This window comes from Pinus tabuliformis, chromosome 2_1 (genome assembly GCF_031772625.1).
Source record: "Pinus tabuliformis cultivar Carrire ecotype Pingquan chromosome 2_1, CPIR1, whole genome shotgun sequence".
In the NCBI taxonomy this organism is placed as follows: Eukaryota; Viridiplantae; Streptophyta; class Pinopsida; order Pinales; family Pinaceae; genus Pinus; species Pinus tabuliformis.
In genome coordinates this window covers 806241450-806313538 of record NC_142299.1, presented here as the reverse complement: position 1 = coordinate 806313538, position 72089 = coordinate 806241450, and the positions used below count along the sequence as shown (strand labels likewise).

General features: G+C 39.7%; 2 protein-coding genes across 3 annotated transcripts; both read right to left on the bottom strand.

The window, feature by feature from the left end:
* Positions 1-31323: 31323 nt before the first annotated feature.
* On the bottom strand, positions 31324-37008 carry LOC149203051 (uncharacterized). The gene is made up of 3 exons (XM_089401754.1): positions 35549-37008; positions 34044-35317; positions 31324-31415 (listed from the first exon to the last, which is right to left on the bottom strand). Exons 1-3 carry the CDS (start codon positions 37006-37008, stop codon positions 31324-31326), a joined length of 2826 nt encoding a protein of 941 aa, XP_089257880.1.
* A 17590-nt stretch (positions 37009-54598) lies between these two features.
* LOC149203050 (uncharacterized) lies at positions 54599-71178 on the bottom strand. 2 transcript variants are annotated; one of them, XM_089400086.1, is made up of 6 exons: positions 71013-71178; positions 68614-68678; positions 68425-68516; positions 67791-68324; positions 67569-67662; positions 54599-55053 (listed from the first exon to the last, which is right to left on the bottom strand). In XM_089400086.1, the coding sequence occupies exons 1-6, from the start codon at positions 71029-71031 to the stop codon at positions 54967-54969; spliced, it is 891 nt and encodes a 296-aa protein (XP_089256212.1). In that variant the 5' UTR covers positions 71032-71178; the 3' UTR covers positions 54599-54966. The 2 variants fall into 2 exon arrangements, with proteins under 2 accessions (XP_089256212.1, XP_089256213.1); XM_089400087.1 differs by having other exon boundaries at positions 67569-67659.
* Between the last annotated feature and the right edge of the window lie 911 nt (positions 71179-72089).

Below are 72089 nucleotides of genomic sequence, written 5' to 3'. Positions count from 1 at the left end.
TTGATTAGATGGCAAGGCAAACATTGACACTTTCCTAGTAACATGGGTCTCTATCATGTACACAGTAGCTACCAGAGGAACTATTTTCAACTAGGCAAGAATTATGGCATCAACTCTGCATTCAAATATACAAGCAACAAAGAACCATGAAAAATATCAATCGTCGAAGTTTTATATGGCATAATACCTCTTGGATGCAACATGTTCCAGATGTTCATTTGAGGGATGGAGTTATGTTTGAACCCTAGATGTACCAGAGCTCGTGCACATTCATTATAAAATCTTCTAGAATCCAGGCTACAAAAGTATACATGAAATTACTTTTCAATCATTCATTGCACCTTTATACTAGATGCTCTTTGGAGAAGATGGCCCTTGCATATCTAAAAGGGCTAAGGAAACAATCAACAAGGTGGAAGATTGGTTTCCCATTGGAGAGGCTACATTTATCAAAGTCTTCAGTGCTTATAAGCCTCCACATGCTCTTCCTAAACTAGCAATAGAAAGAGTGCTCTTGCCTCAAGTCTACTACCAATTAACTACAAGGTTCTCTACGATATTAGGTAAAGGAAGGAAAAATACATGGCATGTTTTCCCTCTAACCATTGGGGCATACACCCTAGAGAACTTCAGGGAGGATTAAAAGGAGGTGAAGGAGATGAAAGGTTTCTACTTTGTAGATTTGAGCCACTGCAGATGCAACCCAAAGGAAGTCGTAGCATCTCATTGCAAAAGGGTAGGTTTCAATTGGTCCTAAATTAATACCAAGGATAGTCATGAAGAAAAAGTTAGAAATTGGTACAATGCCACTAGGGAAATAGGACCAAGAGAAAAATAGGAGCAGGAGGATGAACAAGAAGATGACTCCCAAGAAAGTATAAGCCTGGAAGTTAAATCCGTATTGCTTAAAAGGAAGAGAGTGAATCAAAATATAGATGGAAAACAAAAGAAGCATAAAAGAAATGACCAAGAGGATCCATTGGATTAGCAAGAGGGAAACAAAGATAAAGAAACCCTGGAAGGAATGAATGCAGTTATTTCCAGGAAGAAGCAAGAGATAAGGAGAAAAAGGGAGGAAGAGCTTAGACAATCACAAGGGGTAGGAAATCAACAGGTCATCTAACTTCATCGCCAGCAGTGGAAAGAGGAAAAGCAGCAGGAACAGGAAAGGAACGAGAATGAATTAAGAAGGAAAAATAAGAATGACTTAATAAGGAAGAGGAAGAATGGAAAGCTTAGGAAGTTGACCAAAAGAAAAGGCCATAAGAAGAAGAAATCAGGAAGAAACAAGAAGAGGAGGAACTAAATAAGAAGCAGGAAGAAGAGGAGTTAGAAAAGGAAAGAATTGAAGAGGAATGAAAGAGGAAAATCGAACAAGACAAGGAGAGTCAGGTTGAATAAGAAATAAAGAGATGGCAAGAAGAACTCCATAAGAAGGTAAAGCTAGTCCACCTTAGCAAGAAACAAGGAAGTACAACAAATGACCAATAGGGGAAAGGTTCCGGGATGCAAATTTATTTATCTCCATTGGACATTCCTCCGTCCACCCCAACTACTAGCGAACATATTCCACTCAAAGAGTTGGGAATACCAGATGAAGGAGAGGAAGAAGTATTGAACATTACTAGATTGACTTTTGATCAGGTCTATTGTAATATTATGCAGGAGAGAAGAAGATGTTATGTCAAGAATCCTTCCAAGCCTTTATCAATGGCTACAGAGAAGAATATTGTCCTAGATACTATAATGAACCCTGAAATGATTTCTTTGGCTGGAACCTGCTTTGTGACTACAACAAAGCTAAATGTGAAGGGGATCAACAAAAAGGTTGTAGAACTTCAAGCCAAGATCTAAGCATCCTAGCAAAGAGTCACTAAGTCTGAAGAAGAGAATAAAGTTTTGTTACTAGCCCATTCAAGAGAAAAGGAGTTGAAAGTGTCTACTAAAGAAGAGGTAGAAACATTAGAGGAATATATGACTATAGTCTATGAAGAGATGTTGAAGTTGCATTAGAATATAACACCATTGCCAAAAATACAAGATAAAGTTAAGCAGAAGACAGTTATGCTCAGACAAGCCACCATAGCTATCAACAACATATGTGAATGTACTACCAAATATTTGAATGCGCCAGCAACTCTCCCTACAAAATATTGGATAGCTGCTCAAAATGCCAAAGTCCAAATTCACGTCAAGGTCCAATCACAACAAAAACTATCAAAGTTTGTAGACAAAGTACTAGCTTCATATAAGAATTTGTTGAGTGGACTAGAATTTGTAATTGAAGTACACAAAGTTCGTTCTATCAGATCAGTCGGGGAAGTAAGGAAACGAGAAGAGGTTCTCCAAGAAATTCAATCATTTCTCATTCCTGTTAGCACCTAAATCTGCCCTAGGCTGAAGGAAGGCAAAATTCAGGGTAACCACAAACCACTCTTAGTATGGTAGCTAGCCCTACCAGAACAGGAGAGGGCTCTCTCCGAGTCACGCTCAGTGAGTAGGTAAGCAAAAAATGGTCTGAGATGACTTACAATCAAATATTGATCTTAGGCTAGTAAGTGAATATGGATACAAGAAACAAATTTTATGAATGACCGAGCTTCTGGGATGGTATGGGACCAACGCTCAGCAAAGAACAGAGAATTTAATACAAAGGCACAGATTATTTCGTGAGGCAAGGCAGACGAAAAATGTAGCAATTTAGTTTGAGGTAATGCGGAATGAATAGATTGCCGAAGAAAGTGAAAAGGGCATAGTTACATGAATCCTTTTCAACAGAAGAAAAACACTGAACATGAAATTTTCCCACAGGCAGAGCAATAAAATTGAATTCTACCTAATCTCACTCAGAAAATTTCACTGAAAATGAACATGAATCGAATTATGAAACATAACGAGATACATATGAAAACATAAGAGACACGTTTGCTACACTCACAACCACAAGAATCTCATGAAACAGAGCCGCTGCCTTTCATTAATTCTCTGTCAAAATTACACAGTGAAGAAATAGAGTTTCTTTCCCACAAGTCTCCCAGAAGTTACAAGCCAACCAACCCTTTGCAAATAGTTTGCATACAATATATAGAATGTGTAAGGAAGAGATAGAACGCCCAAGGGTTGGGGAGTTACTCAAATCATTGCAAAATGGAGATGGAGAGCCAACCATCAGCTACAGGTGCAGCGCTACAAACATGACATTTGGCTTGGGTGACCGTTTGCCTTCCTTCACCACTTGGATAGAAGCCAATATGGAGAAAAAACACTTTAAATGCCACCTTTGGTGCCAAAAAACCGAAGTGTAGATGAGCGGGCCCACTTGGAGAAGTCGCGAACCGAAATTTCGCGAAACGGAAGCAAATTGGGCAATTTTTCCTCTGTGCACCGCGCTACTTTGGGGCCTATTTTGGGGCACTTTCAGGTGTCCAAAATGTGCCCAAGTGGGCTTGTTGGAAAGCCTGTCCTGTCTACTTTCTAACCCCACTGAAATTTTTGAATTTGGTGCTCATTTGCCCCTCCAAATCTTCATTCTCCCAAGACTGCTTCCTGTGTGTCAAAAAAGTGGCAGAGAGGCCATTTTTGGGTGTTTTTTGACCTTTTGGAGACTCATCTCTTGCCAAAATTTCTTTTCCGGGCACCAGTAGTCGTGATTTTCCATGCTGAATCCAAAAATACAAACCATTCCTCATTTGGAGCTCACTGGCGTGGCGCATAGGGAGAAAAACCCTGTTCTTTGCCCAAAAATTTGTCATGTGACCAAAAATTCCCCATATTTCTTGAAATTTGGGCTGGAGGTTCCCTATGGGGTGTTATGATGGGCCAAGGAAGCCTCAGCCAAGATTCAAAGTCGATCTTTCTCTTTTGCCTCTTTTGCCTTTCTTGTTGTTTTCCTCAATTTCGCCTTCAAGCTCCTTATTCGGGCCCTTACACTCATGTTTCATGTCCTGTAACGATAAGCCATGTATCTCAGTAAGGCAAGGTCCTGATCGGCCTTGTCCAGCAGCCTCTCCAAGTGCATGTTCACGCTCTCGAGATGGGCCTCCCGATCCTTATTGATCTCTTGCTCCAATGATGTGAGCTCAACTCTTCTCCTTTGAGCAGCTTGGCGATGCTCACGAATGTTTTGCAGCTCCATAATCGCCTGCTAATCCTCAAGCTGCTTGTTTCTCTGCTCCAGGTACTTCATGTTCCACTTGGCCCTCTCCAAGTCAAGGGATAAGGACTCAATCACTGATTGCTGCTCCTGGATGATCTCTGTAAGCTCTGCATTTGTTGGTTCTGCATCTGTCTCATCATCATGGAGGAGAACGAATTCGGTCTCTCGTTCACCTGATGGCCCTTCCTCCTGCACTGGCTCCTTACCTCTGCCCTGCTCATGTGATGCCGATGTCGGAAGTGAGGCCCCTTCCACCCCGGGTGGAGATAACACTCGCTTTGCTACTGCAAACAAGGGTCTATTGCCTCTCTGATAGGTGATGTATACTGGCATAGTAGCAGTCTCATGTCGCTCATACTGATGAGATGGGCCACCTATCTCATGCTCTGCCTCTGATACTACCTGTGGAGCGCTGAAGAAGTCACGAGAGATGAAGTCCTCCCAAGCAATACCCTACAATCCCAACTGATGGTCCACCAAAATCCGGATAAGAGCAAAGTGATAAACATTGTTGAGCTGCTGTCGAGGGGTCTTGTGCTGCATGAAATTTTTCATCCTCTCTATGTTCCCGCAGATGAAAAATGGGAGGTTCATCATTCGCACCCTGGTAAAGTGCATGAGCAACCTGATGTGATAGGCATAAAGGCGAGAAAACCTCCCCTCACAACTGAAGTATTTCATGATCAGTTTCATGAGCGGAGCATACTCATCTCTCAAAAATCTGAACGGGAAAACTCTCGTGAGCTGACTCAAACAACTGGCCTTAATGTAAGGCTCATAATGATGCCTCTCCACCTTCTTCTTCTTATGCCACTGTTCTCCAACATTTGGTATGCCTGTTGCCACTGATATGGCTTCGGGTGTCAATGTGAAAGTGACCCCAGCCAAGATAGACTGACCTCCATGTAGGTGAAGTGCAAAAAGACGGGCCAACTCATGATGAACTCTGACATTTGCCACCCTTTGACAAAATTCAAAACATGCTAAGTGCTGGAAACATGACATAGCAAGAGGGCATGCCTGCAACTCGGTGAGGGTGTTTGGCTCATCTCTAACATGTTTGCCACTCCGGTGATGTCTCCTGGGGGCCTGTTCTCCTGAAGCTGTATCACTGTGGGTCTCCTCCTCATATTCTGATGAAACCTCGGATGCCATGACTGCTGTTTGTAAACTAAATTTAGGCTACCCTTTGATTATAGTGAAGCTCGAGTTTGCTTTGACAATATTGCAAATAGAAGAGCTCCACAAAAAATTTGAGGTGATTTGGCAAAGTTTTGGGTGTTTTGCCCTGTGCGCCGCACGCTCTGAGTGCGTCACGCGCTCTGAGTGCGCCGCGCTAGTGGTAATTTTGAACTGTGGGCGGGCTCTGTATGCCTCGCACCCGGTGAGTGCGCCGCGCTCCTGCCTGTGTGCGCCACACGCCTTCAAACTGCCTCCAACTCCCTCAAACGCTCACGATGCACACTCACACCCTTTGCAACATTTCTCCAAGGCTTGAATTAGCACAATGACTTTTGATTTTGATGAACACTTGTATATATAGCCTTGGTAGTTATGATTTAAATTTACTTTTTAAAAACCCACTTTTCTAATGTCCTGTTCAACACTTTTTCACTGATTTTAATATAACCCTGATTTTCACTTTTCCTCTGAAATTTTGGCTCAAACGATGAAATTTTATACACCTTTTGCAGGGATTGCATGACAGAGCATCTGGTCACAGGAATCATGACTGCACCTGAAGGAATCAACTGTCGACTCTTTTTGAACATTTTGTCACAAATGACACTATTTGACTTTTCTTCAAAACAGAGTTTTGAAGAATAGTCGAAGTCTATCATCATGATGATGAAACTCTGCAGATCATTACTTTGCAAGAACATCCCTCTGGCCTGCATGGCTTTACTGGACATATTAAAGACCAAATTGATCAATCCCTAGACCTAATGACCAAAAATGACCTTTGTCCGTTGAAGGACCAGACCTTGACTGTTATGGACTTTTTGATTATTTGACACAAAGACATAAGCCAGCAGGAGCTAGACATGAGGGGAAATGACTAGCATGACTTTCTCCGTCAGATCATGGCATGCCCCCTAGCGGAATGCAGCTGAGTGAATGGAGCGGGACACCTAAAAATGAAATGCATAAAGAGTTTTGATCTTTGACGGAGGACTGACCAGACCGACTCTAACAATTCCTATCAAACAAGCCTCTGCTATAGAAAAATTGCAGGTGATAAAAGAAACAATTACTCAGTATTTGATAGAACTAGTGAGGATATATACCAAGATGGTGATCTTATCAATTAAAATCAAGGTCGAAAAGAACTCTAATATAGGATGCTCTAGAGTGTCTTCAAAGAGACAGAGATGAGCAACAAAATGTGGTTAGCGTTGCAACAAAGTACAAGCTTTGGCATTCATATATAGTGTATGAAATACATGTCGTTGTTCTTGAATTTTTCTTGGTTTAATTAGCGGACTAAAGTCATCTCTTTTATTTAGCATGTGCATAGTAGAATAGAGACAAGAGTAAACTAGAGTCTCATGGGGATATGAAAGGTCACAAGGTAGCTCAAGAGTCATGGGTAGACAAAAATTCAACCTTCTTTCTATAAATATGTCCCCATGACACATTGTAAAGGACTTTTAGCTTTGGACTTATCTTTTGTGCATATGGTTTGAGAATTAAGAGATCTCTTAGTGAATGCAAGAAGCAATTTTCTATTTCCACCCTTGGAATTAATGGATGTCTCATGTGATGGTGCTTTGGATAGTCTCAACTTAATTTTCTAAGTTATTTGAACTTTGGAATATTGTTTCCTCATGCATTGTGCGATTCTTCTTGCAGTGAACAGTTGGTATATGATGTGCTTAATATTTTCTAGTGTTGATAAACTATTTCCTTGGCATTAGCATTATATTGTTATGGAATCATATGCTTAGATTTCACATGGTTTTTAATCACAAACTCATTCATGGTTGAAAATTTTGTATTTATATGTATGTGAATCTGATTTAAGGCTTTTCTAACACAAATTTTCTTGAGGTCCACACTTTGAAGTTATGTTGTTGATATTCATGGCCTTTGTCATATTGGATTTTTGTAGGATACTTTCTTGCATTGGATAATTTTTAATTTTTCTCTCACTTTAACACTTCTTTTCCAAATAAAAATAGCACTTAATGAGATGGAACTTGAGCCCACATACCGAATGGGACTCCTAAACCAAATGGTGTAGAGTTTGATTGGGATCCTACACCGAGGAGATCCCCTAGATGTTGGTGTACATTCCATATTATCAATAGATTTTGGCACTGGAAGGAGGGCCTTTACAAAATGGTTGGAACTAACACCTGTCTTGATCCTGGAATATCCCAACAATCTAGTAACCAACCTCCCCCTATTCCTTCTACGTCACCTCACCACCCCGCTTTTGGTCTACTTTTCGGTGACCTTCCCCCAGACGATTCTCAACCTCCTCCACTCGAGAATGCTCCAGTTGAGGAGGAGCCACCTCTCTATGAAGTCACATACAAGCAGTTTAGAGATTTACACCCTATTACTCGACAATTTTCTAAAGGCCTCAATTGTATCCCTTCCACGAGCTCCCTCCCTAATCCACGCACTTCTAATCTTTACCATACCTATAAAGGTGTCCTTGTAAGTTCGGTACCACATTTGATTAGTATGATTTTGGATGGTTATGTGGATGTTGTTGAGAGACTTTCAATTAAAGTTTTGGAGAGCCCCCCGAAATCTGAAAGGGAGGGACATAGAGGCGAGAATTCACAAGGTGGAAATCAAATATGGAAAAAGAATGTTGAGGTGCTTCAAAGACCAAGGGTTGAAGGGAATGTTAGGAAGCAAGTCAATTTTCAAAATGTTGAGGAACCTCGAAACAAGAGGAACCTTAGGTTCCTAAATAATTTGAGAACATTAGAAACCTCAGAAAATTTTGGAATTTGGGAAACCTAATGGTCCCTAGGGGGGATGAAGAAGAACCTCCATGCATTAGTGAAGGCTCCAGGTCTGGCTCTGAAATTTATTAGGAAGATAACATTAAAAAATTCATCTATCATCCACCCAAAGCTAACCATCGACAACCTTTAGCCTCAATGGCTCAGTATACTTTGGATATCAGGGGGAAGCTTCACGATATGCTTCGAAACCCCAAGAAACACCTCCAAAAATTTGATCCCGAGAAAGGGACCACGGCTAAAGACCACATCAACAACTTCTATCTAGCCTTGCAAATTATGAGTACAAAATGATGATGTTTCCTGCAGGATTTTCCCTCGCACCCTTTAGAATAAAGTAGCCACATGGTATCACTCTTTTCCTGTGGACTCTATACGGATTTGGGATGAGTTTCGAAAGACTTTCCTTGAAAATTTTGTTGAAGATAAGACATCACCTATGCTTCTTACCGAGCTAAGTTCTTTGAAGATGCGTAAGAATGAAAAATTTAAAGACTTCAATTAGTGATTCACCACCATCTTGAATAAGTTCCCAGCTTATTTTGCTCTTGATGATTCAATCACTGTTCATTATTATACTAAAGCCTTACCTCATGATATTGCCATGTTTGTAAAGAGAGAAGTGAAGGTTACTCTTCTTGAAAACTTTGCAGAGGCCCTTGCTGTTGAAAAGGAGTTACTTTCCATAGGAGCACTTGAGCCTTACACCTGCGAAGATTGAAGTCTGTTGGTAAGAAAACTCAAGCGTCAGCTAGCAAATCCCATGATAAGGATTATTTTTATTTTGAGGCTTAAGCCAAATATTTGAAGCAGTTGACCAACGAAGTTTCTGAGTTGAAAAGGAAAACCGGTGAGATTTCATTAGGCAGTAAGTCTTACAAGCCTTTATTTAAAACAAATAATAATTTGGCTACAAAGTCAGCTCGGAGCTCTAATGTAAATTTCAACAGATAACAGCTTGGTATGGAGAATTAATACACGTTTCACAAAGTTGATCATTGATAAAAGATGTGTCCACAATGGACACACAATATGATTGTTCATGATCCATAAATTTTCGTGGATATTCCACTGGATGGTTCATCACAACATATTTGATAATATTATATTTAAAATATGAGATTCTACATTATTATGGTTTTATTTAATTTCTAGATCTGTAGATTTTACTATAACTAGTGCATGCATGCAAATTGAAATTTATGCAAAAAAGTAGAGAATGACAAAATAATACCACACACACACACATAAGACACAAAATATTCTCTATGGGAAACCCTTTTGGGAGAAAACCCAACTAGAAGGTGAGGCTGCTTCTCTCTCTTTCTCTATCTGGAAATATGGTTGCAAGTACAAAGAAGTAACGCCTATGGCCCATGGGTTGCTACAGTGCACAGATCCTCTCTGTGTGCTCTACCTCCTATCTCTCCTGGTTATTTTTTCTCGGCTATGGAACAAAATGATCTCGAAAGAATGGAGTGGCTCTTCTTCCTAGTGGCCCAGTTATAACACAGCCCGATAGCCTACTAGTGTTTAATTTTGACTACATCAACTCTTAACTAGAGTAACAATATAGACTCTTCTAGAGTTTTTTATATCATAATCACGTGGCTAGCCCCTTTTCCATGAATAATGGGGGCTGACATCTTATCAACTAGTTCAATGTAATCTATTTTGTAAACATCACAACAGCATATTGCTCAAATGTTTATAATATGATGAATCCCAGAAGGTGTTGAGGGAGCTACATGATGGGTCGGTAAGGGGGCATTATGTCGGTGATACTACAGTGCATAAAATGATGAGGGACGGTTTCTATTGGCCTTCCATATTTAAGGAAGCCCATGAATACGTGTGAAAATGCTCTATCTATCAGAAGTGTGCCAGAAGGGAATCACGGTCAGCTACACCACTTCAGTCTATAGCAGTCAAAGAAACTTTTCAGTAGTGGGGGTTGGACGTCATTGGGGAAATCGTCCCACATTCATCAAAACAACATAGGTGCATACTCACAGCCACAGACTACTTGACAAGATGGGTGGAAGTTGTGCCTTTACGTCAAATCAATGACAAGGGGGTAATTTGCTTCATTAATCAAAACATTATAACTAGGTTTGGTGTTCCTACCTCCCTCGTATTTGATAATGCTACTTATCTCTCATCATTCAAATTGTATGATTTTGCTTTGGTAAATGGTATTGTTTTGAAAATTCAGCTAATAAATACCCCCAAGGAAACATATTGGCACAACGCCTTAACAAATTCCCTGTGGGCAGATTGTGTCACCCCTAAACCATGTCTCAGAACTTCTCCTTACTTCCTAGTGAATGGGAAGCAAGTAATTTTGCTGCCAAACTTGTACCTACTTGCCCTCCACTTCTCATAAGAATCTCGAGGTACATTGTATCCTACTATCCAAAACTGAATTGATACCTTCGTCAGACTTGAGGAAGAAAGACAAAAGGCTAGGGAGAAGTTTGTCGTACACCAAAACCAATTCAAGAGGTTGTTTGATAAGAAATATACATGGAGTAACAAGTTTAACATAGGTGTTCTAGTCCTAAACAAGGATAAATCCCATGAGGACAAAGGTAAGCATACCAAATTCCAAGCCCTGTGAATCAGACCTTTTGAGGTTAAGGAGAAACTTGGCCGACATACCTATACTTTACAAACACTAGATGGGAAGATTGAAGCTCTTCCTATGAATGGCTAGGAACTTAAGTTCTACTTTACCTAGCAGCTCTTTCAGCTACCCGCTCACCCCTATACATATTTTCCTTTTACATTTTACATTTTATGTTTTGCATTTAGTCTGGCACCTTGATCCCTTTCATATAATGTCCATTCTAATAATCATGTTTATGAACAAATTCTTTCACTCTAAATAAATCACTCTTGGACATCACTCTAAACCCATTGTTCCCCAGAGTTGAGTTATCCCCTACACCAATGGTTGAGTTGTTTGCCTCTTGTCTATGCTCACTCTCAACTATCTTTAAAGGAAAAACATTGTTGTAGTGCAGAAAATGAAGTAGGTATGGAAACTTGATTATTTGTGACACCTACATTTAAACATCAACACCCTTCCTCTTGACTTGGCTTCAAATATTAAAAGTTGGTTTACACCCACTAACTCAAAAGCGAGAAGGAAAGCTTATGATGGGCAAACTGTTTTCGAGAAAACAATAAAGTCTCTAGAAAACTAGAAACAACCTCTCTTGCATAGGATCCTTCATCCTCCCTGGCGAAATAAATGCCTAATAAATTATGCCACTGATCACATTGGAATATAAAAGTGAAATAAAGAGAAAATGATCGAGAAAGGCTTCTTGTCTAGAGAGGTGATGCAACGACTCTGCCGAGGTATTGTCCAGGCTCGTTGGGAGCGTAGCAACTCCAGAGATATAAAACTACATAACCAAACTTTTATAGCCCATATATCATTATCCAGACACCTATTAGAGTTATTGGGAACATTCTCAAGCGATGTGTTTGAGTAAGCCAAGTTAAAGAAATGGGGTGCTTCTATTCAATATCTAGGGTAACTTGGAGACGTCAGTGGAACCCATGAGCTTGGGATGACACACTCACAAGGGGAGAATGCACTCTTAATAGAGAACAGGTAGAGACTTTGAGGTTCCACCAGTGAATCGCCAATTTTTGTAGTTGTTACAACAACCCAAAAATTTGACCCACCCTAAAATTTTGGAGCCCCCCTCCTCTCTGAGATTTTGACCTTCATCTGCATTGTGTTAAGCTTTCACACTCATTGAATCGAGAAAAGTTTTCCTTCAACACTTGAGATATTTTCAATTCATAAGTTCCATCTTAACTTTCTCCCCAAAGTCACAAGTCAAATCTAGAATCCCTATCGTCAACTTAAAATATGTGATCTGCAACCCCTATCAAACACACCTCACTTTTCCCAGATCGTTGGGTCATGTAATCACTTAGTTGTACAACTATGAATTTCATAATTTCAACAACTTCGTGACCTTATGACCTTGCGACCTATACTTCTCACTCAAGCTCAATTCGCAAAGTTACACAATCGCACTATTGTTGACCTTCTTTCTTGACACCTCTCATTACTTGCGACCTCGCAACCTCATAAGGGCATTAAATCATTTGGTCTCATGGTCGCAAGGTTGTGATTTACTAGAGGTTATAATATGCGACCTCCAACTCCGCACATGTCACCTTTTCTATATAACACCCCTCACCTCATTTGTCACTGATCGGCTTGTTGAAGTGCTCAAAGTAGGCGGGTTTTGTGACTAGGAAGGCGGGTGAAATTTCTCTCCAGGTTAGTGACTCTTCACCTGCCCTATAATCATTAGGTATGCCATGTGTCTCTTTGACTCTGCATCTGCCATGGCATTTGTGTTTTATCCACCTTAATAGGCCATTTCAAATATGAACTTTCCATAAGACCTCAAGATCTCCATTCAACTACTCATATACATGTTTTAGTTCCCCATTCCTCATTTAGATAATATCACCTCATTCCTTTATTTTCCCTTGATCCTTTTTTCTCCCATGAATTCACAATAGACCTTGGAACCTTGCTTTTCCTCCTTAGCAATTACTTTGTTGCTCCAGCCACCGACAGAAGCCAGTCCACACTCCTGAACATCATAATAACCTTGCATCCTAGACAACCCAATGACTAATCAACTCCAAACTTATCTCTTCTCCAAGACCCCATGGTCGCTAGGTCGCAAAGTCGCGCCACGAGTCTAGATGCAATGATGCAACCTTGCCACCCTGCTACTCTACAACCTTCGATGCTTGCAACTATTAATATTTCAACATTGCAACCTAATGATCTTCGGCCTCTTCAAAGTATCAAGTCGCAAAGTCACAATTTTAATCTTCTTTTGATTAGTGACCCATTTAACTTGCGACCCCACGACCTTCCCTTAAGCTAGTTCCTGACTCAAGTGTTTGTTTTGTGCCTCACACTTCCGAAACTTGGTTTAAAATTGTTGCTATGGATAGTATTATTTATGCCATCATTTTCATCTTGGGATTGTCTATTTGAAACGTCAGGTGAAATTGATCTAGATTGTATTTCGATATAGTCTTTATTTGGAGATTTGGCACCTCCAATGGTAAAAAAATCCCACATAAGTGTAGAGATCAAGGTCCAAGAAATTATCGAAGGTCCACCACCAAGGCCGATCTACAAGGACACAACATGTAATATCAATAAAACCACCAAGCTCTCGTGGTGTGACATCTATTCAGAATTCTCGAAAAGAGATATTCCCCAGGACCTGGAGGACTTCAAATTTTATGTCAACATTAAGAGCTCATAGCTTCATAAAGTGGTTGTGTATCCTCTAGTGTTCCTGTGTGTAGAGAACATTGAATGGATACTATAGAGCACCTATTAAAATTGTTGGGTTATAAGGAGGCACACATGTGAAGCCTTCACTTGCTTCACTACTACTGATATTGATGCCTACTATAAGCTACCAAAGTGAGAATATTCCTTCAACTCTAGGTGGCTATCATATTTTGAGATTCCAACCAAAGATATTATAAAGTCATGGTGGCAAGAACCCTCCAATTAATGGGTCAAGGAAGATCAAGTATATAAAATGGAAGGCCTTAGGTAATTATATCATCTTTTGGAAGCAATGATGAACCAATTATATGGTAGGCCAGAAATTGACACTTTCTTCGGAACATGGGTCCCTATCATGTGAATGGTAGCTACCAGAGGAAATATTTTCAATTGGGAAAGCATTCTGGCATCATCTCTAAAGTCAAATATACAAGCAGCAAAGAATCTTGAAAAAGATCATTCGCAAGAGTTTTATATGGCATCATACCTCTTGGATGCAATATGTTCCAGATGTCAGTTTGATGGATGGAGTTACGGTTGGTCCCCAAAGGTATCAAAGCCTGTGCACATTTACTATAAAATCTTCTAGGATCCAGGCTACAAAATTATTCATGAAATTAATTCTAAATCATTCATTGCACCTTTACACTAGATTCTCTTTGGTGAAGATGCCCTTGGCATGTCTAAAATGGATAAGGAAACAATAAACAAGGTGGTAGATTGGTTTCCCATTGGAGAGGCCACCTATATTAAAGTCTTCGGCTCTTATAAGCCTCCACATGCTCTTTCTACACTGACAACAAACAAAGTACTCTTACAAGACGTCTGCTACCATTCCCAATCATACGAACTAGAACTAAGGAGAAGAGAGCTATGCTCAAACAAGCCACCACAAATATCAACAACATATGTGAATGGATTACCAAATATCTAAATATGCAATCAACTATACTTACAAAATATTGGATAACTTCTCAAAATGACAAAGTCCAAATTTGCACCAAGGTCCAATCACGAGACAAACTAGAAAAGGAGGTAGATAGAGTATTGGCTTCGTATAATCATTTGTTGAGTGGACTAGAATTTGCGATTGAAGTACACAAAGTCCGTTCTATCGGATCGGTCGGGAAAATTAGGTAGTGAGAAGAGGCTCTCTAAGAAATTCAAGCATTTCTAAATCCTCTCAAACATGCCTCTACTATGGAAAAATTGCAAGTGACAAAAGAAAAAATTGCCCAGTATGTGATAGAACCAGTGAGGATATATACCAGGTTGGTGACCTTATCAAATCAATTCAAGGTCAAAAATAACACTCTAATATACGATTCCCTAGAGTGTCTTCACATGCACTGAGATGAGTAGAAAAAGATGTTCATCATGGAAATAGAGTACAAGCGTTGGCATTCATATCTTGTGCATGAATTACATGTAGATTTTCCTGAATTATCTTTGGTTAAATTAGTGGAGTAGAGCCATCTCTTTTATGTAGCATATGCATAGTAGGATAGAGACAAGAGTAGAGTAGAGCCTCATGGGGATGTGAAAGGTCACAAGGTAGCTCAAGAGTCATGGGTAGGAAAAATGTTGCCCTTCTTTCTATAAATATGTCCCCATGACACATTTGAAATGACTTTTAGCTTTGGGGTTATCTTTTGTGAATATGGTTTGAGAATTAAGAGATATCTTAGTGAATGCAAGAAGTAATTCTCTATTTCCACTCTTGGATTTGATGGATGTATTATGCGATGGTGCTTTGGATATTCTTAACTTAATGTTTTAAGTTCTTTGAACTTTGGCGTATTGTGTGCTTCATTAATTCACTGTTGTACATTTTCCATTGTGAAAAGTGCTTGGTGTTGTGGCATTTTAGTGTGTTTGTGGTCTTCATTTAGACAAACATAATCCTGAATTTCCAAGGGAAAAAACAACAATTTCCTACTAATTTAGAAGGATCTACTTTAAAATGGTTCATGGTATTAGGAAAACAAACCATTGCATATTGGGATGATATGGGTAATATTGTTGACCTAGAAATTCTAAGGAAGATGTTTTTAGAATGACACAACAAGAAGATGAAATCCAAAAAGATTACTTAGAAAGATATCGATATAATTTACTACTTTGAACCAAAATATTATTCAAACAATGATTTTAAAGGGAATATGAGAAGGATTTGTAGACATACTTAATTTGATGGGATCTAGAGATATTTCTTATTTATCATTTGATAAAAAAAAATAGTTATACAGGAAATATTCAAGAGGGAAAGCTTAAGTTGGAAAAGGAGATAAAGATACTCTTTCTAAAGTCACAAAATAAGATATAGGAAGTGTAACTAGAGTAGAGTTGGAAAATATATTGGAAAATTTCAAAATTGTTCTCCTCAGTACATTTAGTTATGAAATTGACACATTGAAAACTAAGACAAGGAAAGAAGAACAAAATGTAATTTTATCCATCTTCTGTCTGAAGTGAAGGAAAAAACATCCACTAAGAGATTGTCCTTTAAATAAAATTCAACTTTGTGATATTTGTAAAGTGTCCTACTTTCTCTGAACTTAACGAAATCTATCAAGGTGAAAGTGAGGTAGAAGAGTATGTATAGAATATTGCACCTAGGCAACCTTAGCAACCAAAAGCAATGTGTATGCCACAAAGAAACAACATAGCAATTTCCTACATTTTATAATCAATATCCTACTGAAGCAATATTGAATGCTCCTATGCCTTGGTAGGAATTGTCTCCTCAAAAAGGCCAAATTCAACCTTATCGATAAGGATGGAAAAGACCTTCCTATGGAACCGTGCTTCCTTATCAATATCAACAACAGTCTCCACCACAATTATTTCAATAATAATTTCCACAACAACAACAATATCAACCATTTTCACAATATTCTCAACTAATGCAACAAACATATCCTTTACTTCATCCACATCCACAAACAATTCAATCACAACTGTGATCTAATCAACCACCACCTTGACCTACGTAATTTACTATCATCCAGTGGCAAATCCTAATAATAAAGTAGATAAACTTGTTTATAATGTTGAAGTAGAAACATTTCCTACATATTTAATAGTGCCAATACAATTACAAGAAATCAATCTAAGGTCTAGGAAGATACTCCACCAAAAATATCCTATAGTATTAGAAGAAAATGGAGAGGAGGATATACCCATCAAATATTCAAGTTATTGGGAAATAAGAAATTCTTATGTCAACCACAACCATTATAGAAAAATATAGTGATCTAGGAATTCCAATTGTTACAATTTTTATTATTAATTTTTCTATTTCAAATACTCTAATTTATTTAGGTGTAGCTATTAATGTTATCAAAATGGAAACTATGCAACATTTAAAATAAGTAATCTTTAACCAAAACCCATAGTATTGGAATAGACTTATAGATCGAAAATTTACCTTGATGGTGTAATAGAAGACATCATTCTCTCCCTAGACTCTTGGGAGTACCCTAAGGACTTCATAATCCTACAAACTAACTCTAATTTGGGAGGATATCGTTTAATCTTGGAGAGATTGTGGTTGGCAACAACTGATGTGTTTATTAGCTACCAATATGGGAACATGACCATTACAAATGTTATCGAAATGAAACAAATCACATTTTTTCCCCTTACCAAATTTGTAAATGAATTAGAACTTATACCATGGCTTAATGAGACTGATTCTTCTAAATAAATAATCCAACTTGTTTTAATGATTACATAAGCAATGAATCTCAAAGAAAATATCAATGGAAATTTGCTAAATCATTTCACCTCTAATCCTAATTTTACTTTAGTTTTGTAAGGTAGTTGTCTTCTTCTTAGCATTTTTTTGATGATCATCTTTTGGAACAAAAATTTTCATGACCATACCAAAAGAATACTTTAACATCTTTATTTCACTCTATATTTCTATTAAATTCTATATTAGAATCTAATAGTAAAACTATTGAAATTTATCCCGGGAAGTATTTAAATATCAATTTTTCTTTAGACAAGTCTCAACAACAACAACAAAAAAAATCCTACAAAAATATGCCAATGCATTTTCCTGATATTGCATTGATATGTAAGGTATCCAAGGTTTCCATTCAAATACATGCATTCATCATATTTATATATACAAAAATGCTAAAATTGTTAGGAGACCCATGAGAAATTTTAGAAATGATTAAAAGCATATTTTGTTTATTCCGTCTTGGATCGCCAATGGTTTCATGCTTGGTAATTCTTCCTAATAAGAATGGAAAATGGTGAATATTTGTTGGCTACTGAAAATAAACAAAGCAACCTTGAAATACCATTTTCCTTTAACCTTCAAAGATCAAGTTCTCAATACATTAGCAAGGAATAAATATTTTTCTTTTCTCTGATAAAATCAGTGGGTATAATCGTATTCAAGCATCTTTAGAGGATAAATACAAAATGGCCTTTCCATGTCCTTGGGGAACATATGCCTAGAAGGTATTTCCCTTTAGACTATGTAATGCACCCGGCACATTTCAAATGGAGATACTAACTATTTTTTCTGATTTGATACATGACTGTCTAGAGGTGTAAATAGATAATTTTTCAATATATGGAAATTATTTTAGGGAAGCATTAAATAATATGCAAAAACTCCTAATCAGATGTTGAGAAACAAATGTTACGCTAAGTAATGAAAAAAGTTACGTGTTGCGAAGGAATTGTTATTGACCATCATGTGCTTGTTATAGGAATCAAAGACAGCCAAGTGAAAATTGAATTGATTATTAAATTACCAATCCCATCCACTCAAATGGACATATGAATTTTCTTGGGTTATGCAAACTACTACCGATGTTTCATAGAAAATTTTAGTAAAATAGTCTATCATTATTCAAATTACTTACAAAGGATATTTAGTTTTATTTTAATACTAACTACCAGATTGCCATGACAGATTTAAGATTCATATGTGATAGGTTGTTTGATTGTATGAACAAAGAAGGTGGCCTCAAAATGAGTAAAAGTTGGTTCTCATTATTCAACAATCAGGTCTAACTACCATATTCTTTTGCTTAAACCTTTGTACTTTGTTTTGCTTACCCTAATCTATTATATATTAATTTATAGTATTGTTTTTATTAGTATAGTGATATATAATTTTCTATTATTATTAATTATATTTACTACTATAGTACTTTACCATTATTATTAATTATATGTATTGCTATAATACCTTACTACTATTAATTTTATTAATGCAAATATCTATACTATTAATATTACAATATTACTGTTAGTATTATTTTAATATTTATTAGTTGCACTATAGGACTAGTATTAATAAGATAATATTATTATTATGATCTATATTATTAATACTAATACTTTATTTATAATTTATTGTAATAGGGAAATGGCTCTGAAGTCGCCGGGTCAGGTTAGCGCACGCGAAGGGTTTGGTTAGGGTTTCAACTGAGCTTGAAGCTGCAGTAACCGCGCTTGGGTCTCCGTTTCGCTCCCGCCGCTACTGCAGACTCCGCGCTCCCTCCTCCGTTACAATGCCGTTGTAGACTTCGAAGCTCCGCGCTGAGGGACTCCTTCGCCGTGACCTCCGTGACTTCCGTTTTCTTACCTGTGACGGTTTACTCTTTTAACCTGGCACGGTCCGTTAGCTGTAACTGCAACCTGTCTTTTTCCCCGGGATTCTCTACTCCATAAGGTGTCCGCCGTCCCGAGGTGCAGCTGGCCATGGAGGACTTGGAGGCCGTAGATTATTCCGCTGACCCATTGGAAGGGGTCTCCATCTGGCGCACTCCATATGCCACATCAGAAGGTATGTTTAATCCTGATTTTTCCGGAAATTTCTCACAGTTTTCCCTCGGTGAATCGTCTAGGGCTCAGCCTGTGGTCCTCCCGGATGAACCCCCTACATGGCCTGCCCTCTCCACGCCGCCTCACTCTCCGGCAACCCTCGGTTTTGTCTCCGGTTGCTTAAACCCTAACCCTGGGTTGGTTCCCCCGGAATCTAGCTCTTTTTCTCGACCGCCGTTTAACCCTCCTCTGCCCTCATCCTCCGCCGGACTCGCAGTTTCCCTTGGTCACCACTCTGGCAGTTTCAATGCCGTACCCCCGCTTTCGGGCCCCCCTTTTGCACCCGGTTCTGGCATTCCTATCACTCACCAGTTCGCGGCCCCTCTGAATGTTACCGCCCCGCCTCCGGGACAGCCACTGAACCCTCCACCTGCTCGCGGCCCTAAGCGGAAGTATAAGTGTTTCAAGTCCAAGGAGGACGATATTTTTCTCAGACTCGAAGAGGACATTCGGTGGGGAGAATCGATGGACTTTGCAGATCGGGTCTTGGTCGGCCGCATCAGGGGACGCAGCTACACGGCGGCACAATTGAAAACCTGGGCAACTGAAGTATGGGGGCAACATTTGGTGAACATCCCTCATGTGCAGACATTCGTGCGGGGATGGTTCGCACTGAGGTTTGCGCGTGCCGACCACACAAACTGGGTCTTGTCCTCCTACTGGCATTTTGAACACGCCCCTGTGCTCCTCAAGAGATGGACACCCTTATTCGACCCTGAGACGGAGCAGATAGGCATTGGACCAGTTTGGATTCGGCTTCCAGGGTTACCTCTTCAATACTGGTCCGAGGATATATTCAAACGTATTGGAAATGCACTTGGCACATTCATGGGCTATGATAAATCTTATCACCAGACTGGCATGATGGCTTATGCTAGAATCTTAGTCAACATGGATACCAGAGGCGGGCTATATGAGCACATTACTATTCAGTGGAGAGACTCTGCTCGCAGACAGATCATCGATTATGAGGGCATTCCCTACCGATGCCGCAGGTGCCACAAAGTAGGGCATCTCTATAAGGATTGCCCTCTCCTCCGAAAAGGGGCTAGGAAAGGCAATGAAGCTGGAGTCGACCCTCCCCTGGACACCTCCCCTAATCAGCATCCCATTCAGCATTCGGGGCCTCAACTGCAAGCACAAGAAGGAGCTGTCCCACAGAACTCTCCTGCGGCCGCTGATACTGTCTCTGCCCCTGAGGCACCTCCATCTTCATCAGCACCTGTTCATACAGCACAGCCGGAGGACGTTGCGAACTCGGGTATGTCTTCATCTCCCCCTTCTTTGATATCTCATGCATCCTGCACTGCATTGGGCATATCTACCCTCCCTTCATGCTCCGTTCCCCTTCCCTCATTATCTCATCCCGATCCGCGACTCTCTCCCTCTCACTCTCCCCTTACTTGCTCCCTCCCGCTCCCTCCGCCATTGGCCCCCCCTCTATTGATCACATCGACTCTTGCTTCCCTCTCTATCCGAACGACTCAGTCATCTCCTCGGTACGCTCTGCGATCTCGGATGAGGGACAAGGGCCCTGATGCGGTTGGTCTTGACTCTATGAGCATCCCCTCCTCACTAAAGACCTCCCGAGGTCGACCCTCCCGTATCACAAAAGCTAGGCATACTGTCGACGAAGAGGTTGCCCTTGGGCGACAACAGACTATTTTTGGGGCGCTTAGAGCAAAGGATGGCCCTCTTCCCCTTCCCCCATGAAAGTATTATCCTTTAATTGCCGAGGTTTTGCTAGTTCACCAAAAAAACTAGCGCTCAGGAGGCTGCTTACATCGACTCAACTTGACATTATTTTCCTGCAAGAGACCCTATGCTTGGCTGAACCCCTCACACTCACCCTCTCCTCTTGGCTCCCTAACTGGACCTTCCACGCCCTGGATGCAGCTGGGCGATCTGGAGGATTGGCTATTGGGGTCTCAAACAGGGCTGTGGATATTCGGAACCTCTGGGGAGGGAGGGGATTCATAGGTCTTGACATATTTGTCCACTCTATTGAAAGAGACATTCGCATCTTCAACATCTACGGCCCTTGCACTGATCGTGTCAACTATTGGAGATCATTAATGGCATCTGAACTTCTACAAGCTGATAACATCATATTGGGAGGGGATTTGAATTTTTCCTTGGGTTTCTGTGAATCATGGGGGCATATGGCTCAGGTCGACTCCCTCTCTGAAACCCTCTCCACCTTATTAGAGGATCATAAATGGGTGGACATCCCTTCTGCTCGTTTACAATTCACCTGGTCAAATAATAGGAGTGGGGAGCAGAGTTTAGCCAGGAGACTCGATCGTTTTCTTATCAAGGAAACTCTGTACAACAGCCTCCCCAGAATACGACAATGGGTCGGATCAGGTGGCATGTCCGATCACAGACCTATCTTCCTGGAGGCTGAGGACCTTAATCACAAAATCAAAAGCCCCTTCAAATTTAACGCCTCTTGGCTCCAGGACCCTTCGTATCTTCAGCTGGTCCATAATTTCTGGCAGAACAATCCCATCAGGGAAGAGGAGGAACTAGCTGCAGGTTTTGTCAGAAAGCTCAGGGAACTCAAACAAATCACCAAAACCTGGGCCCACCAGAAGCGAATCCAAGATAACTTCACTCTGAAAGAGGCAGAACAGGTTATTGCGGATTTTGAAAATGCATCCTCTGGGACTTTCCCCTCACAGGAGAGGAAAGAACAGTACGCTTCACTCATTGCTAAGCGCACTCAAATTCTGAAAGAAAGGGAAGAAAGTTGGAGGCTGAGGAGCAGGGCTATCTGGCTCACTGAGGGAGACAATAACTCAAAATTCTATCACAAATTTGCCAATGGACGCAAAGCCATCAATACGATTTGGGAGCTTAAGGATAACCTTGGCCATACTGTTACATCTCAACCGAACCTGGCAAGATTGGCCACTGAACACTTTCGAGGTATATACTCTGCTCCTGGGGATATAAATATTTTGGAAATCATGAGAGTTGCGGAACTCTTTCCCAGATATGTTGAACAAGATGAGATGGATGAGCTACAGAAGGAAGTAACCATGGAGGAATTGGAAGCCACACTCAAATGGTTTAAGAAAGATAAGAGCCCGGGCCCAGATGGCTGGACCATTGAATTCTACATTGCTTTTTTAGACATCTTGGGGAATGACCTTCTGAAGATTGTGGAGGATAGTAGGCGACGAGGCAGGATATCCGCAGCCATCAAGACCACCTTCATCGCCCTTATCCCTAAATCCGATGATCCGTCCTCCTTCGATGATTTCCGGCCCATCTCACTCTGTAACTGCCTCTATAAAATCATTGCCAAGATTATCGCTAACCGCCTCAAGCCCATCCTCTCGCAACACATTTCCCCTGAACAATTCGCTTTCTTACATCACAGACAAATCCATGAAGCCATCGCCACTGCTCAAGAGCTCATGCACACCCTGCAGATCAAAAAACAAAAAGGAATGATCCTTAAAGTGGATCTCTCGAAGGCATTTGACAGAGTAAACTGGCTGTATTTGAGGCTGCTACTAACTCATCTTGGCTTCCCCTATGACTTCATCAAATGGACAATGAGCTGCATCACCGATGTATCTTACAGTGTTTTACTCAACGGGGAAGCCACCCCTTTCTTCACTTCTGAGAGAGGACTTAGACAAGGATGTCCCCTCTCGCCTTTACTATTCCTGCTAATCATGGAAGGTTTAAGCAGAATTATCACATCAGCCAGGGATAGACATCAATTAACAGGCATCAAAATGGTGGATAATTTCTTCCTCACACATCTGTTATTCGTTGATGATATCTTGATCTTCCTAAACGGCAGCATTGGCGATTCCACAACGCTTCATAACTCTTTCCTTCTATTTCAGCAAGCTACGGGAATGAAGATTAATGAAAACAAATCCACGATCACCATGGTGGGCTGCTCCATTCAGGAATCTGCCTATATCACTCAGCGTTTTCCCTTTGTTCTTTTGAATCTGAAGGATGGGATAAAGTACCTTGGATTCAGACTAAAGCCATCCGGCTACAAGATTGCAGATTGGTTATGGCTAATTGCAAAAGTGGAAAAGAGGCTACAAGTATGGTACCACCGATACCTCTCACGAGCAGGCAGATTAGTACTCATCAAAGCTGTTATTGAAGCCACGCCAGTCTACTGGATGGCCCTAGCCTGGATTCCTAAAGGCATTCTGAATAGGCTTCAAAGCATATGCTGCAGATTCCTTTGGAAAGGAAATCAACAAGGGAGACTATTTGCTTGGGTCAAATGGGATACCATTGCCAAGCCTAAGCGTTGGGGCGGATGGGGCATCAAGAGATTGGATTCCTTCTCCAAAGCTCTAGCTGCAAAGCTTGGCTGGAGGCTACTTACCTCAGATGGCCTCTGGTCACAGGTTGCATACGCTAAATATATCAAGCCCCAGTCCGTATTGGATTGGATCTGTACTCATCACGGCACCAATCATCAAATCTCAAATATCTGGAAAGCTGTCATGGGTACCTTACCTCTTCTGCGTGATGGCATCACCTGGCGCATAAAGGAAGGCAACGCGGTGCACATTGGGCTGGACCCATGGGTGGGATGTGGAAATGCCCACAGATTACCTGCTGATTTAATTCGACACCTTCAGGGCAGAGGTATTACACACATCAAGCATATTGGAGACAATGCAAATTCAACGTTCCTTCAACAAGCTTGGTTGACCGCTCAAGCTCTGGAAGTACCTGCACAATGGACAAACGAATGGACGGAGTACACATGCGCACTATCTCAAGCACATATTAGGCTCACTGATGGTCCGGATGAGATCATATGGGCTTTTGCCAAGCATGGTGTTTATACACCTAAGCATGGATATCTAAAGCTCATGGAACCTTATAGACCCCCGGAAATTCAACCCACCTGGAAGGCTCTCTGGAAACTAAAATCAGCCCCCCGGACGAGACTGCTGATGTGGAACATCCTTAACGATAAAATTCCCACTGGCTCCAATCTCATGAAGCGGTCCTTTTATGGACCCTTCCGATGTCACCTCTGTCATAACGCAGAGGAAAGCACCGAGCACTTATTCCTTTCTTGCAGCTCTTCACAACATTTCTGGAAATCACTCACTTCGCAGATCCCGCTATTAAAAGACTGGAATGGCAACAACCTCATGGAAGCCTGGAATGCATGGTGTCAAAATCACTCTGGGAAGGCTATTAACGTGCCACTTCTGGCATGTTGGGCCATTTGGATCGCTCAGAATCAGTCTATCTTTAAGCTTAAAGCCCCTCATTGGCCTTCTATCATTCTCCACACGGTAGCAGACTACAATATGCTACCTGAAGAGGATCCCCCAACCCCGCCCCGCATTCTCAGACCTGTACCCATTGATACATCCAAACCTTGGGCGTTCTTTGATGGCTCGGCTCAAGAAGCGGGCTGTGGGGGAGGAGCTATCCTCCACCTAAATGAGAGGCATTGTTTTAAGCTTCAAATCAACCTTGGAAGAGGCACTAATAATTTTGCTGAGCTATGCACCGCCAAACACATCATCCATTTTGCCCTTCATAAGCAGTGCAGACACCTACAGCTATTTGGAGACTCTAAAATTGTTTGTAATTGGCTGAATGATGCATCCCATTGTTATGCATTTTCTTTGAGGCATATACTTGATGAAGCAAAGAGATTAACTGCTGCTTTTGAATCCTTTGTCTGCCAACATGTTTACAGGGAGCATAACACCGTCGCCGACCAGCTCTCCAAAGAGGCCGCGCATAGAGATGGAGAAGACTGGTTGATACAGGAGGAGATCGATGGCACATACTACCAGCATTACCACAGACCTTTTGACGACCACTTCGACGCTGGGCTATGAAGTCCACATTATACCAGAACAGTTTTTGTTTATAGTATGTACATAGATACTGTCTAGATATGTTTACAACACACTTTATTTTGCTTATACACAGTATATATATTGCTCTCTGCGAAGAGCACAGTCAAATTTTGATCTCTGATAAACTTAACAGTTTTTATTATTTTGGAAATGCTCCCTGCGTGGAGACATCATGGACTACTCTACAGTTATTTTTTGAATCTCTGATAGGCAATGCTGCCTTCATATGAATATGCTACGGCATCTGCAAAATGTAATTTCTTAACTCATAATAGAAATTACGACTTTTTCCCAGGGGAATTTTTTTTTTTATTGTAATAGGATTATATTTTAGGTCTTATACTAATTATTATATTATTTATTTTACCTTTATGTCTTGGTCTTTTAGTATTAGCATGTTAAGGGGTTTTCCCTTTTTTTGGTTTCTTTCATAACCAACTTAATCTTTCTTTTTTTTTGTCCCACTCCTATATTGCATCTAAAAATTTGAATTTTCTCCTCTTTCTTTCTCAACTTTTTGGTCCTAAAGATGAATCTAGTTAGGGATTTGAAATGTTGATCTTTCTCAAATATGAATATTGTGACTAATTGTCTGAGAAATCCACCAAACTGCTTTTGATACTCTCAAAGAAAAGTTTTGTACAACATTGGTATAAAGAGGATGGATGAGATCTTATCATTCCATATATCCATTGGTGCATCATATTTAATAGTACTTTTAATACAAAAGGAAAATTTCTAAATCTATGCCATTTATTTTACTAGTAAAAACATGACTCTTGTTGATCCCAATTATACCATTACTTTGAAAAAAGACATGTTGGTAGTCAATCATCTTGTCAATAAAGTTCAACACCATATTACGCATTACAAACTTATTTTTTGTCCACACTAACCATTCTACTATTAGATACCTCATGAAAAAACCAATAACAAATCGTAGAATCACGAAGTGACTTTTACTATTGCAAGAATTCAATATTACCATTCATGGACAATTTGGAAGTGAAAATCTAGTTGCAAATTTTATTTCCCATATCAATAATCTTGGTGAAACAAATTCTGTAAAAGATAGTTTCCCTAATGAAAATTTATTTTCTATATGTATTAAATCACCATTTTATTGTTGCCACTGATTATTTGTCTACATGAAAACTACCATCATAATTTTCCAGTAAGAGAAAAGGAAAAGATTATTAGACAAAGTGCAAAATACTCATGGTTTCAAGGACATATGTGCTACACACGTCTAGATTTAATTATTCTAGATGTATTATAGAAGATGAGATATCTGAATACCTTCCATGATTAACCATGTGGTGGACATTTTGCAAATAAGAGGGGTGCTTACCAAATACTTCACTTATGATACTCTTGGCCAACTCTTTTCCAAGTTGCTAAAAAGTATGTCAAAAGTTATAATAGTTGCCAGATAATGGTTCATCCAATAACAACCAATGAAATGTCACTTTGACCGCAAGTACTTGTTAAACCCTTTGAAAAATGGGCTCTAGACTTTGCAGGGGCTATTAATTCATTAAACAATAAAAAGAGGTATATATTAGTTTGCATTGATTATGGTACTAAATGGGTGTAAGCAAAACCTTTGGCAAAATAATCTAAACAATCGATAGTAGATTTACGGTTTGAAGTCATTTTTGTCCAATTTGGAGGTCCAATTTTTATTGACCAGAGAGCACAATTTACATCCAAATTAGTACATTCAATTGACATCCAACGATATAATATCAAGTACCATAAATCTTCTCCATATCATCCATAGGCCAATGGTCAGGTGGAGTCTACAAACAAGGTTTTAGAAGAAACTTTAACCAAAATAGTTCAATTTAATTGTTAAGATTAGGCATAAAACCTTCCTGAAGCTTTGTGAGCATATAGAACAATATGGAGAAATACTATTGGTTTTATCCCATATGAATTATGGTATGGTAAGCAAGTCCTTCCTATAGAATTTCATATCAAAACTTGTAAAATTGCAACGGAACCAGGAATGACTCTGTCTAAATCACAACAACAACGTATTACATAGTTGAATGAGTTTAGATGAAATATGCCAATATGTCTTGTAGCAAACTACTACTTTGCAACAACAACAACGAAAAAAATGGCATGAAAAATTTATCAAAAAGAAGTAGTTTATACTTAGTGATCGGGCCTTACTCTTTGACTCAAAATTCAAAAAATTCAAAGGTGAATTTAAAACTCATTTGCTTGGTCCCTATGAAGTTGAAGAAGTTTTTGATAATGATTATGTGAGAATAAAGATAATTGTTAATGCAAGAGTTTCATTTGTGGTCAATGGCCATAGATTGAAACTCTACAACAAACCTATATCTCAAGAAGAATTTATTTCTACTTTAATTAAGCAAACCGAGATACAAATTGTGAGTGTGAATTGTAATTCTCCTTACTCCATCTTGAATTTTCTTTTCCGATATATATATATATATATATATATATATATATATATATATATATATATAAGTTTAGTTATGAAAATTATATCTCTAGCACAACTAAATAAGAACTTTGTTGGAAACCAAGAAACTGACTACCAAAGTTTATATATACAAGAAGAAGAAGAAGATAAAAAATGATGTCTAGATGTGAAAACCAGACCTTTGGCATAGGTAGATTTGGACTTTGTTTGAAAACCATATTTTTAGTAAGCGAAGTTAAAATCTTGCTCTTTCAAAATTCCAACAACAACAACTTTAGAGTTTCGATAATCATATATGTGAAATCTTGTGATTGGTTTCAATTTTTTAGATTTGTTTCATAATAGGTAGAAGTGCAAAAGTCAAGTGTCTATAAAATATTCTAGATTCCAAGTATCAGAAGAGACCATAGCTCAACTTCATTCGGTAGAAGTTTCAAAAGTTTTTATGTTAGCACTTTCAAAACAAAACTATAAGAATTGTCAAATCGTGTAACTTGTTTTTAAAGTCACAAGATTTACAATTGTTTTAGCATTTAAAACATGTTTTACAAGAAGCATGTTCAGAAGTTAGCACTTAAGATCCAAAATCAGTTTAGAACTTTTGTCTCAGACTCCATATCTAGTAACAATTGTCAAAGATCTTTGTTCCTAAGTAATCATAAAATTAAATGCCAGTATCTTACAATATTACAAGAGGTTTGTTTCAATTTATGCAACCTCCAGGTATAAAATTTCAGCAATCAAGAATTCAATACTAAGATTCCTTTGCTTTTGTCTAAACAAATTCTAACGAAAAATCAAGAGCTTACTCTATAGAGATCAACGACTCAAAAATTGAATTCGCTAAACAATGTAATTACTAGAATCTAGGCTTGGTAATAAATAAATCAATTTTGTTTATACATTTAATCTTGTCAAAGGAAGAAAATAAAAAACAAAACAAAAAAATTCTTAAATATGTTCTTTTAACCAAGATTTATTATTCATCCATTTTACCTAAAGTTTGGAAATTACTACTATTATTATGAATAATAAGTAATTTAGCTTATCTAAACAAACATAGTTTACATTGTAACTTACCATGTTATATGAATATCATTGCCACTTCTAAACCATAATTACCCTATCCACCTACACTATTACAATCTTTGTGACATGTCTAGTGGAATTAAATTTAAGTATGAACATATGAAATCATGATTTAAGATAATTGATTAGACTTGAAGAGTGATGTTTATGAGTTCCCAAATCCCATTGTTAAAGTTTAAGCCTCTATTTTTTTTTTCGTTTGTTGGCATCAAACTTAAAATCCGTAGCCATAGAGCAATTAACATGAATTGCAAGTTTCATTATGTTAACTAGACCATTTAAAGAATGGCAAGTAGATAAGGAATATTGTGCATACAATTCGAACATTGTAAGATGACAAAAAAATGAGTGGTTTTTTACGAGCTTGCAGGGGTAGAAGCTTATCACGAATGTCATTGTCCATTTGAGAGAGTAGACTAGCTTGAAATTTTTACAAAATTTTAGGGACATAATGTAGAGGTAACAAAGGGCTTTGTTGAAACATTTGATGGGGAAAGGAACTAGTTAACTTATAAATCCAGGTCAAAGAAACTTCATTAGCTACAATTATTAGATTACCAGAGGAGGGAGAGAAACGGTTCAAGAACAAAAGTATACACGAAGAGGCTTGGACACCATTTTTGAATAAAGAAAAGCAACATCCTAATTGGGGTGAGTACCTAGGTCCTGGTTGGTAAACCCTTAGAGAAATGTTGTATTCTTTATTCAGAAATATATAACCTATGAAGGGCAATTTAGTCTCATTTTTCTATATCATATATGCCTTATTTCGCACTTGAAAAATAACATATTGATAAATGTGTCATTTTATTTTATAAGAAGACTTACCAAAATGGCACAATGTATTCAAAAGCAGTGGAGGAATGTACATTGCAGCCTTTACCATCATGGCATGATAAAATGATTGTCATGGATGAATTATAAACCAACAATATTGCATGGCTAGAATTTTTTATTCAAAGTAGATTTTAGGAAGAACATGTCATTGAAAGTCAAGAAGGGAATGATAATGGACAAGGCTATCTACAAGATGAGGGTTAAAGTCCAAGAGTATGTGAGATTAGAATGACAATGGATTCTAGGAAGAACCTTTCATTGAAGGTCAAGAAGGGGATGATAATGGACAAGGGTCTCTACAAGATGAGGGTTCAAGTCCAAGAGTATGGGAGATTAGAATGATTGTTAAAGAAACAACGGGGGTCAAGCTCTAAAGCAAGACCACAACTCAACAAAGAATTACAAGAATTAAGGAAAAAGAATTAGGCCATGACAGTTTTGATATGGAAAGCCTTGTTTTTTCAAACCTACCAAGGAGACCTTGCACTAGAAATGCTACCATATGACCTTAACAAAGTCCAAAGCCTAATATTCATCGACAAAAGTTTTATGATTACCTAGAATCTTTAATAGATGATGAAAAAACACTTTCTTGACAAGATGTTGATGATGTCATGGAGCCTCAAATAGTTGAAAACAAGGTACAAACTCCTTTTATCTCAAAATTATTGGAAAATAATAATAATAATAATCAAGAAATTATAGAAAGAAGTAAAGGAATTATAGGGTTTAGAATGATATATTAAGAATGAAAATGCACAATTGGAAGTTCAAAAGTGTCGAAATTGTGGGAGGAAACATAGAATTGAAGTTTGAAAATGAACTGCTAAAGAAATAGGCTCTTAAATTTTTCAAAGAGACTTCAGAGAAAAACAAAAATTTCAATATCAAAGTTTTAATGGAAAGACTAAGAAGGCAATTTTTTTTTTCCTAGTTAAGACTACCTAAGTACCCACGGGGGATTTGAACTGGTGACCTATCGCAAGGAGTGCCTTAACATCACACCCATTCACCGTCAATCCAAAGCCCCGTGGGCGACTAAGAAGGCAATTTAGTAGACAATCTAGTTCCAATTTTGACATTTTAATTAGGGCAAGAGAGAATATTTGAAGTAGTAACAAAAGTAAACCCAAATGTTGCGCTAATATCGAAATTTGAATGTGGACATGCAAAACCTTCATCTTAGGAAAATATTGGGCTTGTAATCTATTACTAATTGTGCACTATGAACTAAGCCAAATTCTACCTTTTTTCATCATTTTTAACCAAGAATATCCATTTTGGCTAAATATCCTTGTCATTTCCAATAAATGAACTTTAAAATGAGCATATGAGGTGTTAAACTATTCTTTAGTACCAAATTCCTCATTTGACAAGTTAAATGATATTAGATATTGATTTTCTAACTGGTAATTACTGGAACATATTATGATAATTTGTCATCGATTTACTTATCATCACTTTGTCAGAGCTAAAGTGACTAGTTAGGAGTGATTTGTGATATTCATGGTATGGTTAAATTCCTATCGAACCTTCCTGAAGGCAAATGATAGTCTTCAACCCAACCATGGCCAACATCAATAATTGTGAATATGTAGATCTTGTAATTGCAATGTGAACCATGTAACCAACTTGTAGATCTAGTAATCATTTGTGGATTTTCATATCAAAGTTGTCTTAAATAGAAATGAGTGACTGGGAGATTATTTGTAGGTTCCATGAGATGGTTTAGCACCAATTTCATATCCACAAAATTTGAAATGGGAATCGTTTACTTTCAATATCAATCTAGCACCTGTAGAATGCAAACCATATTTGAATGAATATAGAGTATAAAAAACCCTATTTTAGGATCTAACCGTTAACGAAAATAGTAGATCATAGGAATTATAAGATCACCAACTTAGTTTTAATGCATGCCTTGATTTCCATTCTCAATTGGATATGAAACTTGTTAATACAAGTGAAGTGTGATAATTCCATGGTACTAAGAGTTACTTTACAACGTGTACCAAATCTAGAGGCCCCCCTTTTCTAGTACATGTGTCTTTTATAATTTTTGTTATTTCTTGCATATATAGATTACTAGTTTTGGGCATAATTCGAATCTACAATATAAAAGCTCTATTTCATAATATGAACTCACTGGTTTTATAAAATGATATCATAATCCATAATAGTAACCTACAAGGATCAATATTTTCTCATTTTGATTGAACTAAGTTAGGTTAGAACTCTGTTGCATAAATCATCCAATTCATTGAATTGGTCATAATGTTGTATTCCATGTTTTTTCTATAGTAACTTAGCAAATTTTGATTGGAAGATTAAACTTGATCTTGTATTAGTCTAGGTTTGTACTTAGTATCCTAAAAAACATTATATTCTTTTCATTTTCCAAACTTTGAATTCATATCATTGCTTTAGAATACATGACATTATATTCCTTTCATTTTCCAAACTTTGAATTCATATCATTGCTTTAGAATACATGTGCAAATTTTTATCTGAAAGGTTTCTGTATGGATCATAAAAGTTAAATGATATAAAATAGAGTATATGTTAAAAACAAGATTTACTTAATAATGCTTGTAACCTTAGTCCATACAATTATATTTCAAAATAGCACACGATTTATAAAATACTTTTTTAGTGACAAATCAAGTTTACATTTTTAATTTGTTAGAAATGAAATAATGGAGCAATGGAACACATAACATATTGTGGAAACACAAACACAAAAAAAACATAAAACAAGAAATACATAGATATACGTGGTTCACCCGATTTTGGTTATGTCCATGGAAAAACTCCAGTCCTTCCTTTATATTATCCAACAAAATGAAGAGATACAACCTACAACAAATTTGTTGTAATTTCTTCCTCTTCTCTCTCACGCAGTCTCCTCTCTTTTTCTCGCACAGAATAATACTACACAGTGGCAATACAATTCCCTCATATAAACTGAGGGTTGTCTTCTAGAGAAAAAACCATAAAGTAGCATAACTTCTACTGCCAGATATTTTGCCTAATGAACATCCCAGATTGACTACGAAATTACAATATTTTACAAGGCAATTTTTCATCTAATTTTTGCTTCGGGGGCAGCACCCCCGAACCCTCATCGGGGGGGCTCCAAAGAATTGCAGTTTCCCCCATCATTGACAACAATAGTGGGGGGGAAATCCCCCCCACACCTCACCGCCTGCAACCCCCCCCCCTCCCCCCATCAAGGACTGAGATCCATCCATAGCTGAAACAAAAATCTCAAAAACAATTAGCAAGATAATGAGGTTCCACACCCAACATAATTGTGATTGTTTGAATTGCATACAAGTAGGATAAATTAGATCAATAGAGTTTTGAATAGTAGATAAACCACTTATGCAAATATAGTGCTTGCATTTCATAAATTTATAAATCTAGGTTGATAAATAAATGTCATAAAATTTATGCAAATAAATTACCTGATAGATATATTGGCACATTTTGTAGTTTGGAGATTGTTGCTCTCTTATTTGCGATGCTTTCATCGAGATTTGACATTGTCTACAAATATCGACTTTGTTTGTTCTATAGAAACTCAAGTGAAAAATATTTTTTGGTCAAGGGTATATTTTTTTGTCAACCTTCAGTGTTATGTGACGAGACGAGGTTTGTTGAAAAATGTGTACCTAAGTTTGGTCTTCATAAATATGAAATGTATTTTTTATTCTTGTAAATTGTAGAATGAAAGAAAATTATTATTATTATTTTTGGAGTATGGGTTTCTTTTTTCCACTGGAAAAATCCGTAACATTTCATTAATATGAAAGATTACATATGTAGATGCTTATCGCATATGCCATGATTCACTGATATCTCTGTACATTTTACAAAAAATTGCATGAGTATGCTGATTGGTTTTACCGCTCAGATTTTGCTGTGTAGGCTGTAGAGGTTTTGATGCCTTATTGGCATCCTTCAGTCTGTTACAAAAAAAAGATTTATACAAAAAACTGTCATATATAGTGCTGCTGTCATACTGCTGATATAAATTAAGTCGCATGTAGACCCACTGTAGGGTATCCCGGGTCTATATATGGACGATGATAAAAATTTTGTTCCTGTTGGTCCAAAATCTCGGATATCTCCCAATATCCTTGTTCCATCAGCGCGGCCTCCTTGGAAAATTTGTCAGCATCCTGGTTATGTTCCCTGTAGATGTGTGAAACAGTGATATGGTTAAAAGCCTCTTTGAGCTGAAAGACTTCATCAAGAATGACGCTGAGTGTGTGCATGTGACATGTAGAAATATTATTGAACCAATTTATGATAATCTGTGAATCCCCATATATGTTGATGCTAGTGCAGTGATGGCTTAAAGCAAAGTGTAGCAGGTGTCGCAGGGTTATGAGCTCAGCATAATTGTTTGTTCCAGCACCCAATCCCGCTTTGATGTTGTAATAGTGGTTCTCAGTTAAGTGCAGGATGAAACCACCCCCACAGCTATGTTCATTGGCTGCTCCGTCAAAATATGCCCAAGGGGTACCCTGATCAATGATGGGGGGAGGGTTTGGCCTGCGAATTTTTGGGGGAGGCGGATCCGGAAGCTCGTTGAAAGCAGAGATAATGCCAGCCTCTATAAGGGGCCAGTGGATGGCCTTCTCTTCGAAGATCATTTGGTTCCTTGCTTTCCAAATGGACCAGTTAACAATAATGGGCAAGTTTGCCGCTTTCGAACCCTTGTGTCTTTTGTCCCATTCTATCCAAGCGTTTATTAGATCAGTACCGCTCCATTCCCCTGTGAAGTGTGTAAACGGTTTTATGTTATTCCATACAAGCTGTACAGAATTGCATCGCAGGAATAGGTGTTCTGTAGTTTCACTATCGGCTTTACACAGAACACATCTCGTCGGTCCATATTGGGCACGGCGCATAAGATGTTCTCCCGTGGGGATTCTGTTCCTGAGGACACACCATGTAAAGAGTTTCGATCGAGGCGAGGCTGTTAGCTTCCAAATATTCTGCCACCATCTGTCTAAGACTTCAGGTTTCCTCTGCTTATTTAAATGGATGTAACCCTCCTTTGGCGTGTATATCCCGATGTCAGCCTGATGCCAAACAAGTTCATCTGATCCCTCGATTATTCTGATGTGGGACTTCATCAGGGCTGCACAGTATTCGCCCCAAGCTGTGTGCCATCTCTGCGGGAGGTTAAGTTGGGTGGCTGTCTTCCAAGCTTGATGAAAGATATCAGATTGCTCTTGATCCGCTATCTGTGCAATCACCCTGATGCCATGAGCTGTGAGGAATTCCACCAGCGCTTGTGGAAGCAGATGTCTCCCACCACTACCACTCCAAGGGTCTATTCCTATGCGGGCTCTGTCTCCATTCCTTATTCGCCATACTATGTTGTTCCTGATGAGCGGAAGAGAGTGTAGGAGAGCTTTCCATATGGAAGATATGCCAGTTTTGTTCCATGATGGGAGTCTGGCCCATTCCATAATGTTGAGGGGCCAAATGTATTTGTGGTAGGTAATATTGGTCCATAAGCTATGAGAGGTCAGCAGAGCCCAGCCCATTTTGGCTGCCAGGGCACTAGCAAAAGAGGGGAGATCCTTCAAACCCCAGCCACCCCATTTCTTGGGAAGGGCAATCTTGTTCCATCCAATCCATGCAAATGTTCGCTTTTCTTTATTGCCCGCCCATAAGTATCTGTTGCAGAGATGCTGTAGCTTAGAAAGGATATTTCGAGGGATCTAGGTGAGTGCCATCCAGAAGACCGGTGTTGCTTCCAGAACAGATTTGATCAATGTTAATCTACCTGCTCTGGATAGATATCTATAACACCAGCAGGTTATCCTTTTTTCCACTTTAGAGACCAGCCAGACCCAGTCCGCAATCTTTTGGTTGGTGGGTTTTAGCCAGTAACCGAGGTATTTTAACCCCCTGTCCAGGGGCTGAGTGGAGTAAGGGAAAGCTTGGCTAGCTGTGAAAGATTCATTGACTGAGGTGCCAACCAATGTAATAGTAGACTTCGCCCGATTGACCTCCATCCCTGTGGCATGAGCAAATAGCTTTAGGATCCTGTTGAAAGTAGAGGTATCTTGTATGCTGCCGTCTAGAAGGATAAGGACATCATCAACGAACAGGAGATGTGTAAGAAAACACTCATCTGATATTTTAAGGCCCCTGATAGTTCCTTCCCTTTTAGCTGAGATAATTAGGCGGCTTAGAGCTTCCATAACCAGGAGAAAAAGGAGAGGTGATAGAGGGCAACCTTGTCGCAACCCTCTCTCAGAGTGGAAGAAATGTGAGGCTGCTCCATTAATTAGTATGCTATAGGTGGGGGATGTAATGCATGCCATAATCCAATTGATGAGAGGAAGGGGGAAGCCCAGATGGATAAGAATCATCTTGATAAAGAGCCAACTAACTCGATCAAAAGCCTTGGAGAGGTCGATCTTAAGGAGAATGCATTTGAGATGCTTAGTCCATATGGAATGAATAGCTTCCTGGGCAGATCCAATGGCTTCGTGGATCTGTCTGTCTTCCAAGAAAGCAAATTGCTGGGGAGCAATATGCTTAGACAGAATGGGCCTGATCCGGTTAGCAATGATTTTAGAGATGATTTTATAAAGGACATTACACAAAGAGATAGGTCGGAAGTCGTCAAAGGATGTAGGAGAGTCCGATTTGGGGATGAGAGCAATGAAGGTGGAATTTATGGCATGATAGAGCTGGCCCGAAATTCTACTCTCCTCAACCACCTTCAGGATATCTCCACCAATGATGTCAAAGAATGCAATATAGAACTCAATTGTCCATCTGTCGGGTCCTGGGCTCTTTTCCTTCTGAAACCACTTGATAGTGCTTTCTAGTTCTTCCATGGTGACAGGGTCAGTGAGTGTGCCAATGTCTTCATTATTTACAAACCTAGGAAAGTGAGAGGCCACATTGATGATTTCAGCTAGGTTTGTTCCAGCAGGACTCTTGAATATCCCTTTGAAGTGAGTCAAACCGAGATGGGAGAGTTTGTTAAAGGTGTCCGCCAATCCTCCACCCGAGAGGGGGAGGTTCCAAATGGTATTTGCCACTCTCCTTCCTTTAGCGAAATTATGGAAGAATCTTGAATTCTCATCCCCAGCTTTTAACCACAAAGCCCTACTCCGCAGCCTGAGCGATTCCTCCCTGTGCTTGAGAATATTGTGCTTTTGCTTCTCCAAATCTACTAGATGAGTCTTGTTCTCCCCGGAGACAAACCCCAAGTTTCTCTCATCCAGGAGGGATTTAAGTTCTTCTTCCACCATAATGAGCTGTGCATCCTCCCTTGCCTTTTTTGCCTTGGCCCACTCAATCACTATGTGTTTGAGCTCAGTCAGATTTTTGACAAAGCCCCTTGCCATCGAGGATTCTCGATCAATGGGATGAGCTTGCCAGTAATCCGAGACTATTTTGGAGAAGCTTGGATCCAGAAGCCATAGGTGATTAAACTTGAAAGGGGCTTTTGGCTTTGGATGAGGGCCCATGATCTCCATTAAAATTGGAGAGTGATCAGATATGCCCCCGGATCCAACCCACTGTTTGTAATGGTGTAGCTGGTGGATCAGAGGGCCTTTCATCAGGAATCGATCAAGTCTGCGAGCCAGTGCCGCTGTCCCAACCCTTCTGTTCCTCCATGTTGGGAGAGGGTTCTGCATGGGGATGTCAATAAGATCATATTGCTCCAGTATGCTTCTCATAAAATCTGTGATGGAATCTACTTGCGCCATAGAGCCCCAAGACTCCCGAAACCCCAGAGAGAAATTCAGATCACCCCCCAGAATGATGCGATCCAGAGACATCAGGCTCCTGCTGAGAAGCATTCTCCAAAAGCTTTCCCTCTGTTGGCATGGACCATAGATATTGATGATGCGAAGGGAGAGACCCAGGTCCATTGAGAAGATGTCAGCTCCCATAAAACCAAGACCTCCCCAGGAAGAGTCCAATCTGATGGTTTTTGGGTTGTAACCAATCGCCAGTCCACCCGATCTACCATTGGCATCCATAGCTATGAATTTCCATCTGGGCGATATAGAGCTCAGGGAGTGGGAGATGGACTCAGCGGGGCCTAGCGTTTCTTGAAGGAGAATGACATCCGGGAGTTCGACCTCAAAAAGTCGTTTGAGTGCTAGTTTTTTAGGGGGACTAGCCAAACCCCTGCAATTAAAGGAGAGGCACTTCATGGGGGACCCCTCTTCGGGGGGTTTGTTGCTCTAAGGACCCCATCAATGGTGGATTGTCGACCAGATGCGACTTCAGCTCCAGCACGTCTGATAGCCTTGTTTAGATCAGATTTCCTTCCCCTGGTGGAGGAGGATCCCGAACCCATAGGGACAATGCCCAGCCCTATCTGGGATTCAGAGGATTCCGATTGTGAGGTCCGGGGTCGGAGGGAATATGGGTGGGGGGGGATTTTCCTTACAGAAGGATCAGAGGGAGGCGACGAAGGAGGCGACGATGAGAGAGGCAGGGAGGGTGGAGCAGTGGAGGGAATCAGTGGGGGCGGGGGAATAATGCAATGCGCCATAGAACATGTTATAGAATTAACAAATTCTGATGAATGTGCAATTGAGATAGAGGGAGAGATAAGATTTGTACCCGTGGCTTGTGCGGCTGCTGCAGCTGCCCGAGCCCGAGTCATAGGAGGTGAGGGCGTGTCCTTCTTGTTCATCTCTGGACACTCCTGGGCGCCTTGGGGTACCGAGAATCCATGCGACGGTTGAGGAATGTATGGAGAGGTCCCTCTGGATGCAATGGGAGAGATCTTTGGAGAGCTATCCGGACGTTTGATCAATGGGCAATCCTTGTAGAGATGCCCCACTTGATGGCACCGGTTGCAACGGAAGGGGACTCCTTCATAATCCAGAATCTGAATGCGCCTGTGCTTTCCCCATTGCAGAGTGATTCTTTCCTCCAATCCCTCTCGGGTATCCAGATGTACCAAAATTCGGGCCACTGTTCTCTTCCGAGTGTCGATGTAGGATCGATCATGATCCAAATATGTCCCCAAAGCATTTCCGATCCTGGTGAAAGCTTCTTCGCTCCAGTATTGTAAAGGAAGCCCCGGAAGTCGCACCCACAATGGCCCTGCTGCAATTTGTTCACGTTCAGGATCGAATAACGGGCTCCATCTCTTTAATAGCACAGGTGCTGTTTCAATATGCCAATATCTTTCAAGTACCGCATTCGTGTGCCCTTCATTTGCAAAATGGAGGGAGAACCACCCTCGTGGGAGAACCTGTACCTCCGGCATCTGTGAGAGCAGGGCTCCCCAGATTTCTTTCACCCAGCGCATCAGCCTTTCCGCCGTGAAGGTACGCCCCCGCACATGTCCGACCAACACTGTGCGCGCTATAGCCATAGTTTCCTCAAAATCCGAAGAGTTGCCGAAGGTAACAGTGATGTCTTTCGTTGTTGCCCTAACACACTTCGATTTCTGCTTCTTGGTGCGTGGCGCCGACGGATGTTCCGCAAACGGGTTTGTGTCCCCAGCCGGTGAGGGCTTTGAGGGTTTTATGTTGATAACCGGCGTACCGAAGCATCCAGAGGGTTTTGCCCCATTGTCCGGGAGGGGATTTGTCGCCTTAACCCTCGGATCTTCTTGAGCAGTATGAGAATCAGGCAGCGGAGATGGGATCTGATCGAAAGTCAATGTATCAGGCGATAAAGAGGCAAGGAGTAAAGCTGTACCGGGTGAGAGAGGCGGTGCCTCCAGACCGATGGATGATGAAGAAGGATCCGGCAAGGAGACCACCGGCAAGCAATCCTGTGCGCGTGAAGCTTCTGAAGTCGGTGGAACGAAACCCGGGGTAGCTAGATTAGGGTTAGAGAAGATTAACTGTCCTTCCAACGGATCCTCGGAATAATCCACGAGGTCCGTTTCCCGTTGACCCTCCATACCGGATAGTGACTGCAGCCTCCCGTCGATGGAGTCGATCTGTCGGCAGCTCGAAGCCCTAACTCCCGAAATCCGCTCCAGCCTATGGTCCTGCAGCTGCGGTCTGCAGCTACCCTAACCCTTCGCGGTTTTGATTAGCGAACGCCGTCAGAGCCATCCTGTTCCCCCCTTTTGGAGTATGGGTTTCATGCTCAAGGTTTTTTATTTTATAGGTCAAGCACCCATTGAGTGCTTCTAGGGTTGGTCCTAGGTCAAGAAGTCAAAAGTGTCATTGTCATAAGTTGAAGACCCCATCGGGCACCTTGTAATTTGTAAAGAAAATTATTTTTACCTTAAAAGTGTCAAAATACCCTTTAAGACCAAGTCGACATGGCAGCGGGCAACTCAACCTAATTTGAGGAGCCACGTCCAACTTGAGAAGCCTATATAAAGGAAAAAACTCAACCTCCTGGATGCACGTTCATCCCTCACTCATCCAAGTGAAGGAGGAACAAGAAGAAGGAAGAGGACAAAGGAGACTTGTTTTTGGGCTATTTCTCTCTCACACGTGCGAAGGAAGGCTAGGGTTTCTACAAAAAATCTAGGGTTTTCTTCTATTATTTCGATCTTGAAGAAGAGAAGGAAAGAAGGTCAAGAAAAGGTCACAAGAAGCCATCCTCAAACTCCAGAAGGAAGACAAAGACAAGTGAAGGTCTGAGGAAGCCTTGGAAGACTAAATGAAGCTCACATGTGTGGCAACGGCCACTGCAAGAGGGCCAAAAATTTTAGGTGTACTGTGCAAGCCAAAATTCTGCAACTGGGGGTCAAAGTTGTGCTAAATATTTGACTAGGTTTGACTTGGTCTTGGAGGGTATTGGTCGTGGTCTAGAGGTCTTGGAATTCTTCAATTGAAGAATTTATAAGGAAGAGAAGAGATTTGCAGGTTTTCCTCTCAATTGGAGAGGTTTTGCCACCGAGCTTGCAGCCTATATTATGTGTTCTTGTTCTTCTTGTTTTGGTAGTTGTTTTATGATATACAAACATATTAATAAGAAAAAAAGCTAATAAGTAAGTAAAAAGTAAAAATACATCATAAGCAATTATCAAGGAAATAGAAATCACTCTAATCAGTGCCCTATAGATTTCTCAACATGGTATCAGGTTATGGTTGACAGAGGGCATTATGAAGATCTCTACTACATTGAAGAAGTTCCTAAAGAAGTGTTCAAAGGTAGTAAGTCATCTCAAGAAGGGTATCAAAGAAGCATGGAATATCTTGTTTACTCCAAAGAAGAATGTAACAAAGACAAAGGACGAAGGACTCTTCTCAGCATTCACTGGCACATTTCAAGATGAGAACATTTGGGTAATCGATAGTGGAGCATCAAGGCACATAACCAAGCATCACAATCAACTAAAAACATTTTCAAAAGGAAAGTCTTCTTACTCCATAGAGCTTGGAGATAATAAGAGTTATCCTGTGAGAGGAATTGGATCGACCTCAATAGAGTTGGAGAATGGAAGCAATATTCATCTCAACAGCATCCTATTTGTTCCAGGTTTGCACAAGAACTTACTCTCCATTTCAAGTCTAGAAGATAAAGGTGATAGAGTGGCTTTCATTGATGGAAAAGTTGTAGTATGGAGTAAGAACTCAAGCATAGAAAATGCTAGAGTAATCGGGATTCGTGAAGGAAGACTCTAGAAATTGTTATCCCCTCTTGCTTAAGCTTTAGTTCACATTGAAATCAGCCCATGTGAACTTTGGCATAGAAGATTTGGTAATCTCCATTTCAGAATTATTCCAACTCTAAGCTCTATAGTAGATGGAATCCCCAAACTAAAAGAATATCACGAAGGGGTATGCAAGGGATGTGCATTGGGTAAGAACACCAAGAGACCATTTGGAAGCAGTGCTTCACGATCAAAAGAAATCTTGGATCTTATTCATTACGATGTTTGTGGTCTTATGACTCCTAAATCACTTGGAGATCATCTATATTATGTCACATTTATAGATGATCATTCAAGGAAGACTTGGGTTTACTTAATGAAATCCAAGGATGAAGTATTTACTAAGTTTCAAGAATTCAAAGTTGAAGTAGAGAACCTTACTGAAAGAAGAATCAAGATATTAAGATTCGATAATGGAGGAGAATATGCATCCAAGGAAATCATAGATTTCTTTAAGGAGTATGGGATTAAGAGGGAGTTGATAGTCTCATGTAATCCCGAACAAAATGGACTTACAGAACGAAAGAATTGATCCATTGAAGGAAGTGTAAAAGCAATGTTACATGATCAAGACTTACCGAAATCTCTGTGAGGTGAAGCTACAAAGATAGTTGTATATATACAAAATCGAAGTCCCCACAAGTCTCTAGATAACAAGACTCCTAAAGAGATGTTCACTGGGAAGAAACCAACCCTAGATCATCTCTAAATTTTTTGTTGCCCTATCTATATACACATACCTAAGGATAAAAGAAAGAAGTTGGATCTATCTAGCATGAAGGGAACCTTTATGGGCTATAGTAACTCTTCTAAGGCCTATAGGATCTACATAAAGGAAGGACATTGAATAGAAGTCAATCGAGATGTGATATTTGATGAAAGTATTGCATTCAAGAAATCAAAGGATCTCCCTATGGACTCTGATGATGAAGAACTTTCGGTATTCGAAGAAGTTACTAGGGAAGAAGAATCAAACCATGAAGATGAAGGTCCCTATGAACCAATACAACCTGTGGTAATTCCGAAAACCAGAAAAATATCTAACTAGTTGAAGTCTACACTTCTATATGTAGAAGGTCATGGGGCAGCTCAAGGTACATTCAGGGAAAGTAAGAATCCCAAATGATATTTTGGGTATACAACGTACATGACAAAACTAATTGAAGCAAAGCCATCCACTTTTGAAGAAGTTGTCAATCACCAAGAATGGAAGGATGCCATGAATGAAGAATATCAATCTATAATGAAGAATGGAGTTTGGGAGATCGTACCTAGGTCTAAAGACAAATATGTGGTAACTTCCAAGTGGTTCTACAAGATCAAACTTGCATCAGATGGAAGTATTTATAAATATAAGGCAAGATTTGTGGCTAGTGGATTCTATCAACAAGAAGGCATTGATTATGAAGAGACCTTTGCTCCAATAGCAAGGTATACAACTATTGATTCGTTGGTCTCTTTGGCAGCATCAATGGGATGGAACATTGTTAAATTGGCAACTAGTGCCAAACTCCATGTGGGTCGGCTTATTTATGGCAACTGATATTTTTATTGGATCCCTCTCATAGAGAGGTGTAGGATTGATCCAAAGATCATCTGATTCTGATAAGTATTTATGAAGATATGAATTTATTTTGTTTATGTAATTATTATCAAGCCGACCAGCTCTTATGTAGGCTCTAGAAGCCCAACCGACGTGTCTATTCATCATCCTCGTTTTAGTATAAATAGATGAGGATTTGATATCATTTGGACATATTCTTGATTCGATCTCCTCTCCACGTCTTGGGTTTTTGGAGAAGGAGAGTCACAAAAGGAATATGTTGTCCTTGTTTGATGATGCCCTAGCCAACGTATGCTGATCCAACACAGTGACAAGGAGACTCCTTCAACGCAGTCATGAAGACATATATACACAGTCAAATGATGCTCTAACTCATTGCTAAGAAGAGGACTATTACGCTGCTCATGGAATCTCACTTATATGGTGTTCATGGTTATATATATATACGCTGGTAATGACCTGAAATGACCAACAATATATATGTATGCACAACAAGGTTCTACCTGATATACCAACATGGCAACTCCCATGCGTACCTGACCTTGAAGCTTGAATTAAGGAGGATTTGCAATTTTATTGTTGTTTCTTTATAGAGGGATTTCGGTGATCGAATACCATTGACAAAATGAGTAAAATCGAGGCCTACCGCTGTGGTGTCGGAGATTTGTGGAAACGCCAGACCGGTGTAACATATCTGAGAACCTTCACTCACCGCATGGGTGGTTGCTAGGATTCTACGCGGACATGAAGACTCATACGTAATCAATTGTGAACACAATCATGGCTTTAACCTAACGCAGTCTTGGCAATGCATACGCTGGGCATGAGAGTCATATCCACGCTGTTCATGAAGTCTGATATTCCGATGTCATAAAAGGAACAACCGCAGTCACATAAGGGTAACGATGAAGCCGCAGTCAAAATCAAACTCGGGTATCTGCACTGAGTAACCGCTGTCAAAACTAAATTAGGTAACGCAAATATGAAGGTAGTCATAGTAATATGCCGTTGTAGTATGAACGCTATGATGTGTTACAAAATGCTAGATTCTATGGACTATCCAGAATGCATATTATATACGCATATATGAATACACGTTGTGCAGATACATGCTGGGTATATACGCTGATCATTATGGATCATATACGCTGTTCATGGAGGTACAAATACGTTGTTCATTATAAATCATACGCAGCCCTAATATAATGAACAATAGTGATGTATATAAACTTCGGTGGCATAGAGATAAGGACATTGTATTGATGTGTGATCTGGACATATATAACGCAGTCAGGGGCAGCAATGTTGATGGGAGCCACAATCAAATATAAAGGTGCCAGAACATATACGTTGTCATCTTTGAAGGGCAACAATGTCGATATAGTAGTCAATGGTATGACTGTAACAATCTTCAGTAGAATTGTGTCAACATATTCATGAGCATGTAGAACATGGACAGCATCATGAGATACATGGGCAGCATGATAAACATAGACAACATTATAAGATCATGAACATGAAGAGCAGAATGATAAAGAACATGGACATGGGTAGCATGATGATAATCATGATTGGTGCAGCATGGTGTCATACACAGTGGTGCAACAAGTGGACCTAGATGCAGCACTACGATAGGTGAAGTCGTCACCTTGGAGGATCAGTTGAAGCAGAATGTCTTCAATTGATCTCATTGTTATAGGAGATTATCTATGCTGAGATCTAGACAAGTCAAAGTGTTGACTTATGTTGTAAATGTACTCTCTCCCTCTTTCTCTGCTGAACTTTGAAGATAAAAGAAGATTTGATCAAAGGGTTTCCCCACTCATTGTGGGGTTTGTCCCTGGCTCGCGCCATATCTTGTGTCCTCTTGCCTTGGCTTGTCTTTTGCGATTTATATTTATGTTCTATTTGCATTTTATCTTAATGTTGATGTGATTGCTAACTGTGAAAATTAAATAAATTGCTCTAGCATAGAACATACCTAAACTTAACATGGTATCAGAGCTGAGGTGAAGACAATGCCCAAGCAAGAGTGAAAGAGCAATCACCAAAGACAGTTGGGACAAGACAAAAGGATCAATGGGTTTCTCATAATTCACCTAGGGTGAAGTCGAACCTGAGAATGTTATCAGAATTGCGCAGCGGAAGTTTCTGATGGCCCATCTAATGATCACTTCATTGGGAAGTTCGGATCTAAGGGTGGAAGGAAAGGCGGATGCCTTGTTGAAATAAGTTCGGCTGTTGTGCATGGAAGAGACACATCTCTTGATGAAGATAACAATCATTCCTGGGACATCTTCAATAATCAAAGGAATGACTGGTAATGCAGGTCATCAAGGAAATAGTCAACTCCTCCACGAAAGCAAGAAACCCCAAATCTCTTTTATGTACCTGATCGAACCTGATGTCCATCTCGGAAATGGAAGTCAAAGGTTATAGGGTGGCACTTATCGATGGAAAGGTACGTGTTTGAAAATAGATCTTTCAAAGATGTTTTGAGTTCAGGGTTGTATCAAGTTGCAGGAAGTCCACTGGGGACCATGTCCATTGACTCAGCACCGGAGGTCTGTGAGTCAGATGGTGACTAGGATGCCTGAATTCAAAAAGAAGCATGAAGGTACATGTCTGAAATGTACCGAAGGAAAACATTATAAGGGGATCATTCCCCTCATGCAGCAGGTCCACAGGCTTGGAACAACCCGAGGAGTTTGAGACTCATGATCGGGAATCTCATGTATATAGGTGGAAGAAAGCCCTCTATGGCTTGAAGAAAAACACCTCGGGCGTAGTATGAGAGGATTGATAGCTGTCTAATGCAGCTGAGATTCACTAGGAGTGAAACCGATCCAAACCATTACTCGAAGGTTGTGGATGATAAACCTCTCGTACCGGCACCTATGTCTAACAGGTGCAGACCCTCTCATTTATAGGAAACAGAGGGAGTTGGATTCTGAATGTGGAAAGATAAGCTGCAAGCCTATGACTACCTCAAGGATCTTAACTTTCAGAAGTTATATGGTAGTGATGTCGGACCTGATTTGGGAAATGCCTCTGAGTTTCATAAACTCATTCGCGTTGATGTTCTTCGAGAACCTCTGTCCGGACATTTGTGTTGCAGTTAGCATGTTGAGCTCATATTTGGTTGAGCCTCACTAGATTGGTGCCAAGAATCTTCTAAGATATCTTCAGGGCACAATCTCTCATGGATTGAGATACACTACCAGAAAGAAGAAATTGCATTATTATTCGAATGTTGAATGGGCAGGCAATATGGAGGATCACTAGAGCACTTTTTAGTGTTGGTTCTCTTTGGATTCTGCTACGATGCAGGAAGCAGAAGTCGGTTGCTATGAGCATCGCCAAGACTGAATACATGGCTACGAGTATGATCTCGTATGAAGCTGCATGGTTGCGGAAGCTCTTAAGTGAGCTGTTTTTTCTCAGTGACAACCAGAGGTAGGATTCAATTATTGAGGAATCCTGTATTCGACAATTGCTCCAACAGACAAACATCCGATACCTGGGATATGGAAAGTCGATGAGCAAGGAGGCTCCATGGCACTGAGATGATATACAGGTCGCTAAAGCCCCGGGGGAAAGATCAAATTTGTGATTTTCCCGAATGACTTGGAGTCATCAAGAGACCTTTGTAAAAGGGTCCTGCATGTTGCATACATTGAGCTATGGGAGCTCTGGGGGGCTTGCAGTTCTACTGGAGCAACATACGACCACAGGGTGACTCACCCTCTCCTGGTGGTGCGCACTGGAAGAAGATGATTCGCTCTCTTGTGGGACAAGATGATTCACTCTCTTGTGGAACAGGATGATTTGCTCTCCTATGTAGCAATATTGATGTGTTCTCCTGTGAGGCCTGGATTGATGTGTTCTCCATGGCGGCCTGGATTGATGTGTCCTCCATGGCGATTGTAGTAGGATTGATGTGTTCTCCTATGAGGACAGGATTGATTAAGTTCTCCTGTCGAGGCATCCTACCCATGCAGTCTGGGACTCATGGGAAGTACCTCTCATCTGATCAATGAGCAGGGAAATGAAGTTAGGGACCATAGTAGTACCGATGGATGCATCGTTGTATCTACCGTACTACCTACGCTAGGATGTCCTCCATTGATCTGGGATCAATGATACTGGTTTGGGACCAGTGGTAGGAGTTGTACATACTATGACGCTGACTTCGGGTCGACTGAGACTGGTCTGGGACCAGTGGTACATACTCCGAGACTGACTTCGTGTCAGTGCAGGACTAGTCTAGGACCAGTGAGAGTTGTACATACTATGACGCTGACTTCGGGTCGGTTGAGACTGGTCTGGGACCAGTAGTACACTCTCTGAGCTTGCGATACTGGTCTGGGACCAGTGGTAGGAGTTGTACATACTATGACACTGACTTCGGGTCGACTAAGACTGGTCTGGGACCAGTGGTACATACTCCGAGACTGACTTCGTGTCAGTGCAGGACTGGTCTGGGACCAGTGAGAGTCGTACATACTATGACGCTGACTTCGGGTCGGTTGAGACTGGTCTGGGACCAGTGGTACACTCTCTGAGCCTACGATACTGGTCTGGGACCAGTGGTAGGAGTTGTACATACTATGATGCTGACTTCGGGTCGGCTGAGACTGGTCTGGGACCAGTGGTACATACTCCGAGACTGACTTTGTGTCAGTGCAGTACTGGTCTAGGACTAGTGAGAGTGGTACATACTATGACGCTGACTTCGGGCCCGCTGAGACTGGTCTGGGACTAGTGGTACACTCTTTGAGACTGCGATAATGGTCTGGGACCAGTAGTAGGAGTGGTACCTACTATGACGCTGACTTTGGGTCTGTTGAGACTGGTCTGGGACTAGTGGTACGCACTCTGAGTCTGACTTCGGGTCAGTGGAGAATGGTATGAGACATTCTAGATCAATTCTTCTTCTTCATAGTTCAGCAGAGCAAAGAAGAGTAGAGCTAGCAGAGCCAGTAGAGCTGAGCAAAGCAGAGCAAAGATAGCAGAGCCATCAGAGCTGAGCAGAGCAGAGCTAGCAGAGCCAGCAGAGCTGAGCAGAGCAGAGCCAGCAGAGAAGAGTAGAGCAGAGCAGAGCTAGCAGAGCCAGCAGAGCTGAGCAGAGCAGAGTTAGCAGAGCAGAGCCAGCAGAGTAGAGCAAAGCCAGCAGAGCTGAGGAGAGTAGAGCAGAGCCAGCAGGGCTGAGCAGAGTTGGGCAGATCAGTGTAGGGCACTGATGGCAAAGATGGTACAGTCGGACTTATGGATCAATGGATGGAGTTCTCCCTAGTTGAGAGGGAGTGTTAAATTGGCAACTAGGGCCAAACTCCATGTGGGTCAGCTTATTTATGGCAGCTGATATTTTTATTGGATCCCTCTCGTCGAGAGGTGTAGGATTGATCCAAAGATCATCCGATTCCGATAAGTATTTATGAAGATATGAATTTATTTTGTTTATGTAATTATTATCAAGCTGACCAGCTCTTATGTAGGCTCTAGAAGCCCAACCGATGTGTCTATTCATCATCCTCGTTTTAGTATAAATAGATGAGGATTTGATATCATTTGGACATATTCTTGATTCGATCTCCTCTCCACGTCTTGGGTTTTTGGAGAAGGAGAGTCACAAAAGGAATATGATGTCCTTGTTTGATGATGCCCTAGCCAACATATGCTGATCCAACACAGTGACAAGGAGACTCCTTCAACGCAGTCATGAAGACATATATACACAGTCAAATGATGCTCTAACTCATTGCTAAGAAGAGGACTATTACGTTGCTCATGGAATCTCACTTATATGGTGTTCATGGTTATATATATATATGCTGGTAATGACCTGAAATGACCAACAATATATATGTATGCACAACAGGGTTCTACCTGATATACCAACATGGCAACTCCCGTGCGTACCTGACCCTGAAGCTTGAATTAAGGAGGATCTGCAATTTTATTGCTGTTTCTTTATAGAGGGATTTCGGTGATCGAATACCATTGACAAAATGAGTAAAATCGAGGCCTACCGCTGTGGTGTCGGAGATCTGTGGAAACGCCAGACCGGTGTAACATATCTGAGAACCTTCGCTCACCGCATGGGTGGTTGCTAGGATTCTACGCAGACATGAAGACTCATACGTAATCAATTGTGAACGCAATCATGGCTTTAACCTAACGCAATCTTGGCAATGCATACGCTAGGCATGAGAGTCATATCCACGCTGTTCATGAAGTCTGATATTCCGATTTCATAAAAGGAACAACCACAGTCACATAAGGGTAACGATGAAGCCGCAGTCAAAATCAAACTCGGGTACTTGCACTGAGTAACCGCTGTCAAAACTAAATTAGGTAACGCAGATATGAAGGTAGTCACAGTAATATGCCGTTGTAGTATGAACGCTATGATGTGTTACAGAATGCTAGATTCTATGCACTATCCAGAATGCATATAATATACGCATATATGAATACACGTTGTGCAGATACATGCTGGGTATATACGTTGATCATTATGGATCATATACGCTGTTCATGGAGGTACAAATACGTTGTTCATCATAAATCATACGCAGCCCTAATATAATGAACAGTAGTGATGTATATAAACTTCGGTGGCATAGAGATAAGGACATTGTATTGATGTGTGATCTGGACATATATAACACAGTCAGGGCCAACAATGCTGATGGGAGCCACAATCAAATATAAAGGTGCTAGAACATATACGCTGTCATCTTTGAAGGGCAGCAATGTTGATATAGCAGCCAATGGTATAACTGTAACAATCTTCAGTAGAATTGTGTTAACATATTCATGAGCATGTAGAACATGGACAACATCATGAGATACATGGGCAGCATGATAAACATAGACAACATTATAAGATCATGAACATGAAGAGCAGAATGATAAAGAACATGGCCATGGGTAGCATGATGATAATCATGATTGGTACAGCATGGTGTCATACACAGTGGTGCAGCAAGTGGACCTAGATGCAGCACTACGATATGTGAAGTCGTCACCTTGGAGGATCAATTGAAGCAGAACGTCTTCAACTGATCTCATCGTTATAGGAGATTATCTATGCTCAGATCTAGACAAGTCAAAGTGTTGACTTATGTTATAAATGTACTCTCTCTCTCTTTCTCTGCTGAACTTTGAAGATAAAAGAAGATTTGATCAAAGGGTTTCCCCACACATTGTGGGGTTTGTCCCTGGCTCGCGCCATATCTTGTGTCCTCTTGCCTTGGCTTGTCTTCTGCGATTTATATTTATGTTCTATCTGCAGTTTATCTTAATGTTGATGTGATTGCTAACTGTGAAAATTAAATAAATTGCTCTAGCATAGAACATACCTAAACTTAACAAACATCCACCAAATGGATGTCAAGATTGCATTCCTAAATGGCACAATTGATGAGGAAGTCTATATAGAGAAACCCTTGGGATTTTAAATTAAAGACAGAAAGGCATATGTTTGCAGATTGAAGGCGACATTATACAACCTCAAGCAAGCACCAAGGGCATGGTATGCTAGAATGGATGCATACCTACAAAGACTAGGCTTCTCAAAGAGTTATGATGATCCAAACTTTTATATTAAGGTTGTGAAGGGAGAGTTGGTAATCATTCTTTTGTATGTGGATGATCTTCTCTTGACATGTGTGGAAGGTCGAATTGAAGAATGTAAGAAGCATCTAGCAGCAAAATTTGACATGAAAGATCTAGGGTTGATGCACTACTATTTGGGACTGGAAATCTGGCAAGGACCTGATGAAATATATCTAGGTCAATGAAAGTATGTCATCAAGATGTTAAAGAGGTTTGACATGATGGATTGCAAACCAATGACAACCCCGATGATCACAAACTTGAAAAGACTAAGGAGTTATGAATCAAGCCATGTGGATCCTTCCAAGTATAGGCAATTGATTGGCTCACTGATGTACTTGGTGAATACTCGACCAAACATATGTTTTGCAGTAAATATTCTCAATCAATTCCAAGTGGAGCCAAATCATGATCATTGGATAGCAGCAAAACACATACTGAGATATTTGTAAGGAACAATCCACTATTGCCTAAAATATGATAGGAGGAATGATGTCCACTTTATTGGATATACACATTCCAACTGGGGAGGCAGTGAGCAGGATGGAAGGAGCACTACAGGGGGATGTTTTAGTTTTGGATCCTCCATGATCTCATGGATGAGCATAAACCAAGATATGATTGCTTTGAGCAGTGTTGAGGGTGAGTACATTGCAGCATGTGAAGCAAGCAGAGAAGTTGTCTAGTTAAGAAGTTGTTATCATACTTATTTGAAGGACCAATGGACACTACAGTGATCCATTGTGATAACACCAATTGTATACAATTGTCTGAGGACTAGTATTTCATGGAAAGACAAAGCATAGCAACAAGAAGTATCACTACATTTGGAAGCTAGTACAAGATGTGTGTTGCAGCCACAATATATCTCCATCAATAAGCAGGTCACTGACATATTGACAAAATCTCTTCCTAATAAGAAGCTTGTATATCTCAGAGACAAGCTTGGTTTGGTTGATGTATCCTCCCTAATTGAGAGGGAGAGATAGGCACATCATTCTTGTCTTCACTTGGGAAGACAAAATGGAGGATTGGGTAAACGCATCTAATGCTCTTTGAGGATGTGGTAGGGCATCCAAGATAAGAGTAGTCGTGGACCAATATTCTTTGAGGACTAGCTATCCAAGATAAGAATAGTCCAAAGAAGGTCATACTCTGTGAACACCCAGGTGGGGTGTGTACCTTGAGAGACAATGATGATGGTCTCTATAAATCATTGTTCTCGCTAGCATTGTGCTCTAATCTTGCAGAGAGATAGAGTTGTTAGTCAAGGCCTTTCTATATGAAAATGCTAGTTGTTATGATGCTAAACAAATAGGTTATCAATCTGACTCTTCTTATGAGATCTCTTTAGATTGAGAATGTCCCTAGTTAAGAGGGAGTGTTGAAAAATGTGTAACTAGGTTCGGTCTTCATAAATATGAAATGTACTTTTAATTCTTGTAAATTGTAAAATGAAAGAAAATTATTATTATTATTATTGGAGCATGTGTTTCATGCTCAAGGTCTTTTATTTATAGGTCAAGCACCCATTGAGTGCTTCTAGTGTTGGTGTTAAGTCAAGAAGTCAAACGAGTCATTTTCATAAGTTGAAGACCCCATCGGGCACCTTGTAACTTGTAAAGAAAATTATTTTTACCTTGAAAGTGTCAAAATACCCTTCAAGACCAAGTCGGCATGACAATTGGCAAGTCAGCCGAATTTGAGGAGCCACGTCCACCTTGAGAAGCATATATAAAGGAGAAAGCTCGACCTCCTTGAAGCACATTCATCCCTCACTCATCCAAGGGAAGGAGGAACAAGACGGAAGCGAAGAAGCTAGAGGACAAAGGAGACTTGTTTTTGGGCTATTTCTCTCTCACAAGTGTGAAGGAAGGCTAGGGTTTCTGCAACAAATCTAAGGTTTTTTCTACTAGTTCGATCTTGAAGAAGAGAAGGAAAGAAGCTCAAGCAAAGGTCACAAGAAGCCATCATCAAGCTCCAGAAGGAAGAGAAAGCCAAGTGAAAGTTTGAGGAAGCCTTGGAAGGGTAAACAAAGCTCACATGTGTGGTAGCAACAATTGTAGAGGGTCAAAAATTTCAGGTCTGTAATGGAGGCCCAAATTTTGCAGCTTGGGGTCGAAGTTGTGCTACTGAAAGAGATTTGAATGGGTTCGACTTGTTCAAGGAAAGCACATCATCCAAAAAGATTGTACTTGGTCTTGGAGAGTATTGATCTTGGTCTAGAGGTCTTGGAATTCACCAATTAAAGAATCTATAAGATGAGATATGTGGATTTTCCTCTCAATTGGAGAGGTTTTGGCCCTAGCTTGCAGTGTATATTTTGTGTTCTTGTTCTTCTTGTTTTAGTAGTTGTTTGATGATATACAAACATAATAATAAGTAAAGAAGCTAATAAGTAAGAAAAAAATAAAAATACATCACAAAGAGTGAAAGAGAAATCACTCTAATCAGTGCCCTATAGATTTCTCAACAAGGTTTGCCATCAATGTTTAGCAAAGAGAACTATGTTGATCAAAGATGCATAATCTTTGGATCCACATAGTATTATGCTTTTATTTTTGCTTTAGTAACTCTTGAGAAGAAGTTATGAAGTTCATTGTATATACCCTTCCACGTTGACATTTTTAGGTATAAACAATTTTTTAAATATAAGATGTACTTTTGAAAAGAAAAAAGAAAAAAACTTTATTTATTAATATATTTTTCAAATATTAAGTCTTAAATAAATTATCAATTAATTTTCAAATGATTGATTTCTCATTGATCCCAATATAGTTATTGTTATATAAATTGTTAAGTAATTCTTAAATGGTTTAAATGGTTGTATCAAGAATTTTAATATAATTATTTTTAATAATTATAATAAATTGGTATATAAAACCCCTTTGTTTGTAGGAGAAGGGATCCACCTTCACACAATAATTTGATTGCTAAAATCTAGAAAGACATACATACTCAATCCCTCCTCCCCCCTACCCCCTTTGGATTTGAACCCGTGGCCTGTTAAAAGGAAACACATGCTCTTAACCATTAGGCCCACATAAGTCGTAAAATATTTTAAATGATTGAAATGATTCATCATGAATTTTAATATTCAATATTTGTATATAAATTGTAAGTTAATTTGGAAATAGTTAAATTGATAAAATATATATTAAAAATCATAGATTCCAATCTACTTATTTTTTATTTTTATGTGAAGTATCTTAATGTTTGAACAAATTTTTATTTGATCATTAATGTATCTTAATGTGTGAAATGTTTGTGTGTATACATATACATATATAAAAGGTCACATACAAGCGAAATACTAAATTGGTGTATCATACCCCTTGTCTACGGGATAAGAAAACTCCTCCATACCAAGCAATTCTTTCCTGCGCTATGAAAGAATCTCAACCCATGGGGTATAGACCAGTTGGTTTGTGTGGGTTTAGTCCTCATCAAGTCACAAGTTCAAATCTCATAGGGAGGGGTTGAGGGTGAGAGCCAATTGTGAGGAAAATAAACTATCCCAAGTGATGCCTAGACTCGACCCAAATCTCGCACAATCCTGATTTGGGCAAATCATTCTTCCATCTGATTTTAGAGCACAAAACTGGTGACAACATGTTACAGTTGGGAAAATTGTTCATCCATCCAATATTGATTTGGGCAAATCATTCTTCCATCTGATTTTAGAGCACAAAACTGGTGACAACATGTTACAGTTGGGAAAATTGTTCATCCATCCAAAAATTAGGGTTAACACCGGGGTGAGCTAGCTAGGTGAACTCTGCACATATAAAAGTACATTGTGATCATATCCTCTGTAGGAATATACTCAAAATGCAACATTGTATTTAATTATTTCAATTTTCGCTTTACAACCAGTTATTCCCTGTCTGGAAGTATTCTAAAAGCCAGAAGTCCCAGAGAGGAAGCAGGTGAGTGGGTGGGTGGATGCATAGATACAGAAATACAAATACACGTATAGATATGCACATTTTAAAATAGCCATGTCCCCATTTCCTAAATTGTGAACTCTGCCATTGCTAAGCTTGAAAAGTTTCTGAGACTAGGAATTGTCTGAGTTTAAATTTTCAAGTAAGAAAGTTTGTACCTAAGTTTAAAGCAGTCTTAGATAAAAAAGAAAACAGTCATTATGCCGGAGTCAGTCCCAAAGCACTGAATGTTTTTTCATATATCAAATTAATCTCTCACAAAATCTGCTTGCTCCAAAATTCCATCGCTTATTTTATGATTCTCGCAACAATATGTCAATGATGACAAAGATTTCATAAACTCCTCTCTTGAATCACTAGATCTGGGAACATAGACAGATAGCTTTATTTCTTGTACATATAAATCCTGGCCGGAGCTCATATTACTATAATTGCACTCACCAGTTGAGAATACATTTGCATAAATCCCGTTTGTAAACCTCAAAATTTCAAATTACTTTGCAAGATCGTTTCAGTTCTGCAAATCAAAATACTTAAGCGGTAACGAGCTTCTTTATTCAAAAGACATTTATCATCATCATGCTCCATATTTTGGGGCTTTCCAAAGCTTGAATGCAATCTCATACAATAGCCGATCTGCAAGTATTGCAAGATTCCCTCCATGCTGCAACAGAAATTATTATCAGGCTTCATAGGTATTTCACCAGTTAATAGATTAAACAGTTTAAGACACAAAAATAGTCAATCAAAACACACCATTTCCAGAAAATTGAATGAAAGCTATTTTGACCGGTGCACATGTAACCCAATTCCCTTAGACACATATCTCCATATAGCCCTTGTATCATTTGAGATAAGTACAGTAGTGTGTTTTTCTGCCAACATAAGTGGACTGGTAATAGAATGGCTTTCTAAAATGCCCTGAGACTATTCCACTTAATTTTTTCTATTTGACTGATTATTACATTACTGCGAGGAACTTGAAGAACAAACCTTCACAAAATGTGAACTAGTGAAAAGATCAAAAGAACAACTCGAAATTCTCTCAAATTCTTCAAACAAATAAAAAAGATTGAGATCATTTATTGATAACACACCAATATCTAATCACACTTTTAACGTCAGAATTTTATAAATTCTGGTGGAGAGGAATATACAATAAAGAAATAAAGATCTGGACAAAATAGAGTGACCAAAATGGAAACAAAATAAAGATCTCTACTCTGCTAAAATCAGTGACTTGCAAGGAACAATCATCTAGCTCTGCAAAATATTAAATAAAATGAACATCAATCTCAAATGAAAACTGAAGAGAAACAATGTCATTTTGTAATTGACCAATGGTTTCATTCATGCAAAGAGAAAACAATGACATCACCATGTAATTATTCATCTTCAGCATCGGCCTACTAGTTAATTAAGGAGGAAATTAACATCTATGTTATGCCCTGATCAGTGTTGGGAACAGTTAGGTTTTAGGGAAAGTAGACTAACCAAAAATATGCGTGTACCAAAACCATCCAATTATGCATTGGACATTTCCGTCAGATGTTGTACTTGTATTTGGTAGATAGAATTATTGAATAGACTGATATTAGGTCTAGATCATTGAGGACAAATTCTTTTATCAACCAGATAATCTGTTGATTGGGCCATTTAAAGTCAACTGCTAGCTTTAGCATTTGTATTTTTTTAACTATTTATTATGTGAACAAAATAACTCTCTGGTATAGATCTCCAAATGCTGGAGTATAAAAATGAAGAGCGAGACATGAAAAAGACGCCATCAAAGCTAACCTATATGGAGTTAGTGACCACAAATATTACTCTTGGGCTGATACTTACACGTTACCACCTACAGTGTATGTCAAACCAAAGGATTCTCTCTTCAATTCAAAGGAAACTTTTTAGACTTCACAATAAAAGTGAAAAGAAATTACAATTAACAAAGAGGGTGGGAAAGCAATTTATCATAAGCGAAAGATGTAGAATTTCCTTTAAATTCTGCAACTGCTGTGATGAACAAACCTGAAACTAATCGTTGCACCAAGGCACACAATTTCTCTACCAATTTGCAGCGGAATAGAACAGAAATAAAACACAGTCACGTGATAGCAAAAAACACAAGATTTTTCTATGAAAACACAACTGGTAAAACCCTCTACTAACTGTAGATTTTATTGAGAGAATTTGAGCAATACAGTTTCACTAGAAAACACACATGTTTTCCTTGCTTAAACTAAGCTTGAACACCCTTCACACAATCCTGATCCAGCTCCTCTTGCTTGCGTTGTTTCTCGGCCCCTATCTTCTAGCATAGGAAGTCTCCTATTTTCTAGGGCAGATTTGGGGTCCTATTATTTAGGATCCTCCTAAATCCTAGCGCACACCTGCAAGCAAAATTCTCTCCTTCTCTTGTTGTGTATAGGCTTCTCCTTACACGCTATCCTAGAAAGCCTTTAAAACACAATCTCGTGCATACAAGAATGAATAATGATGTGCCCTCGTCCTCCTTGTATGCTTTTTGATCATGCTAAAACTGGCAAGTGTATTTTTGGAACTCGGACTTGTGATTGCTAAGTTAACTGAGTCCAACTGACTAGTGTAACTCGTCATAGTGTCAATTTCGAACTTGAGACTTCTCACTTGTGTTTTTCCAAATCTAACTCGCACTAGGAGACAAACGAATTGAGCCTCCAACTTTTGCACATGAGTTTCTGCTTCATGAACTCGTCCTACTCCTTAGGAACTTGTGCATGCTAAGGAAAGACTAGTGGTGAGGTCTTCTTGACTAAGGCACAAGTCAAGAAGGACCTTTCTCGCAACTATTTTCAACACTCCCTCTTAGCAAGGAAGGTGCTTCTGGAATAACCTCGTCCACCAGGATCTGCCTCTAACACTACCATGTTCTCCGTTGCTGCAGTTGCTCCCTCTAAACTAGAAGACTTCCCTTCTTTCTTTTGAGGAATCTAATCTGAAGACCTGTTCTTTCCAACCATGCTCTGCAAGTCCATCACTTCAGCCATAAGTGCCGTGTACCCTGTGTACCTTTGTGGTTGCTTCTTCTGGCTGAAGGTGATACTAGAAGATCCATCTCTCTCTTGATCTCCCTTAAACAAATCCTTTGTCCACTTGGCTCAAACTCTCCCTATACTGGGAGTCACTGACTGAGTGGCTACCTCCACTCGCCCTGGGCTATGCTCCTCATCATCCTGTTGGTCGGCCCAATTACCAACTAGCTTAGACTGAGACTGAGATACTGATTAAGGCTCTATTTTGAGTAGCTGCTTCTCAAGTACTCTATTGACTCTTGCTCTAAGGACTCCCTCTGAGTTCTACTTTCCTCAACCATCACTTCTCTACTCTGAGATCTCCCTGCCATGCTGCTCAAGGTTGCACCTGTCTCTACCTAAAACTTGTAGAGATTCTTCTTCCTCACACCTATTTTCTTCTTACATCTAGAAGCTAAGTGTTGGAGATAAGCCTTACCTCTGTTGAAGATGACATCATAACCCTTGTCCTCAAGGGTAGCTACCAAAACAAGATTATGCTTTAATCCTAGAACATATAGGACATCTCTGAGATGAAGAGAATTACCTGACTCCCTTTGAAAACTAACAGTGCCAACTCCACTAGCTACATACTAACCATCATCTCCTAGCTCAATCTGAAATTACATGTCCTTCTCCTTCAGGTGGCTGAAACTCTTCTTCTTGTTGTTGAAAACTTCTAGTAAACTGTGTGTTGTGTTTGATGAAGTTTACCATAAGTTTTCAACAACATCAAGTTGCTGACTGTGAAAATATTCATGTTAAAATTCTTCTTGTTCCCAGTCATGTGGAAGGATGCTCTTGAATCAATATACCATACATTGTTGTCTGTTGAGCTTGCCATGTAAGAAATCAATGAGAAATTTTTCTCAAACTGGGCAGAAAATGCATCTACCTTCGTTGATGCAACTACATGATCCTTACTAGACTCCTTTGGCTTAGGACACTTAGTGGCATATTGTCCAAACTCATGGCAATGGAAGCACTTGATCTTGCTTAGATCTGTCATTTTTCTCTTCTGACTAGACTTGACCACTTGTTTTCCCTCATTGCCCTTGGCCTTGCTACTCTTACCTACCACAGCAAAGTTCTCCTCGTCCTTTGTCTTCATCGATCTACCATCTTTGGTGTCTCTCTGGATCTCTTCTTGAACGTAGTCAGTCCATAGCCTTTCCTAACTAGGAAAATTCTCTCTCCCATTTACTGCATCTTGGAAACCATACCAAGACTTGTGAAGTCCTAGAAGAGCAAAACTCACAAGGTCATGGTCTGGTACAGTCACACCCGCAGCACTCAGCTCATCTCGTACCTAAGTGAACCTTGACAAATATGTGACAATGGGCTCATCCTTGCTCATCTGGATACTCCTTAGCTTCTTCTGAAGAGCAAGCTTCCTCGTATCACTAGTGCTTTGATATAATTGTAATATGGATTGATACATCTCATATGCTGTCTTCTTCTCATGGATATGAGGAACTATATGATCTCTTACCCCTTCTAGAATAATCCTCCTTGCTTTGATATCATTCTTGTTATGTTGGGCCAATTGTTGGGGATCTCGAGGTGGCGTTATCGCCTGCTTATCAACTCTCCCACCCCATTATCTTCCAACACTATCGTGATCCTCCCTTTCCAAGAGACAAAGTTAGAGCCTCCCTCAAAACAATGGTTTGCTCTCAATCCTTGATACGCCACCCTGCTTCCCCAGAGAGCTCTCCAACACCTACCCATGAGCAGCCTTGTAGTCCTTCACAATAGGTTGAACTTTGGGCATAAATCAACCACTAACAACCCTCCACAATATTGTACTATGACTATTCTACAAGTTTTCCAACCTGGACACATCAACCTAGCAAAAAAAAAACTTGGAATGACATAATAGACCTCTGTTTGGATGACGATTTATGCCCTAGAAATCTCCTTGGCATATGCACTGTATTCTGAGTTTTTTTTTTCTTGGCTCTGGTTAGGGCTTCTGCAATCCACATCAGCCCTAAAACTCCTCATACAACTACGCAATTCCTCCACTTCAAGGCTCCTACAATTGTGTTGTTGTTCTATGTGATTGCGGCCAAGGTTTAGCCACCTTCTAGGCCTTTCGGCCCTCCCAAAAAAAGGAGATTTTTCCACCTGCAATGACACAGAGCAACCTATCACCTGAACAGAGAAAGAGCACCCTAAACTTTCATAGCAAACTTGCCCAGATTTGTTCTCAAACACTTCAGCCTACCCTCAACCTATCTCAACCTCCCAAACACAACAAAGATATGTCAGGTTTCGTCCTTGCTTCTCTTGGAAAGACTCCTCTAGGCTGCAGCTCCCCTATTTGTCATTCACCTTATAATATTTGCACTTGTGACTTGTGTTGGTCTTTATTTTGTTCCTTGCTCTGATACCATGTAGAATTTCTTTGAAATTCTGCAACTGTTGTGATGAAAAAAACTGAAACTAATCATTGCACTGAGACACAAAAATTCTCTACCAATTTGCAGTGAAATAGAATAGAAATAAAACACAGTCACGCGATAGCAAGAAGCACAAGTTTTTTCTAGGGAAACCCAACTAGGAAAACCCTCCACTAACCGCAGATTTTGTTGAGAGAATTTGAGCAATTGATCTCTTACAAGGCAATACAGTTTCACTAGAAAACACACATGTTTGCCCTACTTAAACTAATCTTGAACACCCTACACACAATCCTGATCCAGCTCCTCTTGCTTGCATTGTTTCTCTGCCCCTACCTTCTAGTGCAGGAAGTTTCCCATTCCTAGCGCAGATTTGGGCTCCTATTATTTAGGATCCTCCTAAATCCTAATGCACACCTGCAAGAAAAATTCTCTCCTTCTCTTATTGCATATAGGCTTCTCCTTACACGCTCTCCTAGCAAGCCTCTCACACACACAATCTCGTGCATACAAGAATGAATAATGACGTGCCATTTTCCTCCTTATATGCTTTTCGATCATGCTAAAACTAGCAAGTGTATTTTTGGAGCTCGAACTTGTGATTACTAAGTTAAAAGTCTAACTGACTAGTGTAATTCGTCCTAATCTCAATTTAGAACTTGAGACTTCTCACTTGTCCTTTTCCAAATCTAATTCACACTAGGAGACAAACAAACTTAGCCTCCAACTCTTGCGCATGAGTCACTGCTTCATGAACTTGTACTACTCCTTAGGAATTCGTGCATGCTAAGGAAAGACTGGTGGTGAGGTCTTCTTGACTAAGGCACAAGTCAAGAAGGACCTTTCTTGCTACTATTTTCAACAAAAGAGCCATCAAACAGATTGTCAAGGGTCTCTTTCTTTTTTAGACTTCATCAAAGTCCTCATATCTTTCATGGAGATATCCTAGTCAAATCTCTCAGTCCTTGGGTGTTGATTGCCTTTTTCCATAGTTGCATATTTCATGATATCTTCCTTTCTTTCTTCACACATTTCCTTCCCAGGAACTTTCAATCAAAGTTCCTCGAATTATTGTCAACCACCTCATATTCCATATGACATATTATGTTGATTTAGACCAGAGTTGCGGGGGAGCGCTCCCCCCCCCTTCGAACCCGCTCCCAATCCGCACTCTGGGTGGGAGCGGGTTGGGAGCACACTCTTGAAATCGCTCCCGATCAAAAAATTTCTGTTCCCTGCCAAATTCGGGAGCGAGTTCGGTAGCATCGCTCCTGTCGCTCTCGGAGCGAAAATTAAAGCTCGGGAGTGATCATGGAGCAATCGCTCCTGAGCTTTTAATTTTCGCTCCAGGAGCAAATTGCGCGAAAAAATTGCCGCGGAGACGAAAAGAAATTTCATTAAAAAAAAAAAAAAAAAAAAAAAAAAAAAAAACCTTGTTTTAAAACAACTTGGGGGCAAAAAAATATTTCATTGTGACTTGAATGAGTTGAGGAGAGCAAAGAAGCGAGGAGCGAGCGCCGAGGAGCAAGGAGCAAGCCTGCAAGGAGGTTAGTAACTTAGTAATTTAGTATTTTAAACCTTAGTTAGGTAGTAATTTAGTAGTTTAGTTAGTTTAATTTAGTTTATTTAGTAAAAAAATCATGAATGTAAATAGATTAAATTAATTAATCTAAATAAATTAAATTAATTTTCTCATTCCTATTCCCATTCCCGTTCTCATTAAATTTTGCAGATTCAAAAGCCTACAAATATCAAACATCATGGACCTGGCTATATTTCTTGGCATTTTCCTCTTCTTGGTCCCTTTTCTAGTTATTATGGTGCTGAAGAGTAGGAAACGGAGGGGCCAAAATGAAGAGGGGTATGAAGAAGCTGGAGAAAGTGGATTTGATGAAAACCCCGGTGAGGAGGAGCTGGAGGAGGGTGAACATGACTCTCAAAAAAATAAACAAGACCAAACCCCATTGTGGAAATATGTTAATAGGCCTGAAGCAGGGAAAGGGGGTGGAACCACTAAATTTCATTGCCCCCATTGCAACAATAATTACACAGGTTCATACACCCGTGCCAGAAAACACCTCTGCGGGAAAAGGCCATTAGGAATCAAAACTTGTGCAGCTGTGTCAGCAGCAGATAAAGCCAAATACATAAGGGAAGAGGAGGAAGCCCAATACAAATCTAAAAAATCAAGGGGTTTCTTTGAACCAAGCTCACAATCACAAGCACAAAGAACTCCTTCAGCATCCTCCCAAGGCAGTGGATATGGAGGCACAGGGTCATCAGCTTTAAGGCATAGAACCATATCAGATTTCCTTGATGAGGGGTGTATAAATGATGTGGATTCAAAGGTTTACAGGTTTCTCTATGCATGTGGGATACCATTCAATGTTCTTCACTCACCTTATTGGCACGTAATGGTTTCTGCCATAAATGATGCCCCTAAACGATATAAGAGCCTTGGGTATGACAAGGCAAGAACCGTTGGCCTTGATCATGAAAAAGCAAAAATATCACATTCTTTGAATAGAATGACAAGTTCTTGCACTGACCATGGGGTGTCCATTGTATCTGATGGATGGACAAATGTAAAAGGCAAGCCATTGATAAGTGTTCTTGATGTGTCTGTTACTGGTGCCATCTTTCTAACTGCACATGATTACTCAGACAAGTTCAAGACTGCCATCAACATTGCAGAAGCATTACTTGAAACAATTGACCGTATTGGGCCATACAATGTCATTCAAGTCATCACTGATAATGCTCTTAATTGTAAGGCAGCGGGAGCAACTATTGAGGATAAATACCCCAACATATTTTGGTCTGGATGTTTGGTTCACACATTGAACCTTCTGATGCATGATGTTTTCAAGAACAAAAATGCACAATACAAATGGATTGGTGATTTGTACAAGAAAGGCAAACAAATGATAAAATTTATTACAAATCATAGCAATACCCATGGCCTTTTCCGCAGTCACTCAAGATTGGAGTTATTGAAGATTGCAAAGACCAGATTTGGTAGCTATTACCTCACCTTCAGGCGCCTTTTGAAGGTAAGAGAGTCATTGGCTAGCATGGTATCAAGTCCACATTGGCAGGTATTAAAGGAAAGGGCTACAAATGCAGCTGACAGGCGAGGTTTTGAATTGGTCAAGGAGGCCGCTCTTGATGGTCAGTGTTGGACAAGTGTGAGACAAGTATTGGATTTCACCAAGGATATTGGATTTCACCAAGCCCATTTATCACATGATTCAGTTTGCAGATACAGATAAACCAGTGATTGGTGAGGTGTATGAGCAGATGGATACCATGTTGGGGCAAATAAAAGATACTATTCATAACATAGATCCCGACTTGTACAAACTGATTCACGATTGTGTGTGTGAATGGTGGAATAAACTTAATCTTCCACTACATTGCTTGGCGTATATCCTTACGCCAAAATACTACTTTACATCTTGGTTGGACCAACCTGCACCAGGGGGTGGGATTAAGACCAAACCCCATTTAGATGCAGAGGTAACTAGTGGATATTTGCAAGCATTAGAAAATTTGATACCTGACAGGGAGGAATGTGCAGATGTGCGCCTTGAAATAGGAAAATACTTCAGTGGCACTGGTTTGTTTGGTAACTTCCATGCAATGGAAGACATAGACAGATTTGATTCTCTCACATGGTGGGAAACATATGGCGGCCAAGGACTTTTGCCAAAATTGGCAAAAAAAGTTCTATCACAGGTTGTAAATACTTCTTCTGCAGAGAGGTGTTGGAGCACCTACACCTTCATACATAATGTGAAAAGAAACAGACTCAATGAAAACCAGGTAGAAAACTTGGTTTATGTGCGCTAGAACTTGAGGTTGTTGAGTCATTACTATGATCGAGCTTATGAGGATCCCACATATAAAATTTGGGACAACCACCCAGAGGAAGACAATTTGGAGGATGGCACTATACATCTTGAAGAACTGGAAGAGGAACTTATAAGGGATGAAGATGAAGCAGCTGCAACAGCCATGCCACCTCCACCATCCAGTAGCACTGCTCGAGTTCCGAGTCTTGTTCCTTTGCTGTCGCCACTTCCATCTACACCCTCACGTGGAGGGAATGTGCCTTCTAGTTCTGGTCGTCGATCTGTGCGGGAGACTCCTAGAAGACCACCACAACCTGCATATACTCTTGGAGACTCTCGTGGCAAGGGACACATGTAGATTTACAGTTTACTTGTCTTTTCTAGTTTCTATTAGTTTTCATAACTATTGAGTCTTGAGTCCTTGACTCTTGACCCTTGACTCTTTCATATCATAATGATATTTTTTTGTAAACAATATATGACCGTGACAATGAAAATTTGAAGTTTGAAGTTGGCAATTATAACTCATTGGTAATGATTGTGAATTATGAATATGATGCTTTGTGAAAGACTAAAGTTGTTTCATTATTCATGTTTCATTTTATAGCATTTCATTTCATGTTAACAGTTAGAAGTTAGAACTTAGAAATATCTAAGATATTATTTCTTGTAATGGTTAAACTTAGCTTACAAGTACAACTTTGGTGATCAATGATGATAAATATTATATATTGAGTTTTCAATTTTGAAAGCTTGAAGTTGAAACTTTAAGATTGAATTTGATGAATCATGATTCACAAGACTCAATATGTTGCAGTTGTAATATGTATGTTACTAACTTGTGGACATGGTTGATGAAGATTATAACTTCTAGATGATTGATGTGATATGGTTCAGTGATCAATCTATGTTTTTTATATCTAATTCACCATTCTACATGTTTTTGTTGACATATATGTATACAAAATTAAAAAATATAAATATAAATAAATAAATATATATATATATATATATATATATTTAAAAAATCGCTCCTGGATTCGCTCCTAAACCGGGAGCTTCTGAAAATGTCGCTCCCGCTCCCAAGTAACATTGGCCTACACATTGAATCCAATGTACTATGATGAAGCATACTTGGCTAAATTTGGGGGTTGAAGGAGGCCCCAAACAAATATATAGAGGAGACAATCATTAGAAAACCCAAGAATAAAAAATCTCCAGGCCTCAATGGTCTTCCGGTGGAATTGTACAAGAAAATGTGGCATGTGGTTTTTGACTGTGTATTCGAAAATGTCCCAAGAAGCTGTCCGAAGTGGTGGTATGAGGGAGTTGGTCAATGGACGGGGCCCAATTACTTTTATTAATTCGGGGCAGATTTATTCTTGATTATCTTATAACTGCATGGGAGGGGCTTAAATGGGCATGGTGGTTTGGCCAAAAGTCTTTTTTTTTTTCTAATTTATTTTGATAAAGCTTATGACAGAATTGAATTGGACTCCATCCATAACATGTTGGACTTTGGCTCTTTTTATCATAGGTCAGCCACATTTATTTTCTCATCCGCCTCAGTAAGAGTTAGTGCGAATAATGTGATTTCTAATTTTATTCTTCTACAATGCTACATTTGACATGGTTTCCTTCTTAGTCCAAATTGTTATGGGATTGTGCCCTAGATTATTTGTTGGAGGATACTACATTGCAATGGGAAACTTAGAGGTTTCTCTATGCTTGGTGGTAGCCACTATTTAATGTCCACTTTGTTGGTAATTCGACCCTAATACCTGAATTGACTCAGCAGTCTGTTGGGAGTACTTTTTATGCTTGGACACTTTTGCAGAAGCTAATGGAGTGGTTGTTTGTGAGGAGAAAATATAAATATTTTTTATTGGCCAGGATGACCCTCCTCATTGGTTGAACCATAAATGGAAGTTTATTTAAGCTAGAGAGAACATTCAGTATTTGGATATTCCCTTTGGCATTCAAAATTCTCTTGTTGATCGATGGAAGTGGATCATGGCCAAGTTTGAAGAAAACTTCACGAATCGTCTCAATCTTCCTCTTGCTGGGAAGGTTCCAATTGTTCACAAGATCTTAGCAGTCAAGCAAATCTATTATTCCTCATCTTTTCCTTTTTGAACCTACTTAAAAAATGTTGAAGAGCATTCTTAGAAGTTTTCTTTACAGAAAGCAAAGTGGGGCAAAAAGGGATTCCTTTGATGGCTTGGCATCTCTACAATTTACCAAGAGATCAAGGGGGATTGAGCCTCCATAAAGTAAGAGTTCAAGGGCTGGTTGTTTGTAGAAAATCGACAATTTGCAAAGTGGAGAAGGATGTTGCTTGGTAATTTTTAGTTTGACACAAAATTCATCAAACTCAACACAATCAAAGAATTAAAGATCACTTTCAATTTTGTGAAATAATCACTAATGCTCAGGATTTCATTGATTATAAGTTTTTCCCCACTTAAGAGGGTGTGGATTGCTTCACAAATTGTTTCTTGTTTCTTCCTTGGCAATTTGAGAGACATCACCTAGGATTTGACATCACACTTGATTTGGAAATTTTTGTCCCTCAATGGTCATAGGTTTGCAAGCAAAAGATTGGCCAAAAAGGGTCTCTTCTTTTGGAAGGATTTGTGGAATCATGATCACCAACAATAGCACACATGCCATGCTCTTGAGTCTTAACAGAATTCAAGAGCTCAATTGTTTGGACAAAGCAGTTTTAGAGGGTCTAATGTCATATGATTCCTTTTGAAAATGCACCAAGATGAGTGAGGCCGTTCTGGAGGTCTTGAAGATGGAGCAGTGAAAAGCCATTTTACATCTATGTGGTAAAGAACCTCTATGATCTGGTAAGGCACTCATCCAACATTGTCCCCCACTTGAACAAAAGGTAGGGGCTGAGGGATATTATGGCACATTGATTTAGGAGATGCCAGTCCATTTGGTAATCACACTCTTCTTTTAAACACATAATATGTGAGTGCCTTCTACTTCATCCGGGGTTGGCTATCAAGAGCAAGCTTCAGAATTAGGTGTTAGCATATCTTGCCTGTGCCATGTGTAGTAAGGATAAAATGGTTGAGTATGGCTTTCTGGAGATGCTAATCCATCAGAATTTTCTGGGCATGGTTTCAAGCTGAATTTCACTTCCTTTTCACCGCCTTGTTTTCGTGGAAAGGTTCTCTACTGGGGAACAATTGGATGATTAGGGACAACCACAAATCTCTATGGCACAAAGCTCCGCTGCTATAATTAGTTTTCTATGGAAACATCGGTGTAAAGTAACTTTTCATGAGGACCACTATGCTTTTAGCCTAGGGTAATTATGGAGCTTTAAGTAAAATCTAGCTTTACTTGCAAAAGTTCAATTTAGTGCCTTTCATCAAGATGCCGAGTCCCTTCCTCTTGGTGCATGGGCTCATATGCTTTACTTTTGGGCCCTTTTGAGGCGGGACTTTCCCAGTACCCCTGTTGTTAGTATGCTGTAATTACCCACGTTATGATGTATTTATTTTTTCTAGGAAGCAATATATGCAATATTTCTCAAAAATTAGAACAGCTCTCAAAGATAGGAAGGATGTCTAAAACCTGGAAGAGAATAGAAAATAAAGTCTAAGAATATTTTCATCTTGACGTAGCATAAATATCCCAAAGATGTATGACAAATATATTTTTATGCACATAAGAAACGTGAGCATTTACTAAAATACATGAATATACACATAGATTCTAATCACAGACCCCCTTGCCATTTCAACATCATGCAACCCAACAAAATAGCCACAACATTCTATAAATACTAATTAAAAACTTTGAAAATGTGTTTATGTGAGTATAAAGAGCACATAAGAGTCAAATTGCTACCTCTTGGAAATCTTCAAAGGAAAATGTTTTTGCATCGTCACATCGGGTGACAGCTTGCTGATGTTGTACAACTAGCATAGGATGATGGTGCCTGCTGAGATAGCAATATTAGCTCTTCAGGAAAAACATATGAATATTTACTAGACATATGATAATTATACACCAATCAGAGATGCTTGAGCTATGTTAATTCCCAGGTATCAAGTAGATTGAAAAAACTACCTCACATCATCTAGTGGTTTCCCTGATTTCATGGTGTAGCTCTGACGTGGGCAAAGTGATGCCAGGCTTGGACTTATTTCCTTCGACGAAACTAGAAGTGAAGAATCATCAGTCTTGTCAAGGGAAATTGATCCATAGCTCAATGCCAACGAAAGATACAAACGACTGGCAGCTGCAGTACCATGGTGCACGATTTCTGTTATTTCCCCAACCAATGCATTGATCCATTCGAGGGCATTGGCTGGAGATGCGCTATTGTCACAATTTCCAGCTTCTTTTACTTTCTGGGTTGGTGCAATATGCACAATAACAAGGTCAAACTTGCTAGTATATGCTACTGTGTCTTCTTGTAACCCTATCATATCCAAAAGTTTAGATGCTGCTGAAAGAGGATCTGGGGGCTCTTCTGACTCTTTTGAGCTTTCCATTTTGTTCCTAAGTTCATGCAAGGGTGTGACAAAAAAGCCCACTTTTTCCCCAAATATCTTAGCAGTGCCAGAATTTGTTACCATAGCAGCATTCATTCCCATAAACCTTAAGTTCAATAGATAGCATATATTGGCTTTAAAAACTTGTTTAGAAACATGGCTTAAACAAAAAACCTAGTCCAGACACTAAACCAAAAAAAATATACCTCTCTGCTATCCTCGGAATAATTGCATATTCCTTACATTCCCAACTGGCAGCTGCACCAGCATCAACACTGTTCTCAACAGCTTTTTCTTTCTGCATGCATAGATGATGTAGTAAACAAGTTAGTGGTTTTATAGAAACCGATTGGATAAATTCATAGACTGAAATCTAGATAAGGCAATTATCTTACTGAATAGAATTCATGTAGATCCAACAGTTGTGCTAGTTCCCTCACCATTCTCTCATCTTCACTCACTGTAAAACACCGAGCCAAAGAAATGACAATCATTTATGTTTTAAAGCATGTTCTCAAATCGCATCATTAAATCAATCATGCAAAATCACAGTGTTCAATATGCTAAATACTACAGTGATGGTACTCAAAATTTAAGACAAACTCAAAGATATTATTCGTTTATTTGATGGAAATTTATAAACAATACTAATAATATGCATGTCACAACAATAATTGGAAAATTATAGTTTGATTCAAATTTGTTGAGGATGTATTCACATAAAATAGGAAAAACATCTAAGAAAAATAATACAACCTTAGTATTTTAGTATGTTGCACTTAGTGTATTGTCAAAACGAACAGCATCCACATCAATTGCACAATAGCTTTTTTATTTCTTACAGAAGCATATTTAAAATGCATCTAATAGTTCATTACTACACAAAGTAAAAATACATCATGAAGCCAAAAAGCGGACACATACACTACAGGTACCCGCCCCTCCTTACATAATCAAGCAACACTAGAATATCTCCTTTGGTTCTAACCTCGAGAGAATCTACATCCTTCCTAAATAACTCCATCCTGGATGAGATCTGCATAGCCAACTCTGATTAAAAAGTTGTCAGTTCTCCTAAATGGAACAGATTGGTTGCCCCAAGAAAGGTTATTCGACACCAGCTTATTCATAAGGAGGAGATGCCCCGTAGTCACATCGCATACCACACACTCCTTACCGCTTGTCAGATCATCCATGTATCCTCAAAAAGAATCTCTTTCCAATGTAGAGGGATAACAAGAGGGTACTGCATTCAGCAACAATCAATAACCAACGAACTTTGGTGACCCTACCATTTCACAGAACATTAACCATTTGTGCTTTATGCCAAACTACATAACATCTATCAGTTAAACTAGCACGATGTAGAAAATTCTTACCCCTTGCATGTTATGAAGAGTTAACCACCCAAGAACTTAAGACTTGAAAGGAATAGTAGAGTAGAACTTCCAGATAACTTGAGACTGCCTAATACATCTTGTCATATGATCTTCAAACGTCCGCTTCCTATAAAGAGAAACAATAATGGGAAGACACACAAATCATGGAATAAAGCTCCTTGGTCCTATTCCACAAGACCATTTTCAATCTTTACATATAGGTCCAAGAACTCCAAGTTTAACTTGAACAAGTTGTCATTTGGAATTATTTAATAGAGTTTGCTAAATGCAGGTATGTCCACAGCTTGAAGCCTTGGAAACCAACGGAGGGTTCCTCAAGGCAGCTACTTATCGGAATCCTTGTTCCACAAGTCTCTTCATATGTAAAAACTTTCAACTACTAGCCATTTTCCAATAAAGAAAGAGTTAAACTAACTTGGCCCCTCTCCACAAGGAAAGTTCAAACTGAAAGTGCTGCCAAATCCCATCCGTTGTAACAATCCCCAATCTTGGTGCAACCCCCTTGATAAGTTGATATCTCCTTCAAGCCTGCCATATCCTTTTGAGGATACCTAAACTAGGGACTAAATGTTTCAATGCCATGGGGTGCCCAATATGACATTGACATTGATAAGACTCTGAATGCAATGTCAACCAAATATCTGTAATGGCGCACTCCCACTCATAACCCAAACGATCCATTCAATGGCCACCATTGCCCCTTTGACGTGTATATGAATTAGACCAGGCCAATTCTATCCATATGAATTCCTTAAGCTAGTTATCCTGATGTTCGCTTTGACATGGCAGGTAATGTTGCTTCAATATCAAAGATCATTATTCATGTAAAAGTCTTTTGCTGTAGCATTATCTGTGCAGTACACCCTAGCTCTGTTTGCTAATGATGGAAAGTTTTAAAATGTGAAATACAATCCCACTACCCTGATAGAACTCTACAGTCATTGATCAGAAACTACGATCTGACATTAAACCCAAAAGTTTAAAAGTCGTTTCCATTAAACCCATAATATCAAAAACACTAATATGTTCTTTTTCCTCAAAAGAGTCAGAGAAGAATATAACATGCCTTGCGGGAGTAGATCTCTAACTGCGAGGAAACCACAACAGCCTCGAGAAGCTAGAGCATGTAGATGAGAATGAGAAGAACCTAGAGTAGGCATCAGGCCATCCCCATAGATCAACAAAGCACGGGAAGGCTTGTCCACCATATTTTCGCTATGTTCTGCACAGAAAGTATTCTCCTCTTCCCTATCCTTCTGCCACAACATTCTAGATACACCGTTACCAGTTAGATACGTGCGTAGGAAGTAAGGAAGGAGGAAGTTAGCCTGTTTAAGCCCAGCATTCTTGTATAATTACATCTATAATGCAAACTAGGAAAATGACCATCTTACGAGGTGGGAGAAGAAGCATTGATCGAGTGAACTTATTGATTTTATTCTCTTATCCCAAAACCACCAAACGACCGACCGAAGCTGATCGACGACTCTGTCAACCCCCAATCCAATATACCACAGCCAGCCAACAAGGTCCTCTAAACGGGGGCCCTTGCCGAGCTATGCCAACACGCTCCATCCGGGCGGGGACGCACACCATGGGCATGCTATAATATATTGGGGAACGAGCGTTGAGCGTAGCGAGCCGCCCTCCTTTGGAGTGTCCTTTCAGTCCTTCCTCCTACCAAAGAGAATGGGTTAGTCGTGGAAAGAATATAACACAACCCAACAATCTCCCACTTGTTGTTTTCTTTCCATAGGGGGCCACAGGAGAGCTTAGTCATTTTTCCATCCCTGAAATGCCCATTGTTTCTCTACACCAAGAGAACTTCTCAGAGCTCACAGATTTTGTCAATGCATCTGCAGTATTCTTCAAAGTGTCCACGTTTACCAGCAACAACTTTTTGTCTTCTATCATATCCCTCACAAAGTGATACTGAACATCAATGTGCTTTGTCTTTGAATGATAAGCAGGGTTCTTTGCCAAGAAAATTGCACTTTGGCTGTCACAGTCTATTCTTATAGCTCCATGTACTGACCCCATACTTGAACACAATCTCTGCAACCAAACTGCTTCCTTGCTTGCATGAGTGGCTGCCATGTATTCTACCTCTGCAGTTGATAGTGCCACTACAGATTGTTTCTTACTCATCCAACTGACTGCACCTCCAAATAGGTTAAACACATACCCACTTGTAGATCTTCTCTGATCCAGATCTCTAGCCCAGTCTGCATCAACAGAGCCACGAATATCCAACACTCTGTCCAATCCTGGTCTTCCTTGGTAGCACAAACCATAATCACTAGTGCCACACAAATACCTGAAAACCCGCTTCACTGCTGTCCAGTGCTCCTTCCCTGGTTTTGACATAAACCTACTCAATACTCCCACTGCATGTGAAATGTCTGGTCTAGTACAGACCATTGCATACATCAGGCTACTGACTGCACTCGCATATGGAACACGGGACATGT

What these genes read in the sequence shown, in the direction of transcription:
- LOC149203051 (XM_089401754.1), bottom strand. Translation starts at nt 37,008, where the DNA reads ATGGCAAGGGGCTTTGTCAAAAATCTGACTGAGCTCAAACACATAGTG. An exon ending in ACTCAGCCCCTGGACAGGGG is followed by an intron (nt 35,318 to 35,548) that starts GTTAAAATACCT and finishes TCTCTGCAACAG; the next exon opens with ATACTTATGGGCGGGCAATA. An exon ending in CAACATCAAAGCGGGATTGG is followed by an intron (nt 31,416 to 34,043) that starts GTGCTGGAACAA and finishes TGCATTCTACAG; the next exon opens with GTGCTAGATTGATATTGAAA.
- LOC149203050 (XM_089400086.1), bottom strand. An exon ending in ATCTACATGAATTCTATTCA is followed by an intron (nt 68,517 to 68,613) that starts GTAAGATAATTG and finishes CTATGCATGCAG; the next exon opens with AAAGAAAAAGCTGTTGAGAA. An exon ending in ATTCCGAGGATAGCAGAGAG is followed by an intron (nt 68,325 to 68,424) that starts GTATATTTTTTT and finishes ATTGAACTTAAG; the next exon opens with GTTTATGGGAATGAATGCTG.